This window comes from Pomacea canaliculata, linkage group LG5 (assembly GCF_003073045.1).
Source record: "Pomacea canaliculata isolate SZHN2017 linkage group LG5, ASM307304v1, whole genome shotgun sequence".
Taxonomy (NCBI): domain Eukaryota; kingdom Metazoa; phylum Mollusca; class Gastropoda; order Architaenioglossa; family Ampullariidae; genus Pomacea; species Pomacea canaliculata.
In genome coordinates this window covers 589,634-650,581 of record NC_037594.1, presented here as the reverse complement: position 1 = coordinate 650,581, position 60,948 = coordinate 589,634, and the positions used below count along the sequence as shown (strand labels likewise).

The window sequence follows — 60,948 nt, the reverse complement described above, 5'->3', positions numbered from 1 at the left end:
TCTTATTTTTCTATCTAAATGTTTGTTTATATGACTTCAGCACCTTCCTATGTTCCTGTTACCCACTGGAACAAATAAAGTTGGTCTTTGTCCCTGTCATTCATTGACTGATGTCGAGTGTCGTGTGACATGCTTTCATCAGTCGGCATCACTGAATGTTCTCCCCCTTCTCCTCACTTTCTAAAATTATCATCTGAGAGCAACAGGTTTTATCGGCTACCTGTCTAGTTGTCATTACAACATACATTATAAATGAGTGTTTGCAGTCTAGTCATTGGTGACAAAACTAACAAAGCGAACCAATGAGAGCACAGAAGTCGCCCTCCGTGTGTATAAATTGTGTCCACCTGCCTGTCAGCAGTCACTCCACTCAACCTACACGAGCTGATCAAGACCTCTCCACCAGGTGAGCCAAACCTTCCCGTGTCACTGTACAAACCTCTGTTGATGGAGCAGATGGTGAAGGCGATGATTTGAAAGTATTGTCGTTCTTGATTCTTTCTTTTTGTTGTAATATTTGTATAAGTGAGCGAATATTTGCAGGTCACGTGTGATATAATGAGCTAATTAACCGACCCGAGGTATATTAGACGCTGACGTGATCACGTCTACCTCGTCGTTTGTTCACTGTGTTTATGTTTGATGTACATAAAGCTATTCTTACTGGCACTTAGTTTCTATCTGCACTTTGATGATCAGTTTAGCATCGGTGTTTAATGAACCGTTCCTTACTTCTCAAATATAAACTTTGACACGGTGATATACACTAACATCTTCATGATATACGTGCAGGTAGTATGAGTGGAGTAGTCAGGTGATGTATCGTTATGTCTGCTAATCTCACTATATAAGTTTTCAACAGTAAACAAGAAGAGAAACGTGTGCCCACGTGACTTTCCATCATTAACTTTACTATCAAATCACGTGTCCGGCATCAGACAGTTTTAATATTTGTCATCAGAAGCTTGCACAGTATCTCTGTGCCTCATCTCGTGAGAGCTAAGCCTCCATCCTCCTCCACTGACTACATCTGACGAGAGTTTGAAAACAACTCCATGTACCAGCTGTTCTGTGATAATCCAGGCGTAAACTTGTTTACTGCTGACTAGACCGCGCTGTCTGCGATGTAAACAAACATCCAATCAGCAGAAGCAGGGCTGACTGTATATAACTGAGTTCTCAGACTGTATTTTGTACTTTTGTCAGTCGACTTCACTTGACCCTCTTTGATCAAGACCCGTGAAACAGGTGAAACAGGTGAGCACCTCCTGTAGTTTCACTTACAGAAAATTTGTTTCCGACTCAGAACTACACCTGGTCACCATTGTGCGGAGCAGTTTTCATGCTGAAAGAGTTTTCCAAAGGAGTTGTGCGTGAGATGACAGTCCTCCATTCTATCATGTCCGGTGTAAGGAGAGAAAGAATTGGAGAGAAGGCTGTAAAGTTTGTCAGTCTCTTGATGAAGATGATGAAGGGCCTGGTGCTTCATGTCTCAAACACTAGAGAAGACCCTGGCTGGTGTCTGTGGAGGGTTATCTCCCCCCCCCCTGTCCCCAGCAGGTACTGGAACCTGATTTCTCGGGGTCATCATGGCGGAAAGAGAGGATCTGGCTTCCCCTTCCAAAACTTCTGGGATTTTATCCTTTGTATGTGTTTGTTAACCTCTCAGTCTGTCACCATTGGGTTTGATATCATTCGTCTCTCTTACCTGAGTGTTTGCCCGACGCTGGGAATAGTGCTGCGATTTATGCGGCGGTAGATTATTATCGCTTTAGTTAGAAAGATTACATGTAGCTTGACATATTGACAGCACTCTAATAATTGTTGCTGAGATTTGATAATGAACTACGTGCCTTGTAGCACCTTGGCTGTAGTCCCTGTTACATTCACTGTTTCTCCACCAAACAGGTGGAAGTGCTACAAATGCTGATCATTGTTGGTCTTCTGGCTCTGACCTCCTCAAGTCTCGGCCAGTCGTGGAGGAAAGTTGATGGAGCCTTGACACATGTGTCACTGGGGGAGGCAGGCCTGTGGGGGGTTAACGCTGACAATTACATCTATTATCGGAAGGTAAGTGGTTACAGCATGTTAGACTAACGTGTGTGTGTGTGAGAGAGAGAGAGAGTGCGTGAATGAGTGTGTGTGTGTGCTGGTGCGATGTATGAATGACAAAATCCTGAAGTGAAACAAGAATTATCAACCTATCTCTGTGAGGTGAAAATAATGACAGTGTATAAAGAACACATCTAGGTTACTGGGGTTTACCCAAAGTCTGGATTAAACATGAATTATAATGTATCAAACCAGAACATCTCCCAGAGGCTACCTAGCCCACACCAGCAGTCACGTGGTATTCCGCACCTGCACGTGGTTACACACCCTGGCGGGTTGAGACCTCCCCACCTACCCAAGCTAGTCCTGCCATAGCAGCTCCATCCTAGTAACAACTCCTCTTCCCACTTATTTCAGAGCTAGACAGACTCTCAGGTCGCCATGATACTGCTACATACCCCCAGCTACCCCCATGTAGTCCATACAGCAGATACCCTGGTGGTAACCCTGATGTCACGTGGTAGCCTTACAGTAGCAATCGTCCCGATGAGGGTCTACGTGGCTTGTTGACATGTCTCTATCATCGTATCACACGTCGTTGAGAGTCGTGCTCAGGGAACAGCAGGGGTGGGGGTGTAACGAGACCGGATGTCTCAGGTGGAACCAACGTCTCCTCATTGTCTGCGCATGCGCATAAGATTTTACAGGTCATGTCCTGTAAGACTCGATGTCCGGGACTATAAGACTACATACACTGAATGTTTTCTTCAATAGTCGCGGGTCGCAAGTGACTGGTGGTTGCCTTGTGCTGACGATAGACGGTCTGACCGACGACTGTGGAAGAATAATGTTGCCTCACTCTTTGCTCCATAGCACTGCGCCAGCCGGTGTTTGGTCGTCTGCTCAAGAACAGACAACATGAAAATATCATAACAAAGCAAACACAGACAACTCACGCTTTATCCTGCCTTGGTTTTGACAGATAAAATTAGGAAAATGTCTGCTATTCCATGGAGACACATGCTCTGTAGAAGACACCCACTGGTGAGCACCACAAGTCCCAATGTCTGTGTATGGACACACCATGAAGAGACCATGGTTCTGCCTGAGATATCCGGGCCTGCTATAGGACAGGCTGTTTCAGTACCAGAAGACCCCATGTCTACCTAAACAGACTTGGGGTTAGGGAATTTAAGCTACGCATGCGCAGACGTTGATTCTACCTGAGACATCCGGTCTTGTTACAGGGGCTCGTGAGCCATGTAGTGAACTGAGTGGCCCACGTGTGATTATCGTACAAATAGTTCACCTGCAAGTTTATGTTGACCTGAGTAGTAGGGCTACACCTCGACTATCGTCCCCTCGCCAGGTTTCCAGGGGCCAGTGGTTGCGTTCGGCGTAAAAAAGAAGGAATATTGCAACAACTGATAATGTCCAAAGTTGGACATCAGCACATTAGTCAGTAGTGAACATCACAAGTCTGCCTTTCTGCCGGACCTTCTCCAGACTGTCACACCCTTCAAGTCTTAGGCCTGTTGTACATCTCTTGTACATCTCTTGTACATCTCTTGTACATCAGGGAAGATGAAATATGTTAAAGGACCAGGTGGGAAGATAATGGGCTTCTTTGTCTGTACAGAAAACTCTGTGTGTGTATGTGTTTGTGTGTGGTCGCGTTCGCAAGTATATGTGAGTACACGTATGAATGTGTGTTTATGTTTGTGTGTTCCACGTTTGTGTGTGTACGTGTGTGCGTACGTGCACAGATGGCTGTGTGTTTGTGTGGATCCAGTGTCACCTCACTGGCCTGTTGTCACTATTCCTGCTGTCCTGTGTCCAGGGGACGAGCGGGTCGCCATGTTCCTCAGGCACGCAGTGGACGCAAGTCGGCGGACTCCTGAAGCAGCTGGACGTCGGTGAAGACATCGTCATTGGTGTCAACAACAACGATGAGATCTTCTATAGAACTGGAATCACCTGGGAAGAGCCTACTGGCTCCAACTGGGCCAAACTGGAGGGCTCTCTCAAACACGTGACTGTGTCCCCCCGTGGCGCCATCTGGGGGGTTAATTCGGCTAATACGGTAGGTTGTTGTATGGAATGAACTGATAGCATTTTTATTAGTGTAAACATAAAAGTAGATATTTCATCGAGATAATTAAATGTAAAGTCTTTTATTGTTTATAAAAAGCAAATGTCCGATAAGATCACAGAGGACGCAATGCATCATTAGTTTCAATTGTAATCAAGATCAAAGTTGGTGAAAACATTTTCATTTCACGTGAACCCTTGGTATTAATATTAAAAAAAAACTACAAAACATTATTCAGGGGAAGCTTCAAGAGCAGCTTCAATAGCATCTTGCGGTCTTGCTCTCTCTTTTTTTGCTGTCATCGAAACAAATATCATTCCTGTTACGAAACTATGGAGTGTGTGTCATCAAGGAAATGTGTGTTTGTATTTGTGAAAAAGCGCTCACGTGTGTGTGTGTGTGTGTGTGATTACCTCACGTCAACTTACGTCTGCAACAATCTCTCTCCTCCATGGACTTACAGACAAACACAATGTCACACACACATACACGCACACACGCAGTAAACAGTCCGTGTAGACATTTCACACTAGGTAAACACATGTCTCATGTCTTCAAGAACACAGTAATGAAGGAAGATGAATTGGACAGATCTGGTTCAGGACGGGAACTAACCAGAACAATCCAGTGGGAACCGGCTGGCAGAGCGTGCCTGGGGAACTGACTCAGATTTCCGCAGGACGGCCAGGCGTGTGGGGCGTCAACTCTAACGACGACGTTTTCTACCGGGAGGACACCTATGGCGACAGCAGCGTGGTGGGCGGTCGATGGACTCAAGTCCAGGGAAAACTTGCTTACGTCACTTCCGGCTCAACAGGTGTGATCGGCGTGAACAGACAGAATCAGATATATCGCAGAACCGGAATCAACAGAGACAATCCTACAGGTGTGTGCTACAATCAGCGATGTTTGTTGTCATGGCAACTATGCTAATTATGTCAATGATGTCAATGTATCGATGTGTTTCGTCTGTGTGTGCGAGTGAGGAGTGAGTGAGAGAGAGATATTGCTCGGACGTAACTGGACGTGAGGGAAGGTGGTGTTGACGTAGAGACAGAGAAAGCAGACAGGAGAAAAGAAGTTGCCAGGGCCTCGCCGTCTGTCGTCTGCCAAGCACAGCAGGACCCCTATCCTGGTAGTCAGGGTCTTCAACTGTGGAGGAGAGCAAAGCTCGTTACCAGCTCAAGCTACAGGAACGAGACATGACCTTGTGAATGTGTGTGTGTGTGTGTGTGCATATACGCGATGTTCAATTATCCGACATTTGTAATAATCTTTATTTGCTTAATGAATGTTTTATAATGTTTGCGCAGTAGGCGAGGGCTCCGTCTCTGTTATTATTGTTATTATTGTTATAGTAGATGTCGCACGTGGTGCAGTAAGTGTGTGCCACTGTAAACTAAAATGTCGCCGCTCGATATGTGCGTCACTCACTCACTCACTCACGTGTCACAAACGTAGAGACGTAGAGCGGATGTCACGTGACGTAACGTATCGTCTGATTGACAGGAGATGCGTGGACTCAGCTGAACGGAGGACTGAGCATGGTGGAGGAGTATGGCGGTGCCATGTGGGGGGTGAACAGCGGGCAGGAGATCTGGACAGCGCCAAGCAACTAGAAACAACCTCGTGACCCCAGGTTCAAAGCTGCTCTCTTCGACAATTTTCACTTCTTTTCATGTTTGTAGTTTCAATATGACAGCGCGAGCTAAGACATCAGCAATAAAGTCTCATTGAAACTGAGTTGGTCATTGCGTGTTCAGAACTCATCAACAGAGTAAAGGTCTGGTTATTGTTAACGTGTTCTATGCCGACATCGCCACGTGTAGTGATGAAGCCAAACTAAGACTCCAGTAGGAAAAGCTGACACACACGTACACAAGCTTACTGCATAAAGTAGCATTGACCCCCAACGTCGCCACCTCCTCGATGAAACATCACATCGAACTGGAAGACATCGTCTGCTCCCTCCTGCTTACCTCCCCTTTCGTTTCTCAACCTCCACCCGGCTTTCTTCTGTCGTCTGTTACATCGCCTCTATCGTCTTGAAGCTTCTCTCCCCCTGAAACCCTGGCTTCCTGAAGTCAAGGTGTGATGCTGACGACCTGCGGTGGGGTCACCCCAACGTGTCATAACGGACTCACAGACCAAACACGTCCATTGTAAGTACACGTCATGTGACCTGAGTCGCGAGTAGCATTGTCTCCCAGGAGGAAATAACTTATAGGTATAAACACGAGCGAGTATCTGTAGTCTATACAATACATATACACAATATACAACAGTCTGTAGAATACATATACACAATATACAACAGTCTATACAATAACATGCACAATATACAATAGTATATACAATACACATACACAATATACAACAGTCTATACAATACACATACACAATATCTGTACAATATAACAATACTACAACAGTCTGTACAATACATATACACAATATACAACAGTCTGTACAATACATATATACAATATACAACAGTCTATACAATACACATACACAATATACAACAGTCTGTAAATACATATACATATACAAGTATAACAATAACAATATATACAACATACAGTCTGTACAATACACGATACACAATATACAAACAGTCTGTACAATACATATACACAATATACAACAGTATGTACAATTACAATATCTATACAATAGTATACAACATCTGTACATACTACACAATACACAGTATACAACAACAATACACATACACAATATACAATTACAGTCTATACATACACATACACAATATACAACAGTCTTACAATAACAATACACATACAGATACAACAGTCATACAATACACATACACAATATACAACAGTCTATACAATACACATACACAATATACAGTAGTCTATACAATACACATACAGTACAACAGTCTGTTACATATACACAATATACAACAGTCTACACAATATATACATATACAATACATATACACATATACACAGTCTGTACAATACACATACACAATATACAACAGTCTGTACAATACACATACACAATATACAACAGTCTGTACAATACACATACACAATATACAACAGTCTGTACAATACACATACACAATATACAACAGTCTATACAATACACATACACAATATACAACAGTCTATACAATACACATACACAATATACAACAGTATATACAATACATACACAATATACAACAGTCTGTACAATACACATACACAATATACAACAGTCTATACAATACACATACACAATATACAACAGTCTATACAATACACATACACAATATACAACAGTCTGTACAATACACATACACAATATACAACAGTCTATACAATACACATACACAATATACAACAGTCTGTACAATACACATACACAATATACAACAGTCTGTACAATACACATACACAATATACAACCTAGTACAATAGTACACAATATACAACAGTCTATACAATACACATACACAATATACAACAGTCTATACAATACACATACACAATATACAACAGTCTGTACAATACACATACACAATATACAACAGTCTAAATACAATACACAATATACAACAGTATATACAATACACTACACAATATACAACAGTCTGTACAATACACATACACAATATACAACCTAGTATAACAATACACTATACAAATATATACAACAGTCTATTAACAATACACATACACAATATACAACAGTCTGTACAATACACATACACAATACCAATACAACAGTCTGTAACAATACACATACACAATATACAACAGTCTGTACAATACAACATACACAATATACAACAGTCTATACAATACACATACACAATATACAATATACAACGTCTGTATACAATACATATACACAATATACAAACAGTCTGTAGATACACAATATACAACAGTCATTCAATACAACATATAACAAGCTAGTACACTTAATACAACATCACAACATACACATACACAATACACTACACAACAGTTAGTACAATACACATACACAATATACAACAGTCTGCTAACAATTACACATACACAATATACAACAGTCTGTACACATACACATGCATATATACAACAGTCTGTACAATACACATACACAACAGGTATAATACAACAATAGTAATAACAATGTCTGTACAATACACATATACAACAGTCTGTACAATATACAACAGTCTATACAATACACATACACAATACACAGTACAACATCTGTACAATACACATACACAATATACAACAGTCTATACAATACACATACACAATATACAACAGTCTGTACAATCACAATATACAACAGTCTGTACAATACATATATACAACAGTCGTACAATACACATACACACAGTTATACAATACACATACCACAATATACAACAGTCTGTACAATACAACCATACACAATATACAACAGTCTTACAATACACATACACAATATACAACAGTCCTATACAATAACATACACAATATACAACAGTCTGTACAATACACATACAACAATATACAACAGTCTGTAGAATTACATACACAATATACAACAGTCTATACAATAACATACACAATATACATAGTCTGTATATACAATACACAATATACACAGTCTATATACACACAACAGTCTGTACAATAACAATATACACATACACAATATACAACAGTCTGTACAATACACATACACAATATACAACAGTCTGTACAATACACATACACAATATACAACAGTCTATACAATAACATACACAATATACAACAGTCTATACAATACACATATTTCATATTTCTTGTGTGAGTGTTTCAGGGTCGTCCCTAGTACAAACCGTACACTAGACACGTGATGTTGTTAAGACTAACACATCGACTTGTGATCGACATTCAGCCACAGCAAAACATCACACCACCTTTATCTGTAATCTTTATTCCTTCACAGAGAAGAATAACTGCCCGACTTTAATTGTTCAGCACACACTGGTGTGACTGAAGCCTGCCCGGTGTGCCACTCCCACTGTGTTTGGTAACAGCAATATTCTATAATAACTCCTCAAGTGCTGTACAACGATGATGGTGTCACACAAACTCATTTCTCATGTAAAGATCAGAGAGACAGAGAGACAGAGACTGAGACTGAAGGTGGCGATCAGTTTCGATGTGTTCATCTCTCTCTCTCTCACTTGTGAGCACAAGAAAAGTGCAGGCCTGATACTTAAAGGATTAATTAACACACGCACACAATCTTCACTTAAAACTCAAGCTTTGTCACAAGGAACCTACAAGACCAGAATAAAAGAGAAAACTGTGATTGAAAGGTACACAGTGAGCTGCTCACAACTCGACAGACATCAGGCACACGGAGAAATAAGCTGCTATTGAGAGAACATTTTAATTTATTTGAAAAACGTCGTTAGGAAATACATTTATTGAGGCTGCTTGAGAAAGTCCCACAGGTACAGTTAGAAATAATTCTTGACACAAGTTTTATTTTAGTGTCCACTGCATTGTGTGTGCGTGAGTGTGAGTGGTGTGTGTGATTGTGTTAGTAAGTGTGTGAGAGTGCGTGTGAGTGTGAAGAAGAGTTTAGAGACTGTTAGTGCTGTGTCTTATGAAACCTTCTAAGGCGCCTCAAGAACAGTCGAGAAACTGAACTGTTTCAATATTAAAGTTAGGTTGGTTAGACCCAGGGTAGCGACAGAAGGTTGGTTAGACCCAGGGTAGCGACAGAAGGTTGCTTGTCTGGTCGGATGGGAGAAAAGTGAGTTAAGCTTTGGGGCTGTAAGGGAGCTAGAGTGCGGTTTTAGAGTGAGACCCTTGTAGACAGGTAACAGGCAAGGAGGAGAAAGATGGAGGTGTGTGTGGTGACACTTGTTGCTGTTAGTCACAGCCTCACACGCGACCAGCCCACAGCCCTAGACGCTTGGTGACGTCCATGTCATCTGCATGGTGTTGACGCCCCACATGGTGTGACTGTGCTGCTCGATCCTGGACACCACACCGTCTACCTCCACCCAGCTGTCTCCTGCACACGTGTCAACATTTATATTTATTGTTAGGAGCAGTTACACCTGGTGTATGATGTAAACATACATGCTGTGATATAAACAGTTACATGTATCACAAAATTATTATGTTTATGAAATGTAAACAACTACCAATTCTTGCTTGCATCATTAAGATATATTATAGTATAAACAAGGAACATGTGATTCATCAAACGGATATGTTACATAACATTATGATTCCATGCTGTGTGCTGCTGGATTGTTTATATGACACTGTACTAATGCAACATATTCCTGCATTATGTCAACAACAAAAGTAAATATCTATTTAATGTGTAATATATATACCATAAAGTTCAGTGACAACATCAAGTCAAAGATAAGGTCATCGCCGTGTGGACAAAACATCACACGTGACGTCACCCACCTATGGGATTGGTGGCATTGACGCCGGTTCTGCGCACGATGTGGTTCTGACTGTTCACGCCAATCACCACTCCTGACCCGGAAGTGACGTAAGTAAGTTTACCGGACACTTGGCGCCACCAATGCCCACGTTGCTGTCCCCGCCGTACGTGCCCTCGCGGTAGTAAACGTCGTTGACGCTGTTGACAGCCCACACGCCGGACGGTCCTGCGGAAATCTGCCTCAAGTACCCGGGTACGTTTTGCCAGGCGCTGCCCGCTGGGCTGGTGGGACTGGTGCCAGTCCTGAAGAAAACCTGTGGAGTTGATTCCGTTACAGTTACTCAGCATGGTCGACTTCGCGTTTCCGTTGAGATAATTTAAGCCGTCTGTTGGGTGTCTTGATACGACTTGTACAAATGTAAGGGGAGCTAAGACTCGTGAGAAATAAATGTAACACAGATGACGACAACGACTCAATACACACGTCTCCTGTTTAAATTCTGCTTTGCTTACACATGTAAATTGCCAGACAGCAAATATTTGTGTTGAAGCAAACAGAGACAAAGGTGGAAAGGTTAACAATGGAAGAAGAACCAAAGTCAAAACAAAGAAAGACCACACCTTTGCAACAAATAGCAGACTACACATTGGGTTTATAAAATGTACCTCGTCCCTGAGTTTACTCCCCACAAAGAGCCATTGGAGGATACAGTCACGTGCTTCAGTGAGCCCTCCAGTGGAGACCAGTTGGTGCCGGTTGGCTGTGATGGCGAGATGCCCGTTCTGTAGAGGATGTCGTCGGAGCTGCTGACGCCGATAACAAAGTCTCTGCCCACATCGATCTGCTTGAGACTGCCGGGAATGTTGCTCCACACTGCGCACTGGTCTGTGTTGTCGGCGTTGTTGTAGGAGCCCTAGCAACAGGGGACACAACCCCACTACAAGACATCGGAGGCAAGGTTGCTTCCCTTAGATAACAGAATCGTTGGAAAATCTCTCGACTACAGCAGGTCGAAATACTTAACCTTCAACGCCAGGCTATTTATTTATTTTACCGTCTCACCCCGGGTGTCAGCCGAACCACTCCAGGGTACCATTCTTGGTAGCAGACCGCTGTCATATCTACCCGTCCTTACCTACCCTTCCTCCTATGGAAATCTCCAACACTACGCCTGACTGACTTTCTGGTCCAAAGCCTCACCTCGCGGTAGAAGATGTCACCCCTCGAGTTGACCCCCCACACGCCGGACTCGCCAAAGGCCACGTGTGTCATGGCGCCCGTCACTTTCGCCACTGCTGGCCGCAGCACGGTGACGTCACACCAAGGATAGCAAACACCAGGACAAGTGTCATTACACCTGTAGATGTAACATTATACCAGAGGTCTGTGTTAGGCCTGTTACACTCTACTGCAGGATTGTATCATACCTGTAGATGTTACACTATACCACGTGATGCTATCATACCTGGAGATATTACACTATACCACGTGATGTTATCATACCTGTAGATGTTACACTATACCACGTGATGCTATCATACCTGTAGATGTTACACTATACCACGTGATGCTATCATACCTGTAGATGTTGCACTATACCACGTGATGCTATCATACCTGGAGATGTTGCACTATACCACGTGATTCTGTGTTACGATTGATAGCAATACGACTCGCGGCCACTTGCACATAACGACGATAGTCTCTGTGAAAGTGCAACACGGACTGTGACACAAACTGTTACTGAACTGTGACACTGTGACACAAACTGTTATTGAACTGTGACACAAACTGTTACTGAACTGTGACACTGTGACACAAACTGTTACTCAACTGTGACATTGTGACACAAACTGTTACTGAACTGTGACACAAACTGTTACTCAACTGTGACACAAACTGTTACTGAACTGTGACATTGTGACACAAACTGTTACTGAACTGTGACACAAACTGTTACTCAACTGTGACACAAAACTGTTACTGAACTGTGACATTGTGACACAAACTGTTACTCAACTGTGACACAAACTTTTATTGAACTGTGACACAAACTGTTACTGAACTGTGACACTGTGACACAAACTGTTACTCAACTGTGACACAAACTGTTACTGAACTGTGACACTGTGACACAATGGTGGTTGTCAAAGTGTGGTGTAGAACTGTATTGTAGGCCGACTACTGGCCTATAAACTGAAGACCAAACATTTGATAACTGACAGACTTATTGTGATTCCAATCATGTGTAATTATTCTCACTTTTGTTTGAAGAATGGCTTGGTGTCGGCATTCATCTGCAATCAGGCCTGACGAGAGGAGTGGGGTAGGTGGGGTGTGTACCCGGACTTGCTACTGTAAAAAATCCTCTACATACTATAAAGTAGAAACGCAGTTATTTGTTTGAAAAATGCTGTTATTTACTACTTAGATATGCCAACAAATTTACTAAGTATTATCTGAATTCAAGCCTCCATTAATAAAGATACTAAGGTTTGACACCAAACAATACAGTTACGTAGGTGTGAAGTAAGATACAAATCACAAATAATTGTTGTTCTTTTCTTTCTGAGCTTTCAGGAGACTCGTAAAACAAACTCCTCGCGTGAAACAGTTCAAGACTCTCTGGAGAACTTGAAAGACATTTTAACAAGTTTTAAACAGGTGCTAGAAGCAAACAGGCGGAGCTGTCGTGAGTCTTGTTGGCACTGGCACCAGCGTCTGTACACTGGCCAGCACAGTGGTGTGAAGAATGTGGAGCCAGAGTGTGGAGAATGTGGAGCCAGACTGTGGAGAATGCTGGAGCCCGAGTGTGTCAACCGCTGAACGAATTAAGTGTGTGGGATGGAGAGGGCAGAGTGAAGCAGGAAGGAAGGTCACGAGACCCACGTTGATGAGGATACTCACAGCAAGAGAGAAAGGGAGATAATCAAACCAGAGCTGACGTGATCACGTGATCAAACATTCACAGGAAGTCACGTTTTCAGTACGGTCCATCGTGTGGCACACTGTAACAGGGATGCAACAAATAGACAGTTGCAGTAACACAGGCATGAGAGTAGAAGGGAGACAACTAGCTTGACAGTCACATCAGCACTCAGTCAGCGACGTCTGGCGGAAAGGCGTCAAGACATTTTACAAATGACTGCGTTGACACAGGTGGACACGTGGTGCATGCCTGTGTGTAGACCAGCGGACACCCAGACCCACAGCTGCACGATGACGGGATGTGGCGCCAGACAATGGCAGACCGCAGGACGAGACCCCGGGGAGGCGATGCCTCGAGTCAACAACCAACAGACAACTTGGACACAGACAAAGGGCAGACAAGACTTGTACACTGAGTACACACACATTTTCTACCCAAACATTGACTAGAATTACACAAGTAGACATCAGTGTGTTGCTACCATGACACTGGTGTTTATTCTATCAATACAGGGACACGTGCTGAGTCTCATGTCCAGTTATTTAAAATATCTTTAATGTCATGTCAAGACATGTGAATGACTCACAACATTTATACACGTTTTCCTGTTTTTATTTATTAATGCTAAGTGAAAATATACTTTTACAAAATGAAGTAAAATGATTTGCTTACCTGCTGGATATGCCAAGTAAAGTCGTCAACGACAACGTCAAACGACGATATCGCCAAATGTTGTCGCACAATATGGTGTCGGTCCACAGTTTTCAAGACTTCCTTGACTACTGCCTACGTCACACTGACATGGCGGAAAATCGGTTGTAGGGAAAACAACATGCAGCATGACAACAAAGTGCGATGCAGGACACACAATGCCAGCCAGGACTTCTCCGTGTGTCCGCACTTTGCTGCCATTGTCCTCGTGGGGTCAATGAAGAGGTCAGCTGTCGGGGGTCTTTGTGCAGCAAGCAGCTCACTGAGGGGGAGATGGTCGATGGCAGTGGCGGCTGAACGTCAATACGCAGCTACAAAGACAGAAAGAAACTCAGTTGACACCATGACTGAAAGAACCGGAGACTGAGATGATGGCGAATATTCTGTGTGGACAGAGACCGGAACAACGCGCATTGTGAGGACCAGCAATGGTTGACTGGCTACAGCAGGCTACACAGATACTACTGTCAATAATTTATTGCTGGTAAGTGAGCCTCGTCGTTACACCATCCTGTGAAGAGTGTTGGGGGGGGGAGGGAATGGAGTTCACGCCGAGTCAGCAGCTAAGACGACATCATGTCAAGGCAGCCCTGTAAACAGACGCCACTTGCAGAGAAAAAACAGCATGCCCGCGACGAGAAGTGAACCCAGGACAGTCAGCCTTCACTGTACTGGTGACAGGCACTAACCGTGGCGCCACCTGACACCAGCCACTGAACACATTTGTAGACATGCAAAGCTGATTACATAACAACGGTCTTTGTGTCCTACTTGCTATCGTACATGGACTACGTGTGCAATGAACCAACATTACAAACACAAAATATTTCCACTGTACAACTGTAGACATTAAACACAATATTAACAGCATACGATCCCGGCATCGCTGGCCTGTCTCTGTCTCTCCATACAGTGTGTGGACTGGCCGGTCTCTGTCTCTCCATACAGTGTGTGGACTGGCCTGTCTCTGTCTCATAACTCGTCCATCCTGTTGTTCTGTCTTCCCCACTCTTCTGTCTCTGCGTTCCTTCATGTCCTTGTATTGCTACCCGGTGCATGTTGAGGTGTGTGTGTGTGTGTGTGTGTGTGTGTGTGTGTGTGTGTGTGTGTGTGTGTGTTTATATGTGTGTGTGTGTGTGTGTGTGATATTTAAACTGTCATGGTGTTGTTGCACCCCAGTGAGAGACCAGACTACTAAGGTTGTGGATGACAATTTGATGAAAGCATGTAAGAACGGAAAGGAAGCGCTGGCCACCACGTGTACAGCTCGTGACTACAGATCACGTGTACTGTGTGTGTCACACGTATGTCAACTCTCTAGATGTCTACATTGCTGACAATGGCGGTTGACGATCTGTAGGACAGTGGACCTACATTCAAGTAGCTTTGCTGGAGTCTGAGACACCAACCCCGGGTTGTCACGGAGGTTTCTGTGCGAGATCATCGGAGGGTTTAGTGAGTTTTGTACAATGGTCCAGCAGCCAGAAATAATCTTTAAAACATCTCATTACAGGGGCTGACCCTAAACCCATCATTTGTAGAGGGTCTGTCATTTCAAAGTCTTTTCCGCACGTGCATCATACAGGTTTGTTGTTATTTGTTCGCCTACTACTCAAAATCACTTCTTTCATCTTCCCCGACAAGTGAAATGTCCACAGATAGAAATGTTCACATGTTTGTAGTTCTTCGGTCTGAGGTTCTTCTTTCTCTGCTTCCTCTGAACATCATCAGAGGCCAGAAGGTGGCGCTGCCACACAAGCAGCTGAGTCCTGGCTCTTGATGAGGGAATGACTTTTGACAGAATAAAGTCAACTGGGGAAACCTGTAGTTTGTCTTTCTGTTGCTGACATGTACAATGTAGGCAGATTGTAAGTCAGTTAACCAATCGTTTAGCTTATTACAAGGTTAGCGAGACAGCAGGCTGCGACATTTTGTACATTATATCTACATCATATCTACATCATATATCTACATCATATCTACATCATATCTACATCATATCTACATCATATCTATATTATATCTACATCATTACTACATCATATCTACATCGTATCTACATCATATCTATATTATATCTACATCATATCTACATCATATCTACATCATATCTACATCGTATCTACATCATATCTATATTATATCTACATCATATCTATATTATATCTACATCATATCTACATCGTATCTACATCATATCTACATCATTACTTCAGTGCCACAGTCTCGCGACACATGTTTATTGTTTATTAACAGAATTCAGGTCTGCCATTTTCATGGCTGCTCAAAATGTCATATAAAATATCACATGAACTGTCATAAAATAGTCACAACTGCTGCCTTTCTGATTTGTGGTTTTTCCCTTACAATTATTTTTTTTATTTTTATTTTCTTTCTCCCATTTTTCCTGATGTTTCGTTTTCCTCAAGACTCGGCTGCTAGAGCGAGAAGTAGAGAAGTGTTGAACTGTTGGTCAGTGAGTCAATCACACAGTTCCCTGAGTCACAGAGAAATGACAAAAATATGGAAGGTGGCCATCGACACATGATGTGTAACAATGTCCCCTGCTTGTATGTAATCGTCATCATCTTGTGTTGTTAATTGTCATCTGTTTGTCTGTATATCACTCTCATTTCTACCTGTACATAGATTTCATCCTAATGACATACTCAGAATTATTTAGTTTGTACAGACCGTTTATTTATTTGTCAACAAGTTGTTTCTTTTTCTGCTCGTTTCGATATTTCGATCCGCAACTTGCATGTGTTGGACTGCACACAGCTCGATGCCGCAAACTTCGATCTTCTGTCTGTCCGCAACTTTCATATTTCCATCTCCACATAACTTGCAGTCCGTCGTCTGTAAAACTCAGGGATTATTGATATTTGTGTTCACGAGGAAGATCGTAAGTCTGCAGACGACAATCACAGGTAGAATAAATTTCGGGTGGCAGGCTGGAAGAAGTAACAGCCTTGCAGACGGCAGGTGCAGCATCTGCTACCCTCGGCCCACAGCAGGTGAGAACCTGATAAATACTGTTGCACAAACAAACTTATCGCCGATCCCGTCCACAGAAAACTTGTGTACAGGTAAAACACAGGTAAGCTCTTTTAGTTTTGTTCTATTTCTGTATTACACAGTCCAGCCTCGGAGCTGAGTTCCTTTGCTTCTTGATTTACATTTGGCTAAAGTGAGGTGAGAGCACACCCCACTCTACTGCTTCTGCTTCATTTTACTTTCAGTATTCTGGTTTTGTTGGGTGAAATGTAATGAGACTGAATCATGCCATCACATTATTACATTATTGTGTGTGAGGTATGGAGGCTGAGGTTGTGTTTGTATGTGGATGCTCGTGGGTATAGTCATGTGTATGTTTGGGTGTGCTAGTGAGTGTCAGTGCGTGTGAGGGTGTGTGAGGGTGTGTGTGTGTGAGGGTGTGTGAGGGTGGATGGTGTTTGTCTATGTCTTATGATGCACTTCCATGAAGAAAAGGACCTTCATTTAAAATTTGAGCGAAGTGGCAACAGCAACAAAATTCATTCATCATCGTGCGAGAAGGCCTTCATGAGGGTACATCGGGTTATGTCGGGTATGTCCCCATGCAGGTACCACATGCTTGCCAGCTGCACCGTCTGTAGTTCTCGTTCAGTTTTCCTCACTCTCGTTGTTCTCGTCATCTTCTCCCGTCCTCGTGTTTGTAGCTGCTGCAGCAGAAGAGTTGGCGATGGTCTGTGGTGCTAGGTGTTCATCACAGACCAGGTGTCCACTGTTCACTGTGTTACCCTGTGTGACAGATGGCGCCTCATGTCAAGCGATACGAGTGCACTTGTCACTGTGTGTATGTCTTCTCAAGCAGAAGGGACTTCTGGGAATGCTGCTCATCCTGGCTCTGCTGGCCCTGACGTCATCGTGTCAAGGTCAGCGGTGGAAGCGGGTGTCGGGTGAGTTGGTGTACGTGTCCGTCGGACCGGCAGGCGTGTGGGGTGTCAACAGGCATGGCGACATCTACTACCGCGAGGTGAGTGCAACTTCCCGAGACAATATAAAACAACAGAACACAGAGATGGGTGAGTACAGCTCACCGAGACACAAAAATAGAAACGAGAAGACACGGAGATGGCTGACAGCAACCCGCACAAACAAAATAATAGAAAATCAAATTGGCACCGCAAGTTGCACTCAGTCACCTCTGTCACTCGATCAGCCAATACATTCATTCAAATGGCCGCAGCAGTTGGCAGACACCGTGTCATTCATGTCCTTATTGTACTGTATATTTGTGTTGTGTATCCTGCTGTACTATGTATTTATATTCCACTGTCCTGTATCCTGCTGTACTGTGTATTTATGTGTGTACCTGTCAAGATATGGCGTGTTTCCTAGTTCACAAGCATAGAACATCCTTTAAGATGGTGAACACGTGCTGTATGTCCTCTGGTGTTGTTATATATTTACCAACACGTGTGTATATATTTGCAGGGTACGTACAGGAGACCAATTTCTCAAGGCTTTTCTTGGAAGAAGGTGGAGGGGCGGCTGAAGCAGCTGGACGTGGGCACAGACTGTGTGTTTGGGGTCAACGACCACGATGAGATTTACTATCGCTCTGGCATCTCGTCTGGCAATCCTGCCGGAACCTCGTGGGTTCAGTTGCCAGGCAGCCTGAAACACATCAGTGTATCACCCTCTGGGGCAGTCTGGGGAGTGAACAGTCACAACGAGGTGAGTTGGTCCTAGCACGGTGTCTGTAGAGTCTGTCTCCACACCCTGTGTGACAAAGCAACCCATACATGTAGTGATGTTTACCCCTCTACAGTCTACACACCCTGGGTGACAAAGCAACCCATACATGTAGTGATATTTCCCACTCTACAGTCTGCTCTCACAAAACACACCCTAGGGTTTATACCCCTACTTTAGTTGAGGGACCACTTGTAGAACACATTATTTTAACACTGTAGGTAAAAACTTTGGTATTCAGTGTTGTTGAAATTTAGCTCTAACGATTTTAAAACTTATAAAAACTAATTTTTTGTCAATAAGATTATCAATTCAAGCCACGCGTGTGTTTTCGTCAGTATAAATTCAATGGTCAGTATTCCTCGAACAAGTCGGTCCACGTTTTCCATGTGTATTAAAACAGTTTACGATCAGGGAGACATGAAATTTCCTTTTGAAACAGAATTTAAAATGCTGACCCAACTTTGCATTGCATCTTTCTCTTTTGACATTTGCTAACACCTGGCTACTCCATGTGACACGTTAGCAGACAGACGAGCAGCACAACAGACTGTTGTCAACCTCCTTCATTCTTCTATGATCTGAATGGACATGATTGCACCCTATTTTAATTTCTAATTAGTACTATTAGTTTCTTTTTCTGTAGCAATGCATTCTCCAAACAAAATGTAAATTAATGTATTAAATGGAATTGTAATCATAAGTAAATAATAATGAATTACCTTTGGCTCTACTGTTTTCTCAGTGTTTTGTACTGCTAATAAAAGAAATCGGACAGATTTATTTCAGGACGGGTACCAGCCCCAAGACTCCCACAGGTTCTGGCTGGCAGAGAGTTGCTGGCAGCTTAAAGCAGATTTCCGCAGGACCGTCCGGTGTGTGGGGCGTCAACTCTGAAGACGACATCTGGTACCGAGACGGCACGAATGGCGGCAAGACAACAACCGGAAGTCGCTGGACCCAAGTTCAGGGAAAGCTTTTACAGGTCACTTCCGGGTCAAACATCGTCCTCGGAGTCAACCTTAACCATGAGATTTACCGTAGAAGCGGTGTCAGCAGAAATCTTTGGACAGGTAGGCAAACATCATCTGAGATACTCCAACCTCCACCGATGTCGTCCATCAGCCATCTCTAACATCTCCGTCTAAAGCACGAGCATCGCTGTTAATGTGCCACCCGCCTTCACAAAGATTAGAGATTTGTTGAAATCAAATGTTTGATGTACAACTTTTGATCTTGTGTTCGATACCAAAGTTGTCCCTTTATTCTGAGTATCGAGTTCAATAGGTTTGAAGTCTTCAACTATTTTTACAAGAAAAGCAGCTTCAAACAACAAGTTGTCTCCACATGAATGCTAACAGCTGATGACTCTTGTTGTTTGATTTTAAAAACAGTTTTTCTTTCTTCTCTGCTGCTTAGGAGCTGGGTGGACTCGGGTGAATGGAGGATTAACGATGGTAGATCAGTACAACAGAGCCATATGGGGTGTCAACAGAGTGGGTGAGATCTGGGTGTCAGACAGCAGCTAGAGCACCTTGTCCAGGTCACGTGATCCTGCCCATACACGTCACATCGTCCCTTACGGCAACGACTTGTATCAGCCCCACTCAGTCACGTGTCAGCTTATCTACTGAACCACGGCAGTGAAGTCGTTTGTGAAACCACTTGCTGAAATTAAATATATGAAAAAAAAAACACTTTTGAAATTATTCTGATGAATTATTTGACTTATAATGTTTCTACTTTTTCTCGTCAAACGCAAACTTTGGTCCCAGGGAAGGTGGGAACTTGGGTGGCAGTTATGACGTCACTCTGACCACCCGTGTGAACATGACCTGCAGTACAACGTGACGTAACAGGTTCACACGTTCACCTTAAACCTCGCACTACGGGTCACGACCCCCCACCGCTGCTCTTCCCTGAACAAAGTGGCGTGAAACATTCAATACAACTTTATTAAGGTTAACTGCACATTGAGCTCGTACTACAGTTACAGCTAAATACAGACACAGACATAGGGACATAAGCTATCTCTGTCTCTCTCTCACACACACATTCCTAACACAGACACAGGGGTGACCCCAGGCCACCCCAGCCTAGTACAAGATGACGGTCAGTAGAGTTTATCAAGTGAATGGTGCATGAGATGAGTGAGTTGCGGTGACGATTGTTCTGTAGACAGACATCAGGTACCTACAGACTACAAGAGTGAGAACTCACAGGTCAACACAGGGTCAGAGAACTCACAGTGAGAACTCACCTGCTGACACATGATCACAAATACAGAGGATGCGTGATGTCTTCCTGGCGATTTGCTGACGACAAGAGGCTGCCAAGTCCCTCTGTCCTGTTCCAATGATCTTGGAACAGATGTTAACAAGGGATACAAGACCGTTCCTGTTCCCTAGGGAGAGGCTGTGGAGCCAAGAGATGAAAGAAAAAGTGATGAGACTGAATGAAGGACTGATAGAACCGAGTGAGGATGACAGAGCTTTGCACTAATCTTTCAAACTTTGTGTCACGAAGGTCAAAGATGACTCAGCACTAATGTCTTAAATTAATGAGTGCAAAGCCTTACAAGAAACACGAGTGGTCACGCTCCAGGAAACACTAATTGAGAGAGATGATGTGATGGAGAATCTTGTTGCTTTGACAACAGGCTTGGGGGCACCACAGTGGACCTGCAGGTCATCTTGTCCTGAAGCTGCTTGTCATTGCTGTTACTTCCTGTGATGTTACGGTCGACACGAATGTCGATAAGCAAACATCAACTTCTAAACACCTGTACAGGGCTACTACAGACAAGAGCTTTCTCACCCTGCGCTCATTGCTGACCTCAGATACTCACTGAATGTTAATATTGGGCCAACAGTGTTTGAGGTGTCACCGCTTGGTTGTCAAAGTTCCGGACACTGAGACACAGCAACACACAGCTCTTGGTCCGTCACACCACTCTACATGAGCTGCTATGGGAAACCGCATGTTGGTCCCATGTCTTCTGTAACCACACACAGACACACATGTACTCACACTCACTCTCTCACTCACACATGCACTAACTCACACTCACTCTCCCACTCACACATGTACTCACTGACTCACGCACTCTCTCACTCACATACTCTCACTCACTCACACATTTTTAATGTGAGATTTTTCCGTAAAATGAGAAACATGATAAGAGTTTCACCAAAGTGTCTTGTCGTTATTCCGATAACTAATCCACAAGACACATTTCTACAAAATTGTTATTAATGGTCGTTGGATATAAAATCCCTCGTGACTTTGTAAGACTAATTGTATTTTATTGATATTTAATTTTGATCAATGACACGACGACATGTTCATTTAATATTATATAAACATACATGGTATCAGTCTGTCAACAGTTCACACACCAACATTTCAATGCATTGTGTCCAGCAATAGCTGGCGGTCCGCTGGACCAGATGTTTATTGGTCTGCACACCTGTAACCTGTATTCACACCTGTACACCTGACTGTCCTCAGCGGACCGCCACATTGATTGTTGTCCACGTGGACAACGGTCGTACAGTCTGTTCATACGTCTACCTGCAGTTAACACCTGACAATAAAGAAAGAAACAGCCTAGGTATTTATTTAGTCTTTGCCTACTGAGTACAGTAGGTGGTGAAGGCTGCTTCTCACAGCACACCTGAGCTCAAGGTAAGGCAAGGTAAGAAACGGTCAACCAGCACAGAAGCCAAGTCCCAGGACTTGCAACGGCTGTGGAGGAAAGCTGTAGGACAGCAGTTGTACACACTTTATGTTTGTAGGCTGTACGAAGACAACTCCAACACCGTACACAACACAACTCTTTGTCAACACTGTTTGAGCCTGTTGTCGTGTGCATCAGACGACGACGACGATAAGCGGTGGGAGTGAACACACGTGGCAATGCCATTAGTTGTTTTGTAATGTTCGCTTTATTATTCTCTCCTGTGTTAGACTCCTTTCACACGATGAACACAGCTTTTTGAGGGAAGAAGGCGAGTGACGTGCCCTCACCAAGCGCCTCTGTACGTCACAGCGCGTGCGCGTGCTACGTCACAGTCGTGACTGTCTCCCTCACAAAGTGTTGACTGTCTCCCTCACAAAGTGTTGACTGTCTCCCTCACAAAGTGTTGACTGCGCTCTCTCACCAAGTGTTTACAAAGTCTCCGGGACTCCTGTAGGTGCTGGCGTGCACACTGGGCAACAAGCGACCAAAGTGAAATTACTGGTAGTGTTGTGGTAGTTGTAGGTGGTGTAGGTGGGTGTAGGTGGGTGTCCAGCATCTACCTCACCCTGTACCCGGTCACTCACAGGCAGTTATTTATTCTTCTCGTCTTCGAAAGGAAAGCACACACTTGTTTTATTAGTTGTGTTGCTCCTCTCATGTTTTCAGTCTGACTTGTGGCCACCACCAGGGGTCGACTGCAAGATGTCGCGACTGTGGTCGTGGCGTTGTTGTCGCCATGTATCTGGTTATTTCTTGATATGTTGGCCTCTGTATGTACTTGATGTTTTTATTTACCTGTTGACACTGGAGAAGGGCTTTTGGATGACTAATGGCCTCCTTTGTCTTCACTAGATGCACGTTGTGTTGTTATGTGTTATTGTACAGATAATTTTAATCACTGTGTATCATGAAGTGTAGATGTCTGTCTACCAGTCGCTCATCTCTCTGTCTGTCATCTGAAGCACTCCACACGATGAGCATCTCACGCAGGTATTCAGGGAATAACTTCACCTCCTTCACACTCGCGGGAGGCTGGACACAGACTTCAGTGGCACCAGGGACGTGTTCTGCCTGCCATTAACAAAGAAACAAACAAACAAACCAAACTATTAAAGAGCAATAAATATATTTATCAAAGGGTGAGTGCTGTTCACCTTTCACACAGTCCTCAGTAGATGTAGCTGTTGTTGGAGTCTGTCGCACTGTGATGTCACATGACATCGTCCACCTGCTCTGTAAACAGTGGAACCTGATGGCGGTGTTGGTGCTGCTGTGTCTCCTGGTGATGGCGGCCTTGTGTCAAGGCCAACAGTGGGTGCAGGTGAATGGTCAACTGCTCCACGTGTCCACCGGGCCGTCTGGAGTGTGGGGCGTCAACGTGGAGGGTCAGATCTACTACCGCGAGGTAAGTGAGTGTCATGACACGTCACATCTTTCATGATGAGGTGCGTGAGCATTAAGTCACGTCACATCTATCACCGTGAGGTAAGTGAGCGTCATGACACGTCACATAAAGGCAGGTAGGCTGGCCTGAAAGAGAAGAAAGCAAAGGTAGAGTCTAAATTAGAAGAGTATTTATATCCACACTAATATGAGATACAGTATCACATTCTGTGTGAACACTAATATGAGATACAGTATCACATTCTGTGTGAACACTAATATGAGATACAGTATCACATTCTGTGTGAACACTAATATGAGATACAGTATCACATTCTATGTGAACACTAATATGAGATACAGTATCACATTCTGTGTGAACACTAATATGAGATACAGTATCACATTCTGTGTGAACACTAATATGAGATACTGTATCACATTCTGTGTGAACACTAATATGAGATACAGTATCACATTCTGTGTGAACACTAATATGAGATACAGTATCACATTCTGTGTGACCACTAATATCAACTGCAACATGAAGTACCGCTCATTGTTAGAGTTGGTGTGTTTGATGATGCTGCTGTAGTGTAGATGATAGCTACAGTAAGTACGATAGCATAACATTAATAGTAAGTTAGTTCAACCTAATGTACCTGTACAGTGGAGAGACAGAGACTTTGTCTGTCTGCAGGGCACCTACCTCAGTGCCAGCTCAAGGGGCTCGGGCTGGAGGAATGTTCCAGGCAGACTCAAGCAGCTGGATGTGGGCACCAACAGCGTGTTCGGCGTCAACGACAAGGACGAGATTTATTATCGAACTGGCATCAAGATGAACCCACCCCTCGGCACATCATGGATCCGTGTACCTGGCTCTCTCAGGCACATCACCGTCTCTCCCTCAGGTGCTCTGTGGGGCGTGAACGATCATGACCAGGTGAGACTGTCTTGCCAGGTGGCTGAGTTGTCTGCAGCTGTCATCCAGCTGTCATGTGTGGTAAATATACGGTGTAAATATACATCACAAGTGTAAGTTACCTAAGTGTTTACCTATCCTTGAAAATTGCTCAAACAATACTTATCTTAACAGTAAACAAACTAACAAACCTACAGGGAAACACAACTCAATAACTAGATGGGAATTGATTAGCCGAGCTGTAATGTTTAGCTAGAGATTAATTACTGCTAATTATGGGAAAGAACCATGGACTCTAGAGGCAGTGTGTGTGTGTAAGGGAAAGCAGCATGCACAAAGCACCGCTTACAACGGTCTTTGTTCCTTGAAGCATGATTTCAAGCTTTCGGCAAACAACGATAGACCACGTGACAGCTGCTGTATACAGTTTATTGTCGTCACGTGATAACAAATGTTGATTGGTGGACTGGGTGACATAAGACATACTGGCAAGACGGTGCTCCACAGCTACATTCCATGTGACAAAGCCAAGTAACAGGAAGTGTGTCACAGGTGTTTTACAGGGTGGGGGCAGCAGTCGGCAGTCCACTGGGCCTCGCTTGGCGTCAGGTAGACGGCGCCTTGACGCAGATTTCTGCAGGTGAGGCAGGTGTATGGGGAGTCAACTCTGATGACCGCATCTTCTACCGGGAGGGCACGTTTGGTGACAACGGAATTATCGGATGTTCTTGGACACAAGTACCCGGAGCTCTAGTTTACGTCACATCCGGCTCAGGATTTGTGCTGGGGGTCAACAGGGACAACAACATCTATCTTAGAGTCGGAATCACTAGGGCCAACCCTACAGGTATCACTCATGTCTCAGGACTTTCCATCATCATATCATCATCATCATCAACATCCTCCTCATCATCATCATCATCGTCGTCGTCATCATCATCATCATCATCATCATCATCATCTAGTTGCAATGTCCGGAATGTTTGCCTCCAAGCCATTCACACACAGCTTTTGTCAAGCAGGTCACACGTTTGATGACACTTGTTCAGTCCATCCTGCCTTTTCACACACCTCTAGTGCTCCTGCCTTCTCACTCTCGCCTCCTGTTACATTTGTGCTTCCTTCTGTTACTCTACGAGAGGCGGGAACTGAGCACATCACTTTGATGTCGCTTGTGCAGGTGACAGTTGGGTCCTGATGAGCGGCAGGCTGACGATGATTGAACAGTACAGCACCACCCTGTGGGGGGTCAACAGCAATGATGACATATACACGTCGCCAGTTTCACCTCCACCAAAGCAAGAACGAAAACAACAACAACAACAACAACAACAACAACAACAACAACAACAACAACAACAACAACAACAACAACAACAAAACCCAAGTAGAACATACTTCAAAGACGAAATTTCTGCTGACATCTTTTTAAAGTAATGAAAGATAAAAGAGTGATGTAGTTGTGAGACCTCTAGAAAGGTCAGCCACCATTGCTGGCAGAAAGTGTCTGTTTAGAAATAAAAAGAAAATTTGGATTTCTTTGTTTGCATTGGATAGAGTGAATGAATGGAAACAGATTATGGTGTCAACTCTAGCTGAAACAAAAAAAAAAAAAAATATTGGACTCAGATATGAAGTAACAAAAGAAGAAAATAAAGAAAGAAATCGAAGAAAAGAGAAAATAACTGAATGCACAAAGGAGGGATAAATTAACGGTTGAAAAAAAGAGAAGAGGAAATAGAGAAAATAAACTAAAAGTACAAAGACACAAGCAAAATGAATGTGATCTGCATGACGGCAATGTTATCCGAGCTGCTGACTGTCCGCCAGCTTTTGTCTCTCACCTTCGTGTGTACTAACACCCGACACGCAGGCACACCGACACACACACAGACACACAGACACACACAGACACACAGAGACACACAGACACACAGAGACACACACAGACACACAGAGACACACACAGACACACCGACACATTGACACATAGACACATAGACACATAGACACATTGACACATTGACACACAGACACACAGACACATTGACAGACACACAGACAGACACACACACAGACACACACACAGACACAGACATACAGACACACAACAGAACATCCTCACCCCTACTGAGCTTCGGGAGAAAACTGATCCACAAACACAGAAGGGGGTAGAGGAGGAAAAGCCGACGACATGTTTGTGTTTACCAGAAGGCAAGGGGAGTAGCAGGGAGGGTTTTAGCGAGAGATGCTGAGTGGTATCAGCTACAAGATCGGGTTGCCAAGTGATGGTTGACTGATACTTGCATCTTAAATAGCCCTCGGGGGGTGTGAGGAGGCCCCGGGGTTCGCTGTCTCGTGACTTCGCTCAGATCCTCTGATGTCCACCTTCATCAGCAGTCTGATGACTGGTCGTCACAACGCCTGCATCGACTTCAACAAAAGTGAGGAAGAGCTGGACGAGTGAAACATACTGTACAGAGAAATAATGTCTTTCTTTTACAATAAAACCTATTTGTTCTTCATTTGCCAAAGTGTACTTATCATAGCGCCTTCCAAGAACCGACAGGAATGAAAGTTAAAAATGTGATTTGATGTCTGAAGCTTTGAGGGGAAAAACTTCAAATGTTGAGTGCCTGTAATTAAAGCTCTTCCTGCCATTTGAACTTGTTCTTGTAAAGAATCCGAAGCAGACTCGCTCTGAATATTAAAGAGGACAACAAAGATATACAACAGCTGGGGCAATGGGCGCCGTTTGTTTTTGTTCAGGGCTTGTGGGAAATGCTCTTAGTGTTTACCATCTGTAGCATCCCATTGTTTGCTGGGTTCTGTTCATCCCTTTGGCATGTTGTAACAATCCCGCTCTCACATATCCGTGATTCCTCTCCCTGTTGGCGGCCGACAATTAAAAATTGTTTAACTATCAACACCTTTCAAACAAATGTAATGTTGAGCCACCTGCTGGTAACATTTCAAACCTTTAGATGCTTTTCAAAACACACAGACTGTACGAAATCCCATGAAAAACAAGACAGCAGCTCATTTCGTGGATCATATTTATTTACATCAACGACTCATTGTTTGCCTCAGGCGGGGATGAGCCTCCAGTGGGGTCTGGTTTGTAAAGTACTGTCAGAAAACATTTGTCACCGGATCACAGCATGCGTATGCATTGTTTTCGTTTAGTAATAATGATAACACCAATAATATATGAGCTTTGTGTGAACTTACTAACAATCTTTTTAAAAATGACGAGAGTAATGGACGGGAAGGGTCTGTCAAAACTGTACATTGACCTCAGTCCAGGTCAACCCGCGTCTACCAGGTCTTTTGTCGCAACAGGTTCTGAAACTGCCGGCAGATTGATTAATTAACTAAACACATGAGTATTTTAGTTCCATGCCATATTTTGCTGTCTACTATCTATTATCTACAATCAGTTATAAATAATCCACAATATTTGACAGAAAAGAAACAAACAGTATTGGGTTTGTTCGCATCCACATACATTAGACAAGCAATAACTAAAGTCTGTTAGAAAGCGAGAGAACTGGAGCCAGACTTCCAGCCTGTCACTGCCATAGCCTCGTAGTCAAGCTGGTCATGAGGCTGGTACAGCAAGCACCTGCAAGACTCACTCGTTGTTCACGGGCAGACAACCTGTGTAAGTCAATCAGCTGCTATTTATGCCAACAGCTTTTATAAGACACGCGCATTAGTTCCCAGTCTTGGCTTAACTGCAAAGTTACAAGCTTTTATTCTCAAGAGTAAAGACAACAACTGTAAACACGTATCACAAGCTAGCGAACACAACAGTTGTATTGCACTTTGATCAACTCGTGAGGCTTCAACTTTCCTCCCGCAATAGTCAGCAGGGGTTAGCTGGTCTTACTTGACCACGTGACCCGGCTAACGAAGCACCGAGACTTTGAATTAACTTTTCTCCCACTCATTCAACTTCAAAGAAAAAAATACATAAAAAATTACAGAATAGGTTTAACACCAAAATGAACATTTCACTGAAAAATACAACTTTCTAGAAAATAAAGTGATGTGAGAATATGTAAGAAAGACGAAAATCTAACATCTGTCGCATTGCTTAAGAACTACAAATCAACATCTTCCTTCCCCAGAAGAGAGAAACAGCAGGGAAAGGGACATAACTCCTTAGCTCGTTCGCACCTGACCCCGTAGATTTGTCTGCCCCTGACGTGTTGTTACACCTGAGCTTTTGGTTTATTGACTCGGTGGTGGTCTCGCCTGACACCTCACCTCGCACTCAACTCCTAGTGACATCAGGTGTGTGGGGAGAGGGGCGGAGTGGGAGGGCAGTGGGTTGTGTCCCCGTCACCTACTGACAGCACAGGGGTGGGTGTGGGGTGTGGGGTGTGAGGTGTGGGGGTGTGGAGGTGTGGGGGTGAGGTGTGGGTGTGGGTGTGAGGTGTGGGGTGTCATCGCACTACAAGATAGAGTCTACCAAAACTTTCACCGCCAGAAACAGGCTGTCAACACTAGAATCAACACTGAATACCGAGGACAATTGAAATATTTATTTAAACGCGAGGTTTGTGAGAATTGTATCAACCACTTTGACTTTTATCTTTTTCCATTTCAATTTTCTCTCTTTTTTTTTTTCTCGGTCACCACAAGGGTGTCCGCGGTGATGTCCAGTGGATCTCCGAAACACGTGCATTTAATAGTTTCCAGCAGCAAGGGAGAAGTTAACAAAATGGAAAACACTGGGGTAGCAGAATTAAAAACTTAAAATACCGCAAGTGAGGGTTAGTGTGTTCTGTTAACGAAAGAGTTCAATATGCGACAGATTTGTAAGTAAACGGTTTTTTTTTTTGCAATTAGAAAATTTCAGTAGAAACGAATATTCACCACCCAGAATATTTGTCATCGGTTCACAATGTGCAACAGCTTCAATGTTGATGATTTACTTTGTTTCTTTAAAAATATTTCAAAGTAAGACACCAGTCCTACAGCAGGAAGGACATCAGTGGACTCTCTACCCTTTGTCTCTCCGATCCTCTCGATGTTTTCTCTCGTCTTGTTGTGCGTGTGACACACACTGAACACGTTGGTCACAACGGTGAGCTGCACTCAGTCGACAGGTAAGCTTGAAACCAATGTGGAAGGTCTGTGGCAGACACTCAGACAATGACACATGCAGACTGACAAAGAGATGTGCAATCGGGATTTATATGAGGTCAACTAGAAATCAAATTAAATTCTTTCCAGAAAGCAGCCACGACGACAGCAATGCAGGCTGACCCTGGACTTGTCCTGACTCACATTATTGTCATCAACGATTTGGCTGTCTTGTCTTCTGTACCCTGCATCCCTTCTGTCTACCTCCTGTCTCCACTGTCTACCATATGACATATCCACTGGCAGCACTGTACTCTTGTCTCTGTCTCTCTGTTTGTACTGTATATTCTAACCTCTGTGTGTGCTGTCTACTCCCCTCTCTCTCTCTACTCACTGTTTATTATTGTTTATTTGTCCCCTTTCTGTGGATGTTATTTGGACACGTGCACGGGTGCTTCCCTGCGTTTCTCAGTTGATGAGATCACATTACAGTTACAACAATCACTGATCCAGTGGGATTTTGTGGCCCATCCTGTAGTCCTATATAAGTGGAGCTTTGTGGACACATTCAGCATCATTTCTTCAACAGCCGGCACCAGCCAGTCCAGTCGACCATCGTCTACCATGTGAGTGAAACTTTATCATCACTTCGCACTTAACATTCTTACATCTATTGCCACATTTCTACATGGCTTGCTCACGTGACCTTCTCTCAATCAGTAGTAAGCCATCCTCAGGTTTTGATGTGGACTATTCGCTCCACGTGCACAGCGTCTGTGCTTGCTACAAAATACAGATTTCACTCGTTGTGGTCGTCGGTCAGTAGGATGACCACAGCTTCCTGCTCGTGACAACCAATCTTACTAACAACTGTATTCGCTGTACCTAATCATTATCTTTGAAAATGTCTGTTCTTCTGACTATCTTTGTGCTTTTTTGTGAGCATCTCTGTCTCTTCGTGGAAATAAAACATCACAATGTCCGTCACTTCTGCAAAGCCAAGAGAAGTTTGATAACAATCGGAACATGTTGCAGACTTTGGCGAGAACAGACAGAAGGAATGTTGGTGTTGCTGCCACTTGTGATGTTGGTGTTGCCGTGTGCCGGACACCAGTGGCGTGTGGTGGACGGCAAACTGATGCACGTGTCACTCGGACAGGCAGGTGTGTGGGGCGTCAACAGCGGTAATACGATTTTCTACCGACAGGTAAGGCGAACACACTAGCACAGTGAGACACACAGACAAGAGTGTGTCATCTCAGACAATCCAAGACATTGAGACAATCATAGGTTGAAACAGACTGACACACGGAGACTGAGTGACACAGGTTACACAGGACAATGAACGGGTACTAGAAATGGTTCAGGGTGCTAAGTTCACGAAATACTGTCAGATATTGAGGTTTGTACTGACTTGCCTTCATAAGGTTGTACAGTGGCTGGCTGGCTTTGGTCTGGCACTGTCCCGTGATGCAGCTGTCCCGAGCTTGCCTTTGTTCCCTTTTGCTAATATCACTATGGTGCACATGGTTAAATATTAACAACATTGTTGGCTGCAAGGGCCAGGCTCAGGCAGGACCATAGATCGAGACAGTGAAAGTGTTTCTAAATGGTTCAGAGTAAATAAATGATATTAACTCTGCTGGACTGTTTGACAAAATATTATTGAGGTTGAAACCAAGGTGATTCACACTTTTGAGAGTTAACATTTGTTGTTATTGCTATTGTATTTGTGTCATTTGCGTTGCACACCGCCATGTTGTATACAGCTGACGTGTTGTAGACACAGACAGGACTTGTACTTTGTGTGAAGGATGTGCTTGCTGTTGTCCTGTCAACCGTCTTTCGCTCAGTAAACTAAATTAACTCGATGTGAACACCAAAAGGCAGCCATCTTGTCGTTGTTGATATTTACAATGTGCACGTTGAGAGCGAGTGAAGGTTAGTGGCACTCGTACATGACAACTGGTTGTACTATACTCGCTGTACACTGTACACGTCATCTTGCTTTGGTCAGAACACCTACAGAAACGTGGGGTCAGATGGCACTGGGTGGCTTCCGGTGGAAGGTAGTCTCAAGCAAATCGCCGTCGGCACCACCAGTGTGTTTGGCGTCAACGGCTACGACCAGATCTTCTACCGAGCAGGCATCACCTCCAAGCAGCCATCCGGAACCACGTGGGTCCTGTTGGATGGAAATCTCAAGCACATCACCGTGTCGCCGGCAGGGGTGGTGTGGGGAGTCAACAGCGCTAACCAGGTAAGTGCTTGACTACGTCACGAGGGCTTTGTTGCTGAGAAAGCTGTTGAGGACGGTTCACGAGGGATGAGCCATAAGTTCGAAACATTTCTACTTTAGATATGTGTGTCAAATTGTAATTTTTGTCTAAACCTTGACATTGAACTGAAATGTTTTGGCTATTCATCCTCTGAGACAGTAACGGAAATGTGGAATAAAAAGTATTGAGAAGTTGACACCTAACTTTTTATTTTGTGCTTCGACGGCTTCGTCGCTAGGCCTCAGACAGTGTTCGGGAGAAGTGGGTTTTCAAGTTTTAGATAAAGTAAAATGTCACTTGTTAGGAAATTAGAGAAATATGCTTGAACTCTTGTTACAAGCCTTTAGGTAGATAATTCAATTTTTGAACTAGACAAAAATTACTATTTCCTATTTCCCCTTCTGATTTATCACTTTCCCTCTCTCTTTTTATAAATCTCTCTCTATTTATCTCTTGACTGTTATATCTTAAATTTTCATTTTGCTTGTATATCGAGGAGCAGTTTACAAATAGCATGGCTACAGACAACTCTCAAAGAAGAAATTATTTTAAATTTTGGAGATTCACCCGTAGTGGTTGATAAGCAATCTAAATCGCTCCTTTTATTCGTTCCTCTGATCACAGCCTCCAGATAAAGTGTTTTATCGTTAGTTCTGTTAGACTCCCTATCAGTAGACTGTCATCCAGTAGACAGCAGAAGACAGTAACCATGACGACTTGGACCGACATGACTGTAGTCGCTCTCTGGGACTAAGTTAATGTGGCAAGTGTAACAGATCTTTTACAGAGAGGGCGCAGAACTAGACAATCCTATCGGAGCTTCTTGGCTGCAAGTCGATGGCGAACTGAAGCAAATTTCTGCAGGAGAATCCGGTGTGTGGGGGTCAATTCAAACGACGACATCTTCTATAGAGAAGGCACTTTTGGCGACAATGGCGTTGTTGGATGTTCGTGGACAAATATTCCCGGAAAACTAAAATACGTCACTTCCGGCTTCGGGACAGTGTGGGGCGTGAACAGCCAAGATCAGATTTTTCGCAGAACTGGCATCACCAGAACTACGCCTGCAGGTAGGTCTGACGCCTCTGGACGGACTGACAAATAATATTCTTCATTTTTATTCTCAGCCTGCTTTGTTAAATCATCATCATCATCATCATCATCATCATCAATCATCAATCAATCATCAATCAATCATCAATCATCATCATCATCATCAATCATCAATCATCAATCATCAATCATCAATCATCAATCATCAATCATCATCAATCATCATCATGAATAATGTAGAGAGGACATCATGTGTGCAGGCGATGACTGGGTGCCTGTCAGCGGCCTGCTAACCATGGTGGAGCAGTATGGTGGCACCATTTGGGGCGTCAACAGTCAGGAAGACATCTTCCTGTCCTCAAGAGACAAATGCTGATGTTCGTGTCACTTCGTCGGCAAGATGCACATCTTCTCAGACTTGTCTTCAAGCAGCCAGCTGAACTGCTCATCGTAACTTTTATGATTCAGCAGCCTCTGCTTGTTCCTCAATAACAATAAAATAATCCAAACTGAGTGTTGTCTGAGTGATGTCTGAAAGGTCGACAGGATCAAACTTTAAATAAGTAGTTCACGTGACTTCAATAACATTTCCAGCAAACTATGTGACCCTTGACCTCAAAATCTGTTTTAACTCCAAAATTTCAGATATAAAACTGTGCTGGTTCTGAAAATCTACCGATTACTAGACTAGAGTTAGCAGTCCTACCACGTGCCCTTACCAACAGGTATTTCTAGTTGTTCAAACTGTGCTAGCTTTTTTTTAATAATGATGAAAAAAAACATCAAGCTACATCATATTAAACCCCAAATAAAATAAATATTGAAAACGGAAGTTGAACACTAATTATTTGTAAGTTTGATAAGCTTACCCTGTTTGCAGCCAACAGCAGCGCAATAAAATGTCACAACAGTCACACTGACAGACACAAAAACAATAAACCATCATGTGCTGCTTCTCTGCTTAAAAGATGAGTTAAGTGTCCGGTGCATCGACATCTTTGTCAGTGTGGTTGCTGTTGTCTGAAGGACTAACCCCTCACATCCACATTCACTGAAGTCACTGGCTAAGTCGTCTACAGTGTCGTCTGCAGTGTCGTCTACAGTGTCGTCTACAGTGTCGTTTACAGTGTCGTCTACAGTGTCGTCTACAGTGTCGTCTACAGTGTCGTCTGCAGTGTCGTCTACAGTGTCGTCTACAGTGTCGTCTTTCCTGATCTAGCCTGCAGACGATAGTCATAGTAATAGCTGTCGACTATGCTCGTGATAATAGCCACATCGTCGTTGTTGTGTGTACATAGTCCAGTTACACATGTGTCTAGTCAGTGTTGCATGTTCATAACTCGGTCTCTGTGGACCATGTGAAGCCTGGACACTTGTGTGAAACATTAATTGTTATACGTGAACAGGATCGTGCTCATGTCTAGCATTAGTCACAATTAGTTTTCTGTGCCCCTGGGGTGTTCTTACACCTGAGCTTTTGGTTTATTGACTCAGTGGTGCTCTCCCCTGACGTGTTTGTTGGCCTCACACTCAACTCCTAACGACAACAGGTGTGTGGGGAGAGGGGGCGGAGTGTGCGGGAGGTGTGGGGGGAATGGCTTAAACTCTGGTCATCCGCTGACAGTATGTATAGTGGGGTCATGACACAAGACAGTACAAGACAAGATCAATTATAATTAACATTTGTAGTAATTAATGATAATAAATAGTTATAATAACTATAATAAGAATTTGTAATAATTATAATAATATTTGTAATAATTGTAATAAATGTTTGCAATACCTGTAATTAATTATTTCGGCGCTTAGGGAGGGTGAGTTCGCACTTTGTCGGAGCAACATACTTTATGAAGATCAACCCTCCCCCAACCCCCACACACCTTTGTTACTGAAAAGCAAAAAGGATGATCCGTGCCCCACAAAACATTTGCAGATGGGTAGCTCGACACCTCAACAGCTTACTTCAGAAATAAGCGAATGCACACACATTTTTTCAAGGGGAATAACTATGGGATGAAAAAGTGGATAGTGAAGCACTGATTACTCCCCTTGCATCGTAAGGTTGCAGGAAAGTGAGTCGACGACAGAAGAGTCTGCAACCTTTCAGGGTGTCTGACATTCTGATTCTTGGGTAGTGTCAATTGGTCTGTATCCTTAGATGTCTACAAAGATATAGTGTTTTGAAATTAAAATTCATTTTCTAGTTAATTTCAATTTACTTTAGAAACATCTTATCAATTCAACTGCAGCTCAAAAAACAACGAGAATTGTGAGCAAATCTGATGAAAATCAAATATATTTAATGGCATACCCCTGCACTGACCCAAAAGAAAAGAAAATACGTGAGAAGAGCAGGGCATGAAGGGGGCAGTTTCTAGTTATATTTGATCATGAAAGCTGCCAGAAAATCACTCCAAACACAATTTAGCGCGCACACACACACACAACACACACATAGAAATGAACGAGTTACAAAAACCAAATGGATAGAGAATTTCTAAATGAAAGCAACCACAACAAATACAAATACATTTTGTGCAAGATCATTAATATATTCATCCATATTCCATTATCTTTACGCTATAATTAATTATCTGAATTGATCATCCTTATCATGCTGTTCATCTATCTCACTTTAGAAGGAATAAACACACAGACGCCCACGTCCAACAATACATCTCATTAAAATTTTGAATTTATTATAATTTGTGTAAGCAGATCACTGTGCATACTCTTAATCACAAGCAAAAGCAAAGAGTTCAGTTTTAGATAATTGTCAGTTTTAGCAGTTTAAAATACACAATTAAGGGAAATATCATTTCAGTATTAGAAATATAAGAATTAATTTTTGGTGGAATATTTTATGACCGTCTATTTCGGGCTCCTGCTCTATAAATGATTGCCAAAGGACTCTCTTGATAAGTGTATCGATCTCCTGTGATGAGGCGCTTGCTCCACCCAGCATCCGCTCTAATCGCTGTCTCTTTCATCTTCCTCCGTTTCCTACTCTCTCTCTCGCAGTCACCCAATAAGCCTGGCACTTTTTTTGTCAGCCTTGCATCCAGTAGAGAAGCTCTCCTCTCTCGCACATCGTAATGCCAGGTCCCAGGCAATCCTCTTCGTGTTCGGCATGTGCTGATTAATGGCTTACTTAAACATCCCCGACTTCTGAAAAAGTTGTTTATAAACGGAAGCAGAGTATTAGAAGACCTCTATTTTAAGACTCGGAGAACTCAAAAATATAGAATAATGATGATGACAACGACGATGACTTTTAGTTGAAGATTTAAAAAAAAAAAAAAAAAAGACTGGAACATGTGTAGTATTTTTCTGTCAAACCTCTCTAAAAAAGATATTCTGTGAGCACGCCTTTTTCACAAGATTTCACACGGTGCCTGCACATGGCACGCGCCGTACCGTGTCAACAAGAGGTCATGTCACGCATGACATCAGACATCACCAGAGCGTGTCGACTACTTTTTCTACAACTTTTGATCGTCCGTTCACCCCTTACTCGCCTTTATGTACCCGTCACACTGAAACAATTTATTTCAATTCCAAACAACAAACTACACGGTTTCTGGAATGACTTTTCCATTCTTCTCTGCCACACTTCTGTGCACTGCTGGAAGGAGTCTTCTCCTGGTCTCCAGTCTCCAAAACGGGGGATCTGTGTCCCCGTCCCCTTGAGCAAACTGTCACAGGGAGCACCATCAGGTGAATAGAGAGGTTGGTGCGGTATTGCTGATGTTCTTCTCGGCCAGGGACTGCCGGATGCTGAGGGCGCTGTGAGCAGTGGCGATGTCATGGTGCAGCAGCCACGGTCCACCCTGTCACAACTCTCGTCTCTTCTCTGAGCGAAGCAACCGCCGCAGAATCTGTTTGTAGACTTGCTGATTGACCAAGATATCATGTGAGATGATCACACAGTCAGCTGATCCCTCTTTGTCCCAGTGCTCCCACGATCCACCCAGTCCTGTCCCCTGTACACAGACCTCGTACACAAGCTCACCTACCACCACGTGTTCACGATGTGCACGTTTACACATAATTCTGCGTGTGGTTGCTCTGCTAGTGAACACACCTCCCGTCCCAAATCCGTTTAGGTCCTTCCCGGCGTGATTCTCTTGACGAGATTTGAATGAGTTTTGGAGGAGAAATAGCGTCCACCTAGAACAAAGGAGACACAGACGAGACTGTGATGTACAGTGACAGCTAAATGCCCTCGTCTTCTCTCGGAGACGGCGTCGTCCGCAAAATGCAATGTCGATAGTATGGCAAATTAAAACAGAAATCAATGTAGATATTCTGCGCCTGTCCGTTTTCCACTTTTTGTTCAGATCATCAAGAAAGACAGAAAATGTAATTTTCCCTCCTTCATCCTAGCTACCTTTCTACAAGGCTTATTAAGCCTCAAGCACATTACGCTGGGAATATATCGAGTGCCGATTTACAAAAATCAGACTTGACAAGAAAATGTCGGGTAGGAAATGCCAAACGTTCTCAAGGAAGTCGGACATGTTAGTTTAGCAGATGCGCGCGCATACAGTTTGCAGATGTTAGCAGTGAGTCATCGTCAGCAGAAATGAGGGGGAAAAAAAAAAAAAACAACGAAAAAAGCAAAAAGTGAGGTTGGGGTAGGAACATAGCTCAAGAAATCCAGCCCCGTACCTACACATGATGGTCGTCTGCCATGATATGCAGCAAATAGCAATAAACAAATTAATTTCAGTATAATACAAGTTTCAATATAAACATAAATCTCTCACAATCAGTCGTTGCGTTAAAAAAAATTAAACAATTGTTTTCGCTTAGGTTACAAAACTGTTTTTAAACTGTTACTTTCGTGTGTTTTTTCCCCAAAGAAATACAGGGTTAGTCAACATTGTGTTAATATCTAAATGACAAAGACCATTAATTAAACAAAAAGATCCTGTGTGCAGGATGAGTTACAGGACTGTCTCGGCTATTTTGTCGGCATTGGTAGCATGTAAATCCCGGAGGCACATTTAGCGGGACCTGGATTATCCCACAATCCGTATGAGTCTTAACACACTTTGGACTAACCCTGTACTTAAATTTCATTTATTTCCCATAGCTGATTTATCCGCTAACTTGTTAAAATAATCTTAATTTGACTACTTTAGAAGCAATAATGTTTCGATAGACTAATATTAAGCCCCACCTGCTGATGTCTAAATGGTTTTTGGTAATCCTGTCTGACAATGACAATGACAATGACAATGACAATGACAATGACAGTGACAATGACAATTCTTTATTTACGAGAGGTAAAATAAACAGCACGGCGCTTTTTTCCATTTAGCCCTCGCCCTTTACAGGGAATGAAAAATAGCTACATAAAAGAAGTAATTAAGCATTATATAAGAAACAAATGTCGTAATCATAAAGAAGGGTGGATATTTACAAGGTGATGGTCCAGAATATCTGCTTGTAGTTAGCCGGCTACACGTGCGCCAGACAGTTTAAACCCAAACAGGGACATTCACTTGTCAGCAGAATGTTTGTGATGTATGAAATATTTAAACATGACAGAGAGGCTGTTGTTAAGTGAACACTACTTTGTGTTAGAGGCTTATTAAGCAGATTGTATATCGTGTTTGTGTTTAATTAAGAAGACGCTGTTGCAGAATGAATCCGCATAAAGCTAGAAGGCCAATAATGAGAAAAGAAAAAAGAAACGAAAAGAAAATAGAAGAAAACATGGCGGCGGAATAATGATGGTTTCTTTCTCGACTTCAACGATTTGTCGTCTGTGAGGACAGCTGCAGTTACCGTTGCCACGTCTGATGGTTTTTAACCGGTAGACAAATGCACGCGCGCCCGCCAACAAAGCAGGTCATCAGCAAACATTGTCCTGGCGGCCAAACAACCAATCAGCGAGCTCCGCCTTCTGACGCCCTCTTCGCTCCTGACGTCTGTCTTGTAAAGGTCAAGGCCGTCCTCTAGCACCCTGTTGAGGGCGGGTGTACACGAGTGTTGCAGCAAACAAGTACCCCCGTGTTTCCCCCCCACAAGCTTGCTATCTCGAGATTTGTGTCAAAGCGAACACGCTCCGTCCATCAGCAACCTTCAGCTTCCGACAGTCCAGCAGGTGACAGCCGCCTTTTGTTTTCTCTGTACCCGCGGGGTGCGGGGTGTCTTTTGTCTCAAGGCCTGTGGGACTTCTTCCTCTACACACGTTCTGCCTGTCCGTCCGTGAGTCCGTCTGTCCGTGCGTCTGTCCGTCTGTCTGCCTGCCTGTCTGTCTGGCTGTATAGACGAGACCACAAAAAGCGAGCAGAAAACAGAGGGATACAGGCCCCAAGTCAGCCAAGGATGGAGTTAATGACTGTTTGTCTGTGTCATTGATCATCTTGTTCACGGCCGGAAGCCCGCGGTGTGATTGCGGCCCCTGCTTTGAGCATGCTGCCATCGTGAGACACAAGGGAGAGCAGCCGCCGATCTGTGGACGCATTAACGCCGACATCGCCTTCTACTGATGCGGTCGCCATCACTGGTGATTGTCTTTCTCTAGCAAGCCCCCATCCTCACTGCTACATCTTGGGTCTGGGTGGCGGGCTGTCCGGCAGGACGGACATGCTGACCCTGACACGATGAAGCGGTCTTGTGAGTTCGTTTCAATAAGAGTTTATTTGTGTGGAGGATTTACGGCTTCATTAGATGGTGGGGGGAGGGTAGGACCACTGGGAGGCTGGTACACACGTGACATGCAGGACATGATAAACACACAGTTCTGTCGTCTGCCTCACAGTCACAACTTGCTTGACCGCTCCTGACACCGGCAAAGCTGCTCCTGGCTGATGTACACGTGTTTGATGAAGTACAAATGTTGTAACAATATCAGTGTACATGAGGCTGCTACACACCAGGGTATCTGACAGTACATACAATGTCAGGGTATCTCACAGTGCATACAATGTCAGGGTATCTCACAGTGCATACAATGTCAGGGTATCTCACAGTGCATACAATGTCAGGGTATCTGACAGTGCATACAATGTCAGGTCCGTGTTTTCTACTCCATCTTAAGCCGGGTATTGAAACATATACTCATTTAAATATACTACTTGGAGTAAGTAAAATAAGATATATAGCTAATGTACATTCATTTTGGAGTCCAAATATAAATACATTTTTATTTACTTATTTTTGTTTTAACTTTGTAAGGAGGTCGTTCTAGAAGTTGCTAACAACAGTCGTAGAACAAATGGTTCGTAGTAAAACACACACAAAGTACAAACATCGGAATCTCGTAGTGTGTGTGTGTGTGTGATATAACCACCCGGGTAGCTCGTGCCGTACAACCAGGGTGTTCCTAGGTACCCGACCCTCTTTGTCCCAGGTTTTGTTTAAAATTATCTTGATTAGTAACCTCACTTCTCAGGTGCATAGGACCTTCGCAGTATGTCACACCTTCACTAGTTTCCGGTGTTTCAGCTCAGTTTGTATTTATGTTTTGTTTCCACATACCTTGCCTGTAATGTAGTGATTTTTGTCATTGCAATTTTCGCATTTGTTATGTTTACTGACAATGTACCCGACTTGGACAATGTGAAGAAGACAAACCGCAAAAGATCTTGAACGGCAAGAAGACTAAATGTCTATGGAGATAAGACTGCAGACAGAAGATGGCAAATGCTGGGAGGTCAAACCACGCGGCTACACAGAAGGGAAATAATTACAAACAAATATTACTTGGATTATGTAATACGCAGTCGTATGTATTACCAGAGAAAGGAATGTCATGTTCTTATTGTGGTGATATTGTAAGTTTTTACAATGAGTCACTCTCACCTCCTAGCCCTATCACGTGACTAGTTTCCATGGCACCAGACCAGGGCTGAGGACCACTGGATGTCAACAAGTTACTATGCTCGTCCTCTCATCCCAACTGCTGCTGCCAGTGTGTTTGCCGCCTCGTGCTGTATTCTGGGACATGGTCTCACAATTGTATCGCAGTCCACGTGTTCATTGGATGTAGCAGCATCCTTAGTCTGGCAAGTATTGTCTCCCTCTCTATGAGGAGAGTTATGCCCCACTTTTCCTCTCGCAGGCTGTAAACTTTGGGTTTTTACAGAAAGTAACTCGTGGGTTTCCGCTGCTGATATTGTAAAAACTCATCTTTGGGAGGGTCGTGGGGTTGTGATTTGAATAAAAGGAAAAGCGGACACAGGTACATGGGGCGGCCTCACGTTTGAGGCTTTCCTCGGGTAGCACTGCCCAGTCCTCTGGTGGAATCATAGTCACTGGCATGTGACTTGTGGTCTATGTGTCCTTTGTCCTTTGTCCTGTGTCCTGTGGCATGTTGCATGTTGTATGTGGTCTGTGTGGTCTGTGACCTGTGTCTTGTGTCCTGTGGTCTGTGTGGTCTGTGGTCTGTGGTCTGTGCCTGTGTGGTTTGGTCTGTGTGGTCTGTGTCCTGTGTCTTGTGTCCTGTGGTCTGTGTGTCCTTTGTCCTTTGTACTGTGTCCTGTGGCATGTTGCATGTTGTATGTGGCCTGTGTGGTCTGTGACCTGTGTCTTGTGTCCTGTGGTCTGTGTGTCCTGTGACATGTGTGGCCTGTGGCCTTGTCATCACACAGTTGTTGCTGTTGGTGTGAAGGCGTCAAACCTCGCGGGGATCGATTGCCTCCCTTCGTTGCCTTGACCCCACCGTCTCCGGCATTTTGTTCCCCAATGGCATTCTTGTCGGAAAAAGATTTTGAGTCGTTGAAAGGCAAATTCGTGCTGCCTTTTCAAGCAGAATGTTTTAAGTCTTAGCCACCCACCCTACCTCCCAACCCGTGTCTCACACAATCTCTTGTCCTTCTAGTGTGGTCGGGGAGCAAGCTTGAAAAAAACTTTGTCTTCTTTAAAAACATCATTCTTGATGAAAAACTGCTAGAGGGACTAATCCCTGGTGGATCATTGTAAATAAAAGTGGTTATGCAAAGTTTATCTAATTTTCACATGGAATACTTCTCCTTGTTCATCAAAGACGAATGTAGTGTGTGTCGGGTGTGTAGCTGGTTCTGTGTTGGTGACAGTGTCAGTGGGCCACCAATCTAATCAGCAAGTACCACAAAAAAAACCTCGAAACTTCTCGTGTCAAAATGTGAGAAGAAAGGAATGCCGACAGCGATTCTTATTTTATCAATGTTGTCTTTACCTCAGGCCCGGCGTTTGAATTAAAAATGCAATTAGATTTTATCTGTCTTATTTTCTATGTTTTTATTGTGTCTTTCCCTCAACACTATATGGCAATCACTCCCCCTCTCCCCACAGTCTCCTCCCGTCGTGCCTTCGTCATGTACATGCATTTTATGGCCATCGACCACAGGAGGAAGCAACTCTGTCCCGAGATTTAACGAGTTTGATTTATTCTTGCTCAGGGAGGGTATATTTCTTGACTGAATGGGTCACCGCGCCAGAGCCTCCCACAGAGAAGAAGGCGGAAGACAGAAATAGAGAGAGAGGAGGAGGAGGAAGAGAAAGCGAGAAGGAAGGGTGGAAAGGCAAAAACAGAGACAAGGAGGAGAAAGCTAGTAGGAAATCTGAAAAGTAAGGATTTGATATATTTGTTGTCCACTCACACCAGCTGGTCAATGAAGAAACTTTGGAGAAGGTCTTCAGTCACCTAACGGAGTGTGCGTCACAGGGTACGTCATGTAGCCGATGCGGGGTGAGCGTCACAGTGTACGTCACGTAGCCGAGGCGGGGTGTGCGTCACGACAGCTCCTGGAGCCAAACCACGTGGAGGTGAGTTGTTGAAGTCTGCAGTTGGCAACTTTTTCAGTTTCAACGTCTCCCCTGCCCTCGGTGAGAGTAGCTACAGTTGCAGGAAGCCTCCTCGTGACGTGACTGTATTTTGAATGTGACACACAATTAGATAAGGAAAAATCAAGAAGAACGTTACAGTCGTGAAAAGACGATTTGAAGTGACATTGCACAAGAGCCCATGCAACAAGATCAACTAATGTGATTCATTTAAGGCTTTCGTCTGGTGGTGAGCCCAGTCTCGAGCCTTTCTCAGTCGTAAACTTCAGTCCCCCTCCCCAGAGATTGTGACAGGTAGGGGGGGGGGACACGACCCAGCGCCTCCCTAAAGCACAGTCCGCTAACTACAAGATTCTGACAGGTGGCGACACTCTCCAGTCTGCCTGGCAGGTCGCCACAAGAGTCTGTCGACCAGTTGAAGACACGAAACCTGCAGGAAGTCCAGCGCCTGGCACAATGCGCTTTGACTGACTTCAGACAGATGAAAATATAAAGGACACGTCAGTCCTGAGTATTTCTCTTTACTTTTCTTTCACCGTTTGTTAATATTATTTTTCTCTTTATTTTCTGCTTACCCATTGTACACTTTCACGTCTGATATGGAATCACGAACATTTTAGTGACGGAAGTGACCTTATCTAGTGCTTAACACCAAACTGCAGCCATCTTAGTGTCATAGGTCATAGGTCATAGGTTGTGTTGTTTTGCACGCACTGACCCACAACTGTGTCTACACGTGGACGATGTGCGTTGGTTTGGATGTGGCGGGGGAGGAGGATGCTGAGTGGTCCATTTACTTCCCATCTCATGTTCTCTGTGTCAAGGAGTGTTTTTATTTTGTGACAAGGACTAAAGCTGTCTCCAATGACCCCGCGATGTTTGCGATGTTTACAACTGACTAAATAATGGTAAACAAGAAGAGTTCAGATACTAGGTTGTTTTACAAAATTATTTTATGTTTTGCCTGTTTATCATTCAATCTCATTAATAAAGTAAAGTACCCGTGTCATTTCTAAGCTAGCCATGTTCACATTTCCAAGCTGCGCGTGGTGTTGTTGTTGTTGCTCGTTACATAACCGCTGCCGTCTGCATGCAAATGGCGGAATAGAAGAATGGATGACAACAAGTGCACGCATTACCTCAGTTTTTAGTTTTAGCAAAAGCACAACGTTTTCTAGAACTTTCCAGACGAATACCCAGCAGTGTTGGCATCACTTCTCTGACTCCCCAGCTCGCTGCCTCTGGAGGAAGTCTTGCAAGTACCCGAGTACCCGAGTACCCGCCTCATTCAGGGTGACAAGCACCAAGCTGGCAGTGTTGCAGTAGCGGACTACATTACTACTGGTACACACACAATGGCTGCATCACAAGTTTATGTTTCTATGACATATTCCAGGTTTGTTCATCCTTGATTACCGACACACATGCTTGCTTCGTGTGACACGTGACCAGCTGCATTCCGGAAGAAGCTTTGAGCTGAGGCTGGGGACTGAGGGCGGCCACAGTGAGTTTATGGAGGGAGACTTGCCGCGAGACTGGTCAGTGTCCTCCGCACTAAATTAACAAAGACAGTCAGGGCCAGCGAGCTTAAGGTCGGGTGGGTCACAGGTCAAACAAACAGTGCAAGTGAAACGCACACTGGACATGTCTGCTGATGTGACGTGACAGCTTCTCACCTCTGGCTCGGTGACGTGTACGCAAAATAACATTTGAAGAGTAAAGTCATTACCACTTTGAAATCTGTATTGACACCAAATTGTTCAATGAGTTATTTATTTATTTATATTTACATTCATCCCTTTCTTGACTAGCAGGTCGCTAGAGAAACAGGTTCTGCCGCCAGCTGGTACCGGCCGGCCAGCTTCAGCTACTACTACTCATGATGATGATGATGATGATGATGATGATGATGATGATGATGATGATGATGATGATGATGATGATGATGATGAGCGACATTTGCTAGGACACTACTGAGTTATATAGAGCACATCACTACAATATTAGCGAGTTATATACAGCACGTCACTACAGCACTAGCGAGTTAAACACAGCACGTCACTACAATGTTAGCGAGTTACATGCAGTACGTCACTGCAATGTTAGCGAGCTACACACAGCACGTCACTACTACATTAGCGAGCTACACACATCACGTCACTACAATGTTAGCGAGCTACATACAGCACGTCACTACAACACTCGTGCGTTACACACAGACAACCCACACGCACTAACATTCAGGAGGTGTGTGGGGGGATGTGGAGGTAGCAGGGGGAGTTCATTACACGCCAGCTTACAGTGCGCGCTGGGGCTGCTGGCTTACTCCCGCTAATCTTGTGGGGACGTAGCGTGGGAGCCAACAGCAACACGAGCTGGTGACGTCACAGCAGCATGTTCAAGACCATTTTTATGCGGTCTGGCACCGGGGCCCTAAGTCTGACTGGCCACAAACTGCTGCGTCTCTGGTTTCTCCGCCAGAGCTCGCTACGTCACGGACTGGGGGAGGATTTAGAAGATTAGAAGAAAAGGTTCGCCGCAATCATTTCTTTTTCTTGCATCCGCGATGTTCGTGGTAATACAACTCTGCACATGTAGGTGCAAGCAAGCAGACAGGCGAACGTATCGGCAGACATACAAAGTAGGAACTGAAGTACGTGGTCAATGATGACGAGAAGCACATGACAACGTATTAACGTGGTAATCACGTAGTACTGTCAGATGGAGGTTTGGTGGCCTAGTGGAAGGTGGGAGGGAACTAGATGTGTCCGCGAGAAAGTAACTCCGGCTTTGGAATCTTTTAAAACCAATACTTGTTCGTCCTGTGGAGACTTGCTACCATTGTGTCTGAAGCTACCACAACTACAACTGTGCACGTCACGTGGTATGTGGGGGCAGACTTTGAAGACAGTTAAAAACGGATTAAAAACATGAAATTCTCACGGCACTACTAAGTGTGACATATTTATATGATTATATATTGCGTGCTGATCACGTGAAGACAAACGTAACCACGTTTATAAGATGACATGACAAGTGGATGAGAGAGAGAGGGAGGAAGGAAACATAACTGGCAAATTCGCGTGCAGTGACTGCAGCATCGTCCCACACCAAACAAGAACATGGAGGCAATCTTGCAGCAAAATGAAGTTTTACGAGCAAATAACGAGTGTGACCTGTCGGCCTCACATTTGTCACGTGGCATTACTACCGCGGCCCACAAAATGCAGGAGGATAATTCTCTCAGAAAACGAGAAATTCAAGTGCGTGTCGTCCTATCGGAGCTAATCCAGCTTGAACGATTGAATCTGTCTGTTATCGCCATGTCATCTAGCTTCCTCACGTGACAAACGATGGCCAAAGGCGCATTATCATTTTATATTTGTGTTGACACAAACAAACAACCAACGCCTCCAAACGCACGTGTGAACACAGTGAACACACGATGTTACAAACAGACGATGCTCTTAGTCAGTATTCTCACACCTTCACTTGGTTAATTAATTTACAGGGTAGCAACCAAGTAGACAAGCAGTATGGACAGAGGTCAAAGAATGGAGAGGAAAGATGGTTGTGTGGAATGGTCAGCCATCACGTGACTTCACATACAAGGTCTGAGCTGTGGAACTCCTTCTCAATGCACGGTGACAAGAGAGCACGTGACCCCTGCTTTACATGCACCCTGTACAAAGGTTGATCATCTCAAGAGGATATTTCAATTCAAATGAATGAAAACAACAACAGCTGTGGTGTTGATAGTGTAGAGCAAAGTGCGAGGGCTGATAGCGGAGTGCATTTGCAGTCCTCAGTTCGCTCCCCTCTACCACCAGATGGTGCTTGTGGACACAAAGCTACAACAGCGACAAGAACAAAGACAAAGAACATGCGCGGCGTCTAGAGACTGCGCAGCAAGATGGCGGAGGTGTGCGAGACAGAGACTGCCACAGAGTGGGGGGGGGGGGGAGAAGGGGGGATTAATGGCTGTCGTCACGGATGGTCAATAGCAGGATGAAACACAAGCCACTGGCCAGGCTCCTATACACCCCAGAGACCAGAAGGTGAAAGGTCAGACCTTGAGGTAATTAATTGGTCTGCTCTCTAAGGCTGCAGGTAGAACTCCAGAAGGGAGGAGGGAAGTTACAAAATAGGTTTCCATGTAGAAGTGGGGATTGTGGAGAAAGAAGAAAATGGGTAAGTGGGTTTCATTCGTCTGAAGAAGAGGAACTCTGGCGACACGGCCATGATTAAATTATCAAATGTCATCAAGGAGATGAAAGTAGGAAGAGCTGTTGATGTCGGGGGTCAAATGTCCTCAGCGAACCTATTAACAAAATGTTGATTAAAATGATCGTAGGCACAGTTAATCTCAGGAGCAATGGGTGAGACTGTTAGTGCAGTGTGAGATAAGTTTGGTGTGACAGTTACAGGTAACATCATCCTGTCAGCACACTGCACAGACTGTTGAAGAGGTCGTTGGCGATGGCGCCATCTGACTCCATCGAGAGCACTGACCGAGTGTTGACGGCTGTTCGTGTCGATCATGGCGACACTCAGTGGTTCCAGTCATTAAAGTCAAGGCAATGAGTGTAAGGAGAGTATTAAGAGATTCACCACAGAAGAGTTCTGAACTCGATATCGGAGACCACGTGCTGAGTACACCTTAGTCTCTCGCAAACAATAAATGATTAACGGCTACACCGACACAGCAGCTACACGTAATGATTCGGTTTGATTTTCTATAACACTTCAAACAAAAATCTTTTTAATGCTAGAAAAAATTTATTTACAAAACTACAAATTAACATTCGAAAAGACCACGAATACTGAGCATTTTCCGAAAATTTATTTCTCCGGCAAACCCTGCAACAGTCAATGTATTCTCGACTTTCAAGTAGCCAGCGTGTTTGGGTCGTGCTCTGCTCAACTACACGTGTGACACTTGCTGGCAAATAGTGACACACTGGTGCCAAGAGTGTGATGCACGTGTGGCAGGTACTGCTGCAGACTTTCTGTCTCTCAGCTTCAACACCTGAACACATCCGCGCGACCTCCACTGCACTCGGGCTGCTAGCAATCGTGTGCTCTACCAGTCCATCGCTTCAACCAAACATTATTTCTGGCAAGTTGGTAGTGAAGACACTTGCTCAGCTCTGTAAGTTCATCTTTCATCTTGCAGAATTTCCTCCCTCCTCCCCTGGGTTCCCTCTGCAGGACGTGGGTGTCGTGACCTCTAGCGCATGCGCTGTGCTGCCAGTCACACGTGAAGCTGTGATGTTAGTTGTTACAGTCTCAGTCTCCCGTCAATAATAAGCAAACAGAGAGAAAAATAAACAAATAGACTGTATCCGTGTTGCAGTTATCCCAAGCTAGTGTCTGTAACAGTTTTACAGTTTCAATTGTTAATAATGTTGAGTTCCAGTGATGTTGTGGTCAACACAGAAGACACGTGGAGTCGGGGGACCACAGCCAGGACCGCGGGGAGGGGACACAGGTCTGGATGATGAGTTGCAAGCAGTTGTTTACTGTTTATTTTGTGTTTACTCGTTCAAATAAACCACACCATTAGACAAGAAACCTATTTGTGTTGTTTGAGTAGAGGTGACAAAGCCATAGTGTGTTGCCAAGTGCTGGAGTCAGTCACAGCAGTTGGCGCAGTTTCCATGTCTAGTGTCATGACGAGTGTCCATCTTCGTCAGTGTGTGTCAGAGAATGAACTCTGCGCTGAACTTTGTACGAAGCCTGGTGTAACATGACAAGTGTGAGAACACAGCTTGTGTGACTGGACTGCTGGCAGACGATGTTGTACAGTTAACTACTCAAACGAGGCTGGCGTGTACAAAGCTTCCGGTGTAGTCACAGTCATTGTTACGGCTCGCCGAGACTAACAGCGGAGAACTTGGCAAGAGGCTAAGTGTTGGTCTCGGCATTGCGCAGGCGCCAGGTAGTAGAAGCAGTTCTACCTGTTACATTCACCGTGTGACTGGACTTGTGATGTGAAGAGCATCACTTGCAGCCTGCATGAAGTTTCTCAGGTGACATGTGCGCTGGGAGCAGCTTTTGACTACAGACCTTTCCTCTCATGTGACATGCTGTGGTGCGTGCATGTCTGTCGGTAGTAAAATAAGCATCAACACAATTTGCTTCTGAACTAGATGCCGGAGCTAAAGGTAGTCTGCAACTGTCAGCAGACAAAAGAAGTAGCCGTGGACCATCTGGCCAGGACCAGACAACGATATGCTTTGAATAATGCTCAGACACTTATTGTCACACATCTCTATATTTACACCAGTCTAATCATCACGGAGTCCAGCGCTTAGCTCCGATATTTCAAAGACAAAGGCCAGGATTCTAAAGGTCAGTAAGACAAGGGTCACATTCATGGCTGCTAATGTCTGGCCGGAGATTGGCGAAGCCGACGACGACCTCTCAACAACTTTCAAATTGCATTAGTCCCTCTCACCATCAACCCCAGAACTGCAGTTACACTTTTATTCTGCCCACCTCTCTACTGGCGCTCCTTCCTTCTGCAAAACATTTATACTTCTTGTGCTTCTCTACCATTTTGTCTGAGGTCAACTGTGGCCACTTCGTCTTCAGTGCTACTGTCCCTGCTAGTCTCCCCCGCCCAACTCTCACCGATTGCCATCCCCCTAATACAACTCCTGTCTTCATGAGGTTTCGGTCACGTGATGTTCACATCGTCCGCATTCTTCCCATGCTCTCTGACAGCAGTTTAGTCGCCTTGCGGTCAGGAGGGCTGGACTTTCAGAATGTGATGGCCACAGCTCCTGATGTGCTAGAGTTTGGTCAAGAGCCAAAGGTAAACTCAAGGCTGTGGCCACGGTCTAAAACGTTCAAAAATTATATTTAATAATGACTGCAGCGCACGAGAGCAGTGCCTGGAGAAATAAATGATTCTTTCTTTACTTTATCACCACTTAATATTACTACCTCGGTTGCCGATGTTTGCAAAAAACGAAAAATTCCAGTGACGTCGACCGCTGTGTCCTTCCGCCGAGAAACCGCGATAGCTTCCCGAGACTGGGAGCAGACGATCTGGTGTGACGTGGCCAGGACAGGAAGTGGCAGCCATTGCTAGCATGGAATAAGATGTCTGTGAATAACATCTAGCCTTATCACCTCGCACCTTTCGCATCAGTTGATCCTGGGATCGACTGGCCATGGAAATCTGTGGACAATGAAAGGCTGGAGCGGATGAAAGACAAAGGGAGGACTACAACACGTGTAAGGTACACTAACACCTCGCAATGTTTCCAAGGAATAAAAATGTGTGCACTTGGACGGTTGATTATCTCCTGATCTACTAGTAGTACAGTGCACACGTAATGTTTATTATATGTGTGTGTGTATATACACAGTATGAATATTACAGTTCGCTCTGTAGCACCTGAAGCTGGAGTAGGAGTAATGGCTGCTAATACTCTTTGCGATATTTGCTTTGAAATTATGTATAGTTTAAAATTTTCTGTTCGCAATTTAAGTTTAGGAATACGTGGATTCTTCCCATTTATCTGTCCACAGATGTATGTGTGAACTGATCACAGCAAACAGAAGGAAAAGAAAAGCTGATTTTTAAATTTGTTGATTGAAGAGCAAAGATCGCATTGAGAAATGTTACCACCCATGGAGGCGTCACTGGAAATTTTTGTTGAAAATTCTTATTTACTTAAATTGTTGTCATACTTTTTATATTGTTGTTACTTTTAGGATGATTTGAGCTAGTGTGCTGCAATAATTTCAGTACAAGGCGTTTACTCTGACCACAAGATGTTTACTCTGACCACAAGATGTTTACTCTGACCACAAGATGTTTACTTTCACCACAAGATGTTTACTCTCAGCACAAGATGTTTACTCTCCCCACAAGATGTTTACTTTCACCACAAGATGTTTACTTTCACCACAAGATGTTTACTCTCACCACAAGATGTTTACTCTCACCACAAGATGTTTACTCTCACCACAAGATGTTTACTCTCACCACAAGATGTTTACTCTCACCACAAGATGTTTACTCTCACCACAAGATGTTTACTCTCACCACAAGATGTTTACTCTCACCACATGATGTTTACTAAGCACCAGGTGTCGCAGTCTGTCGGCTCCCAGAGTTTAGTAGTTTAGTAGCTGTCGACTCATCTTGTGGTTTACTGTCTTCTCAAGTTTCTGTCAATTGAAAACTTACGAAAACTTTTATGAGCTCCCTTCGCCACGTTTTGTTTTTGGCATTCGGGTGGCACCTCACTTGTTCGTTTGGCTTGGTAAAGTCTCGGGCATACGTCATAAGGTCAGGTGACGGAGAACGAGCCCGTGTTGTGCTGTGGGATTTGTTTTATTAAACACAATATTCTATATAACCTTCAACGTTTTGCATATAAACAGACACGACAAATAGATGAGAATGGAAATGGTCTCACGCTTGTAAACAGCGATTTTAAACAGTTTATTTTAGCTTGATGTCACCTTTCTGCCTTAGCTCATAATTAGCCTGTGTAATTAGCCTGTGTAATTAGTGTCAAGCAATCAACCATGGCTACCAGCTCTGTGCTATCAGTCGCTGACTTTTGTCACTTGTGTTTGCTGGAAGCTTGCTGCAAGATATGGTGAACAGACTCGCAATGAGGCAGTCGACAGTCAGGCCAATGCTTGTCTGAAGGTAAAAGTTTTTATCGCAGTCATCTTGTTGTCAGGAGGAGAGAGGAGGAGTGAGGAGGAGTGAGTTCTTCAAACAAGTGAACCCTGAGTTGGCTCAACTGCCACACTCACGGATACATCTACTCACTCTACATGTACGTGGATCCAAGCCCACACTTGAGTCTCTGGTTGTATTTACACAAAGCGACAGCCAACCACACAGGCGTGCAGCCAGACAGCAACACACAGACCTCTGTCCCCCAGTCTCTTGCATCAGAGTGAGATAAGTGGGAGGAGAGTGTACAGTAAAGACTACTTAATCACGTGTCCTGTTGCTAAAGTCGTTATGTTGCGCCGTCTGCGACTGTGTAATCTCAAACGGCTCGATATCCATTCGGAGCATTTCTCACACTTGTCATCTTCACTTGGCGCACTCTTCTGACAAGGCCACAGCCCTGACCTCTACCATGCCACGTGACCACAGACACAGGCAGCGAGTGTCGCTGATTATTACTCACGGCCCAGCAGCCAGAATATAAACAAATGGACACGTGGCTCCTCCCTACGTGCGTACATATGTGTAGGCAGGATGAGCCACTCTAGTCTAGCAGGCGGCGCTGTGTGTCGGACTGAAGGAAGTCCAAGAGCAGTGAAGTCACAAGTGTTACTAATCGTTCAGTTACGGTTCTCTGTGAGTCAAAACACACTTTATTGAGATAAATGTCAGCTCCGAACAATCTCAAAAACCCAACCATTGATTGTGGTTGTAATGCCGCGTGTGCGTCACCTGTGTACGTCACGTGTGTGTGTGTGCATCACGTGTGTGGACGACAAGATGTCAATGGACTCAAGTCTCCTGATGAAGGCAGCGACTGGACTAAACACCGACTGCTTCTATACACCTGCAGTGTGGCGATGTGGGAGGAGAGCAGACGATGTGGAGGGCGTGGTGATGACCACAGCAACAGGTCAGTGAGGGGGGGACGGTGCAGGGGGGGGGGATGTAGTCCGCCATTAGCCTGCAGTAGCCTCGTCATCACACTTCTTGAAGCGTCGGCTGTCAGCTGCAAGCGCCCTTATCTTGTTAGCTCAGTCCCTCCATGTTTGTTTGACTCCCACAGGCGCCGGCCTCGGACCGTTAGTCACACCGCCCGCAGTACGTGCCTGCATGTGTGCGTGCGTGTGTATGTCTGTGTGCACGTGCATGTTCGTGGGAAAGCACGTGCTGGAATAATTGTGTGTGTGTGCGTGTTCCTGCTGTAACGTATGTGTACCTACTAAATGGTCTGAGTAGTAGTTCCTTCTGTTGACTAACAGGATCAGCTCTTGTGTCACCATGCTGAACATGACGCGTCACGCTCGTGTGACGTCACAGCACGTCATCGGTAGCCACTCCGCCATGTACCTGGTTTGTGTGACGTCACAACACAGCAGTACAGTTGCTGTCGTGTGACGTCACCCGCGGTGTATGCCCTCTGAGCGCCAATCTCCATCAGGCTCCCTCAACAAGTGCTCTTCCCTCTTTGACTGGTGAAACTCACGTCAACTGCTTTGTGCCACTGACATCAAGTGCCATAAGTAACTGACATCAAGTGCCATGAGTAACTGACATCAAGTGCCATGAGTAACTGACATCAAGTGCCGTAAGTAACTGACATCAAGTGCCATGAGTAACTGACATCAAGTGCCATGAGTAACTGACATCAAGTGCCGTAAGTAACTGACATCAAGTGCCATAAGTAACTGACATCAAGTGTCATGTGCCACTGACATCAAGTGCCATGAGTAACTGACATCAAGTGCCATGTGCCACTGACATCAAGTGCCATGAGTAACTGACCAAGTGCCATGTGTAACTGACATCAAGTGCCATGTGCCACTGACATCAAGTGCCATGTGTAACTGACATCAAGTGTCATAAGTAACTGACATCAAGTGTCATAAGTAACTGACATCAATGTCATAAGTAACTGACATCAAGTGCCATAAGTAACTGACATCAAAGGACGTTGCTGCCTACAGTTGCCGACACCCAAGTGCAAAAGGCTGTTAAACTCCTACAAATGTCTCCACTGCTGTGCAGGATGTGCAGGATGTGCAGGATACGGACCGCTGTGATGTGCGGATTCCGTTTATTCCAGCAAGCACACGTAGAGAGGGTTTATTTTTGAAGAGGTTGAAGGTCATCCCATGACCTATTCAGGGTCGTTAGGGAGCGAGGTGTCAGAGAGTTCACTTCTCTGGGAACCAGCTTCACGTGAGGGCGGCGGCGATCTCGTCTCCCTGCTGCCTGACCCTCCCTGACCCTCCATGGAGTCAGGCACCATTCCCGTCAGCTGAGTCGCCTGGGGAAAGTTTTTGCGCTAGTCGGGCATTGAACCTCGCGCACTCAGTTCGAAAGCCAGCACTCTAACCACTCGGCCATCCACTTCCCTCCCTTTTCTTCTGTAACCAATCACGTTGTGTTGTCAACAAAGCTTCCGGTTTAGTCGCAGTCTTTGTTACGGATCGCCAAGACTAACAGCGGAGAACTTTGCAAGAGGCGAAGCGTTGGTCTCGGCAGACAGACAGCCGTCCACCTACACGCGTCCAGGGTAAGAAGTGTAGTCACGTGACTACTACTCACCGTCCGCTAGTGCTCGCGCCAGCATGCACACCATCACTTCGCCTGCGACTGTGAAGAAGCTCGATGTTGGCAAGTTTTCTCAGCAGGTCGCCCAGTCTTTTGACGGATTTCCAATATCTTTCTTGTTAACTTTTTCTTTCTTTACTCTTCTTTTTCCTTGGCTTCAGCCATCTTTTTTCTTCAGTGCCACGGATTTTTATGACATCGTCAGTGTCATGCGCTGCTCCTCGCCCTCCCCAGAAGACTACTAAAATATTATTCTGTGGCCAGTCATTTCGTGCCTGCCAGGGGAGAACAGGTGCAGAAAGATTTCCAGAGATATGCGCCCGCATGCATTCTGTGCAGAAGTACGTGGACTGGTGAAAAGATTCTCAGTTCTCGTGCAGATAACTCTCATCTCGCTACAGACGCCATTTCAAGCAGCGCCCTGCGTATGAGCTGATTTGTCTCCCCTGATATGTTCCCACTTTTTTCCCCGGCAGCCATTTGCATAGGTTTCAGGGGCACGAACCACGAAACAGTTTTTATGTGCAAAATTAAGCTCTTCGTGCTGACAGATTAAAAGCATTTCCGTGCCTAAAAATGATGGCAGCCTCGTTAGTGAGAGTTAGTTTACTTTTTTTTTTAAAGAGGAACATGTCGACCTCAGTGTAATGGGCCTCGAGCTGGCAGAGACGATTGGCGGACGAGTTGTGCTCCGTGTGGGAAACACACCCTGGTGGTGAACATCGTAAGTGGCGTGAGTCTCCTCCTCTCAATATTCTCCAATATTTAAAATCAAATATTTAAAATGAAATACTTCAAGCGGAACGCCAGCAAGCAGCCTGCAGCGTGTGACAGCGGTTGAGTGAACACGCTCACTGTTCACATGGCTCCCCACAGATGAGCTGATCCATCCTGTCGTCTAGCCTGCAGTTAGCCGTGTGTACCTAGTAACCTCTGTCTAACTACATGTGACAAGCGAGACAATGTGTTGCTTGGATGAGTTGAGACTACAGTCGAGTCCCATGTGTCTCACGGTGTTTTTTCTGAAGCTGCCACTACCGTGCTATTGTCGTCACCATGACTACCCAAATCATCATCTTCCCTCTTCAAAATTCTGGTTCCTTTGACGGACAAAAAAAAAAAGGAGAAGAAATGATAACCCAAAATTGAGGAGGAAGTGCACTAGGATGTTCAGCTTGCTCTCAAGGGAGGAAGAAGTGTTCCCCCCGCGGCCTCCATGAGACCCCCTGCCCCCCAGCAGAACAAACGTCACGCGCTTGAGGCGGTCAGCCACCCGACTGTCCCACTGGCCAACTGGTCCAACTGGCCCACACCAACCAGGGCCAAACAGCTGCTGCAGTTTGAATACCAACAGAACGAAAGTATATTCACAGGGTGTTGGCAAGGACTTTGCTGTAGTTTAACAAACAGAGAAGCAAACAGTGTTTGCCGAGGGCGTTGATGTCGGGTGTGTAGGTGTTGGTCACAGGCCTGACGAGACGGGGACATGGGAGGGGGTGTCGTGTACCCGGGACCTCGGCTGTGAAGGGGACCTGGCCTTGGTCAGTGCATTTTGTCCCTTTTCCCTTGTTTTATAGAAAGGTTGATGTGGCATTCCTCACACTTACATTTGTTTACTGTAAAGCGGGGTACTACAGGGTGGATCCTTACCACCATTTCCCTCATTCACTAACCACTGACGTGTAAACAACTCCATGTTGATGTTCAAGTAGTGATGTAGATCTTAGTGCACTCGTTGTAATGTTTGCAGTCCATGTTACCTTAGTGAATGAAATGTAGATATTGACAATGGAATGGTGAGCATATTACAGGATACTGGGCAAAGAATTTACAATTACAATTACCGGGGCAGGAGAGGTCGTCTGCCCCGGGGCCCGTGCTGGCCTGTCGGTGGCCCTGAGTGGTCACATGCTGTCGAACCAAGGGAACCAAGTTCTTTATCCACAGAGGAACGATGTGTGAGTGGCAGGTAATCACAGTAGCCATCGCTGTCATCGTCGTCACCAGAGTGTGTTGATAACATACATCTTCATCTCAATCCGACACTTAGCTCTGACCTCATTGGTTCCTTGACCTTTGTACCGTGACTTCCTTAGTCTGTGTTACATCTGTAGCGGACAGTAACGCTGATTACTGTAACATGTAATATATGTCTCTTGCTACTTTATATGTAACACAGTCACGCAGGTTACGTTTATAGAAACACTTTACACACGTTGACTTTACACACTTGTTGACTAGCGACCTCATCACACTCGAGCCGCCCTGCAGCTTGACTAGAGGATCTGTTAGTCACAGAGGATCTGTTAGTTAGTACCACAGAGGATCTGTTAGTCACAGAGGGTCTGTTAGTTATTACCACAGAGGATCTGTTAGTCACAGAGGGTCTGTTAGTTATTACCACAGAGGATCTGTTAGTACCACAGAGGGTCTGTTAGTTATTACCACAGAGGATCTGTTAGTCACAGAGGGTCTGTTAGTTACAGAGGGTCTGTTAGTTAGTACCACAGAGGATCTGTTAGTTACAGAGGGTCTGTTAGTCACAGAGGGTCTGTTAGTCAGTACCACAGAGGGTCTGTTAGTTACAGAGGGTCTGTTAGTCAGTACCACAGAGGATCTGTTAGTCACATAGGATCTGTTAGTACCACATAGGATCTCTCATTTCTTTTCTACATTCGTTCTCTCAATGTTCTCAACTGTTGATGCAGCTGCTTTGCCATTCATTGTTGTGCAAACCGGAAGTGACAGCCACGTGGTCTGCAGTCTCACGTCTGTCGCCCGTTGGCAGGTGCGTTACTTGGAGCCTGCAGCAGGTGGGCGCTGTGTCCGCCATGATGTCTGTCGGAGTCTTACACCTGTCTGCTTGGTGCTGGGGTGTCATCAGGTGCTCCATGTACAGTTTCCTGTCTCACGCTCATGGTTGTACACGTGTCTCTGTTTTATTATAACTGAAGTCGGTCTGTGTGGTATGTGTGTGGTATGTGTGGTGTGTGTGTGTGTGGTATGTGTGTGTGTGTGTGGTATGTGTGGTATGTGTGTGGTATGTGTGGTATGTGTGGTGTGTGTGGTATGTGTGGTGTGTGTGGTATGTGTGGTATGTGTGTGGTATGTGTGGTATGTGTGTGGTATGTGTAGTATGTGGATTTCATGTCCTCTTTCTTTGCGTATCTCCCTTTCTTCTGTAAAGCTTATGCGACATTTGTAAAGTAGAGAAATGTAAATATCCTCCTCCTCCTCCTCCTCCTCCTCCTCATCATCATCATCATCATCATCAAGACACTATGACCTTTATCACACTTCAGTTCCTTTAGCACTGGAAGGCTCTATTCATTGTTATTTGCAGCTTTGTTGTGCTCACAATATTTAACTTTCGTCCTGTAGGAGAGGCTTCAGAAAACTTCTTGTGGAGTGAGCCTTGTAGATGCAAGCTGGTAGATGTGATGGTAGATATGATGGTAGAAGTGATGATAGATGTGATGGTAGATGTGATGGTAGATGTCAGATGGTAGAAGTGATGGTAGATACAAGCTGGTAAATGTGATGGTAGACGTGATGGTCAGATGGTAGATGTCAGAGGGTAGATGTGATGGTAAATGTGATGGTAGATGTGATGGTAGATGTCAGATGGTAGATGTCAAATGGTAGATGTGATGGTAGATGTGATGGTAGATGTCAGATGGTAGAAGTGATGGTAGATACAAGCTGGTAAATGTGATGGTAGACGTGATGGTAGATGTCAGATGGTAGATGTCAGAGGGTAGATGTGATGGTAAATGTGATGGTAGACGTGATGGTAGATGTCAGATGGTAGATGTCAAATGGTAGATGTGATGGTAGATGTGATGGTAGATGTCAGATGGTAGATGTGATGGTAGATGTGATGGTAGATGTGATGGTAGATGTGATGGTAGATGTGATGGTAGATGTGATGGTAGATGTCAGCTCTGTGTGATCCGTGAAATGTTCACGAGTCTGCAGACGCTCTTCATGCAAAAAACGTTCAGCCATCGCCTGAAGGATTTTATTTGGAATAAACAATAAAACAAACCAAAGCATAATAATTTTTAAAAACCTGCCCCCAGATTCTGCATAAAATAAAAAGTTTGTGAATTCAAAGAAAAATGCAAAAAAGCTGATCAGAAATTCTAGGAGGACCCGACAGACCAGGGTGGCGTATTTTTCTAAATCATTTTGAAGAAATGCACACTTTGATAATGAAAAAGCATCATTGATTCAAAAAAGCTTTCTGCGAGCCTCTAAGAGGAGGCGGCCTGAAAGGAACTGGCAGTTAAGGCTGTTCCTTCTCCCTCCCTCCATTACACCAGCACAGCCCAGCGCCACTGGCGTCCTCTAGCGGCTTGTCGTCTTGACACTCAACTCGTGTATTTGCTCTGAGGCCAGGACGAAGATGATGGGAGGAAAACAACTGTCCTGACTCGTTTCCACTCTTATCTATCTTCTGCAATGGTTTCGGCTTCGCTCCCCTTCAAACGTCTTCTCCGCTGTGCCGCCATCTCGCTCACTCCATCTCCACTGCAGCTGCATGGCGAGCTCGGCACAAAGATGGAGAGCACTCTCTGTCACGTGACATCAGCTCACGTAGAAGAAACAAGTGGAAAATACATCAACCAGGCACTTGGTACTTACTGTCGACTTGACTAGTGTGTTGTAAAGCTTTAGTAAACAAACAACTGCACGGGCAGCAGGTGTCTGTCTGTCTGTCTGTCTGTCTGTCTGTCTGTCTGTCTGTCTGTCTGTCTGTGAGAAAGAGAGATATTACCGATGGCTGACATGCAAATATTCACAAACAATCCTGTCTCTATGTCCGAGTTAAGGCGAAAGAGAGGGACGAAGGAAGAGGAAGTGAGGGAAATAGAAAGAGTAGAAGAAAGGGTCGCTTGGGAGTGAAGTGACGTGTCAAAGGAAATTACAGCCTGTGACGCCAGTAAAATCTCTCCATCAACCTCAAATCGAGGAACAATTTTCTTTTTTTTGAGAGAGAGAGAGGAAGAGTTGAAAGTATAATTCCTGTCAGTGATGGGCGCGTGTTAAACTAAGACTGGTGATGAGATTGCATGTGCACAGGCAGCAGCCGCAGACACAAGTTACATTCTCTGCCACAAAGGTCACCGGGGGCAAGGTGCCATGAACTCTCCATGACCCTCAATGACGTCATCAAATTATCAAGATTAATTGACATTAATGGAGAGAAGCTCGCCTCGCAATATTTGGCTCTTGGGTGGAATTTCGGTCTGCCTTGAAGAGGGAAAAAGTCAGGAGGGGAAAATTGGGGGAATGATAATGAGGGAATGATATTTCCTTGACACACATTTGCAACAGCATACTCACTGAACTTTCTTCCTTTTCTGTTCTAAAAACTTCCATGTCTGCTTATGTAAAAAAAACGGTCCACTCTGTGATTATTCGGCTTAGGTTCTGAGGAAGACAAATGGGAGGAGAGTCGCTCAAGCATGTTTGAGTCTCGAAATAGCAGTTGTCCTCGGGGAACAGAGTGGGGAACAGTTGGCACCGTTGTCTGTAATCTCAAGACAGCTGTTCCACCAAAGCTGCCGTGAATGTGTGTCCCACAGACTTCCAGCTTCACGAGCATGGCCACCTCCTACTTATGGGAACATATTTATTCTTTGGAATACAAAAATATAACTGGGGAACCAGCAGCTAATCAGAAATAAAACAGACAAAAACTGTTGTAACAGCAATGATCTTCGCGAGCGTACAGGGCGAATAGAACACACTCACCATCTCGCTTTTTATACTGTCTTCTTCTTTTACTATTTTTGTTTGTTTTTTGTTTTTTTGAGGTTTTTGCAGGTGGCGCTGTGGCGTAAGGAGCTGGGAATATTCACAGCACGCTGGTTCATTCCTCACCTCCTAGAGAGGAGAGCAATTTAGGAGAGGCGTGCAATCCCCTTATTATGTGCCTCCACGCCACCAGCCGCAATCACCGCCGCTTCTCGCATGCACGTGAAATCCGTGTAACACCATTCACCTCTGACCCCGTAAACCGCTCGCTTTTAAGTTGCCAGGTGATGCAATCCATGCGCGTCACGTGACGTATATCGATGTTTGTATGTCTACTCGGATTACGTCACAGAAATGTCTGGTCTGTTACACTGAACTCTCGTCTGTTACACTGTAATGGCTGTCTGTTACACTGTAAACTCTCGTCTGTTACACTGTAATGTCAGGTTTGTTACACTGTAAACTCTCGTGTTACACTGTAATGTCTGGTCTCTTGCACTGTGATGTCTGTCTGTTACACTGTAAACTCTCACTGTGTTTGTTACACTGTAAACTCTCGTGTTACACTGTAATGTCTGGTCTCTTGCACTGTGATGTCTGTCTGTTACACTGTAAACTCTGGTGTTACACTGTAAGGTCTGGTCTGTTACACTGTAAACTCTCGTGTTACACTGTAATGTCTGTCTGTTGCAATGTAATGTCAGGTCTG

The 60,948-nt window shown here is 44.5% G+C and overlaps 5 protein-coding genes across 12 annotated transcripts; 4 read left to right on the top strand and 1 right to left on the bottom strand.

Moving 5' to 3' along the window:
* The first annotated feature begins 336 nt into the window (after positions 1–336).
* On the top strand, positions 337–5,887 carry LOC112565317 (lectin L6-like). The gene is made up of 5 exons (XM_025240708.1): positions 337–406; positions 1,909–2,070; positions 3,893–4,135; positions 4,736–5,030; positions 5,654–5,887. Exons 2-5 carry the CDS (start codon positions 1,924–1,926, stop codon positions 5,761–5,763), a joined length of 795 nt encoding a protein of 264 aa, XP_025096493.1. The 5' UTR covers positions 337–406; positions 1,909–1,923; the 3' UTR covers positions 5,764–5,887.
* A 3,177-nt stretch (positions 5,888–9,064) lies between these two features.
* Positions 9,065–14,625, bottom strand: LOC112565300 (lectin L6-like). Of its 4 annotated transcripts, none has more exons than XM_025240687.1 (6): positions 14,158–14,625; positions 12,819–12,908; positions 11,757–11,913; positions 11,222–11,469; positions 10,576–10,869; positions 9,065–10,165 (listed from the first exon to the last, which is right to left on the bottom strand). In XM_025240687.1, the coding sequence occupies exons 2-5, from the start codon at positions 12,851–12,853 to the stop codon at positions 10,797–10,799; spliced, it is 513 nt and encodes a 170-aa protein (XP_025096472.1). In that variant the 5' UTR covers positions 12,854–12,908; positions 14,158–14,625; the 3' UTR covers positions 9,065–10,165; positions 10,576–10,796. The 4 variants fall into 4 exon arrangements, 3 of the variants coding, with proteins under 3 accessions (XP_025096472.1, XP_025096473.1, XP_025096471.1); XM_025240688.1 differs by having other exon boundaries at positions 10,497–10,869; positions 12,819–12,911; positions 14,158–14,624; XM_025240686.1 differs by having other exon boundaries at positions 12,819–12,911; positions 14,158–14,624.
* Positions 14,626–17,141: 2,516 nt separating this feature from the next.
* LOC112565149 (lectin L6-like) lies at positions 17,142–20,631 on the top strand. Its single transcript, XM_025240464.1, has 5 exons — positions 17,142–17,296; positions 18,053–18,214; positions 18,676–18,918; positions 19,715–20,009; positions 20,356–20,631. Exons 2-5 carry the CDS (start codon positions 18,068–18,070, stop codon positions 20,463–20,465), a joined length of 795 nt encoding a protein of 264 aa, XP_025096249.1. The 5' UTR covers positions 17,142–17,296; positions 18,053–18,067; the 3' UTR covers positions 20,466–20,631.
* A 1,856-nt stretch (positions 20,632–22,487) lies between these two features.
* Positions 22,488–26,518, top strand: LOC112565223 (lectin L6-like). Of its 5 annotated transcripts, XM_025240562.1 has the most exons (6): positions 23,366–23,416; positions 23,922–24,083; positions 24,762–25,004; positions 25,536–25,830; positions 26,164–26,321; positions 26,364–26,518. In XM_025240562.1, the coding sequence occupies exons 1-6, from the start codon at positions 23,381–23,383 to the stop codon at positions 26,418–26,420; spliced, it is 951 nt and encodes a 316-aa protein (XP_025096347.1). In that variant the 5' UTR covers positions 23,366–23,380; the 3' UTR covers positions 26,421–26,518. The 5 variants fall into 5 exon arrangements, with proteins under 5 accessions (XP_025096348.1, XP_025096350.1, XP_025096351.1 ...); XM_025240563.1 differs by lacking the exon at positions 23,366–23,416 and adding an exon at positions 22,488–22,633 and having other exon boundaries at positions 26,164–26,518; XM_025240565.1 differs by lacking the exon at positions 23,366–23,416 and adding an exon at positions 22,535–22,623 and having other exon boundaries at positions 26,164–26,518.
* A 2,926-nt stretch (positions 26,519–29,444) lies between these two features.
* On the top strand, positions 29,445–33,922 carry LOC112565256 (lectin L6-like). Its single transcript, XM_025240619.1, has 6 exons — positions 29,445–29,547; positions 30,570–30,703; positions 31,113–31,284; positions 32,095–32,337; positions 33,133–33,426; positions 33,670–33,922. Exons 3-5 carry the CDS (start codon positions 31,138–31,140, stop codon positions 33,331–33,333), a joined length of 591 nt encoding a protein of 196 aa, XP_025096404.1. The 5' UTR covers positions 29,445–29,547; positions 30,570–30,703; positions 31,113–31,137; the 3' UTR covers positions 33,334–33,426; positions 33,670–33,922.
* Positions 33,923–60,948: the final 27,026 nt, after the last annotated feature.

Coding starts and splice junctions, on each gene's coding strand:
- LOC112565300 (XM_025240687.1), bottom strand. CDS start 12,853: ATGAATGCCGACACCAAGCCATTCTTCAAACAAAA. Junction 11,470..11,756: donor GTGACATCTTCTACCGCGAG/GTGAGGCTTTGG, acceptor CCCTGTTGCTAG/GGCTCCTACAACAACGCCGA. Junction 10,870..11,221: donor GGAGTAAACTCAGGGACGAG/GTACATTTTATA, acceptor TCAACTCCACAG/GTTTTCTTCAGGACTGGCAC.
- LOC112565256 (XM_025240619.1), top strand. CDS start 31,138: ATGTTGGTGTTGCTGCCACTTGTGATGTTGGTGTTGCCGTGTGCCGGA. Junction 31,285..32,094: donor ATACGATTTTCTACCGACAG/GTAAGGCGAACA, acceptor TGCTTTGGTCAG/AACACCTACAGAAACGTGGG. Junction 32,338..33,132: donor GAGTCAACAGCGCTAACCAG/GTAAGTGCTTGA, acceptor CAAGTGTAACAG/ATCTTTTACAGAGAGGGCGC.
- LOC112565149 (XM_025240464.1), top strand. CDS start 18,068: ATGCTGCTCATCCTGGCTCTGCTGGCCCTGACGTCATCGTGTCAAGGT. Junction 18,215..18,675: donor GCGACATCTACTACCGCGAG/GTGAGTGCAACT, acceptor ATATATTTGCAG/GGTACGTACAGGAGACCAAT. Junction 20,010..20,355: donor CAGCAGAAATCTTTGGACAG/GTAGGCAAACAT, acceptor TCTGCTGCTTAG/GAGCTGGGTGGACTCGGGTG.
- LOC112565223 (XM_025240561.1), top strand. CDS start 23,381: ATGTCGCGACTGTGGTCGTGGCGTTGTTGTCGCCAT. Junction 23,417..23,921: donor CGTGGCGTTGTTGTCGCCAT/GTATCTGGTTAT, acceptor CTCTGTAAACAG/TGGAACCTGATGGCGGTGTT. Junction 24,084..24,761: donor GTCAGATCTACTACCGCGAG/GTAAGTGAGTGT, acceptor GTCTGTCTGCAG/GGCACCTACCTCAGTGCCAG.
- LOC112565317 (XM_025240708.1), top strand. CDS start 1,924: ATGCTGATCATTGTTGGTCTTCTGGCTCTGACCTCCTCAAGTCTCGGC. Junction 2,071..3,892: donor ATTACATCTATTATCGGAAG/GTAAGTGGTTAC, acceptor TCCTGTGTCCAG/GGGACGAGCGGGTCGCCATG. Junction 4,136..4,735: donor GGGTTAATTCGGCTAATACG/GTAGGTTGTTGT, acceptor TGAATTGGACAG/ATCTGGTTCAGGACGGGAAC.